Genomic DNA, 72089 nt, shown 5'->3' on the forward strand with positions numbered 1-72089 from the left:
ATCCCAATGAATTCAGCTCAGAAACATTTAGTGTGAACAGGACATTATCCTCAAGCTTTGCTAACTGAGAATTGCATTAAAATGAACATTTGCCTTCATAAAACACAAGAGTCAGATCAATGTAACGCACTTCCATCTCAGGAGACAAAAACATGCCGCTAAGCATTCTGGGAAATAGTTCACACTCCTGTCTTTTTCTTCTTTCAGTTTTTTTAAGTGTTAACCTAAAAACTCTGGTTTATTCAACTCTTGGAGGTTTGACTAAATTAATAAAAAGTTAACTTACTGCTGCAAGTTTATCTTTCACAAACTCACATTTAGGTTCAAAATCTGAAACTGGATAAATTTATTTAACTTAAACATTAAAAGATAGTAGACACAACTAAATGTAGCTCTAATGTTTTACAGTGCAAGTGCTCAGAATGTATGTGGACGATTTCCATGCAATTAAACTTCAATTTCAATCAGAAACTGGGAACGCAGAACTCATCATCATTTAGGGATTATGGTCCTGAACTTGGAGTGGCGCTGTCACCGGGCCAGACCAAGCTCTTTGGGCCCAGCTGCCGCCCGGCCATTGCCAGGCCCTTCGCTGAGCTATAGCAGCGTGTCATTACTTTTGACGTCAAAGCAGAGAACTGGGGGACGTGTTGGAGAACTGGGAGCACTGGTCGACTCCGAGGCGCAACATAAAAACGGTTTAATCTTTTAACTGGAGAGGATTTGGTTTCAAATCGAAGTTCTCTTAATTATCGGTGAAGCCTTCAAGGGGCAGAAATAATGTCTCATGTACACAGGGGAAACAACCTCATAATGGGAGGTTAAAGGTGACTCGAAATAACCCCTACACTGCAAAAACTAATTAGTTCTTCTTACTTAAACAAAAAGCAAAATAGCTGCTGAATTTTCTTTTGTTCTTGTTAAATTAACTGAGTAACATTAACTTGTGCAGTTTTAGTGAGCATAACTTAAGTCAACTTAATAAATGGGAGTATGCTGCATATTAAACTAGAATCACTGAGAAAGGACTGAACTGAAGTAAACACAGCAAAAATACTAAATCTTACCAAGTATCTTTGTGAACTTTCTAGTTCAAACATCTTAATTTACTTGAAATAAGACAAAAATAACTTACAAGTGAAATTTCAGCAAGAAATAGGAGCTTCTTTTATGTAAATAATTCCTTAATTTTGATCAAATATACTAGTTCTATTAACAGATTATTTTATGTATATCAAGACATTTTACCCATAAGTTAATTAATCAGCCAATCAAACCAGTATTTTTTCATCAATATGAAGGAATTATTTACTTTAAACAAGCTCCTATTTCTTGCTGAAATTTCACTTGTAAGTTATTTTTATCTTATTTCAAGCACACTAAGATATTTGCACTACAAACTAGACCAAAACTACTTAAGTGTTTTTGCAGTGAAATGGAAACAACATCGTAATCAAAATAAGAAACAAAGGAACAGAGTAAAAATTATAGAGCTAAAATAAAACTGCTCCAAACAACACAAGAGTTTTGTCTCTCACATAAAATCCCAAATTAAGACACAGAAGTTTGAAGCTGTAGCATTTTAGGGTCAATTTAGGGAAAAATTAAGGGAATATTGCACCACGTTCTTTGTTCCTCCAGGATGCAATCGATGGCGAGACACAGTTGTAGTATGTGTGCCGTCAAAATTAAGGAATTACTGACTTAAAACAAGCTCCTACTTCCTGCTGAAATTTCACTTGTGAGTTAGTTTTGTCTCGTTTCAAGCGTACAAAAAAATTTGCACTAAAAACTAGACCAAAATTAATTAAGATTTTGTTTTCTTGCAGTGGAGTAGAAACAAATATATATCAAAATAAGAAACAAAGGAGCACAATAACAACAACGGAGCTAAAATGAAACTGCTCCAAACAATTTTATCTCATAAAATCCCAAATTAAGACGCAGAGGTTTGAAGCTGTAACGTGACATTTTAGGGTTTAAAGAAAATTAAAGGAACATTGCACCACGTTCTTCTGTCCTCCAGGATGCAATCGAGGGTGAGACAGTTGTAGTACTCGTGTCCAGCAGCAGCGGGAGGTTAAAGCTACTCCAGTGTCACTCTGACAACCCACAGCGATGCCGACACACTTCCTCTGCCAAGGACAAAAATGTTTCCCCAAGTCGTCCGATGGGGTCTGAGTCTCTTGCCATGGATGAACAAGTATGAATAAATCATGGGAGTATGACTGAGAGTGTGTAGAGCCAGAAAGCCTGAAGGAACAACAGAGTGGGTTCTGAGCTCCTTTCATATTAGCAGACTGCTGGACTGGGGGAACCGAGCCCTCCAAAGCTCAGGCTGTTGTGAGAGAAACACTGAATTATGCATCTGAGGAGGGAGGGGAGGCGATACCTCCCCCTTCTTTACCTCCATTCGCTTTCTCTGACAGATAGATGAGGGCTTGTGGATGAAGTTTCACCGGGGGTCAGCTCCTCAGAATCAGGGTGAGAGGGGTGTGTCTCTCTTTTTCCGTTTTCTGCACCACTTCACCGAGTCGGAGGACAAGCCTCGCTCTGCCTTTCATTCAACGGGGGGGCAGGTGCGGAAGGTCTCGTCACTCCTGACAGAGATGTATGCCGGATGACGGGATGATGACACATTCTGCGCCTGTGAAATCGGCAGCGAAGCCGGCCGCATCGATTCCCGGGGATGAGGACCGTCTCCTGCCACGGCTTCCATGAACGATGGGGTCACGGGGTCACGCTTTCTGTTGCTCTCTCGTGCCGTGGAAAATCAATTCCTTATTAGAACCTCATGGCCACCAGAGGAGGAATGAAATTGCGATAAAATGAAGACAGAGGATGTTCACCTTTGTCAGATATGACTATGGATGCTTTGTGGTTTCTGTCCTGTTGTTATGAAGGAATTTCTCCGGTTCGTTCCCTCCTTCATCGGCCGTGCCTGCACTACTCCTCCTCTTCATTTGAACTTCCTCCCCTCCCTCGTCTCTTGACACCTCATTGCCAGGCTGTTGGTTCTATTTCTGTCCATTGCCACGGGCTATACAGTCTGCATATTGTGTGTGTACGGACGCGAGACACCTGCCTGACACACACTGTAAAATATTACAGCACGGTTTTTATGTTTTACAAAAAATGTCTTGGTCGATTGGTGAATCTTTTACATTAACCTGCAGGCTCAGCTGAACGTAAATCTTTATCTCTTTGGTGTGTCGACCGATCGTTGGTTGTCAACTCAATCACTTCTGCCAGTGCACTTCAAAAACACAACATCTTACCAAGTATTTTTGGTCCCATCTTATAAGTGAAATAATCTCCCAGTGGAACAAATAAGTCTTGAGAAAAAGGAGTAAATATCCTCCAAAAACGTCAGAAATTCTTAGATTAATCTCACAAATTTTCTAGAAAATTCAGAAATTTCTAACGTTGAAAAATCTTTTTTTTTTTTTTTTTACATTTGACTCTCCTAAATTTTAAAGTCTTGTGCAAATACTGTAGTGCACTTGAATTAAGACAGACCCATTTCAGCAAGTTATGGGAGCTTTTATAAGTCAATAATTCCTTAATTTTAGGGATATATTTTATCACCAACTTCGGTATTGGACGATATTTGTCATATTTTAACCTTTCTGTATCGATTTTAAAAAAATACTGAAAAATATATATTATACGTAAATGTCAGTTAGTATCGGATATCGAATATCGGACATTGATATCAGCTTAATATCCATAATCTGCTTGTTCTTCTGGTAGATTATTGTACTTACAACATGGAAAAACTGTTACAAGTAAATTAATCTGCCCGTTGAACTAGCACTTTTTTATCGATATTAAGGAATATACTTAAAAAAAGCTTGTATAAGTTTCTTGCAAGTTGGTTTTCCTTTTTTACAGTGTACTAAATTACTCAAATAAGTAACTAGACCAAAGACACTTGGTAAGATTTGGTGTTTTTTGCAGTGTAAACCACAATGTATTCCTCATGTCCTTCAGGTATGTTGCTGTTTTTTGTTTCTGGTAAGAAAAAAAGAAGAAGAAAAAAAAGGTTGACAGTGATGCAGTTCAGGTCAGGTCCCTCAATAGATCCTGGTTCTGATCCAGCCAAACCCTCAGGCAAACACAAAAAGAATCTGCAGTGAGTTTCATTCCTGAAACTGGAGCACTGTGTCAATGCATTTATCTCACCTCTATCCTGATTCAGCTCTGGCAGTCACCACTAAAACGGGTTAGGCAGGAAAACAATCCCAGTTCAATTCATACTTTCACCAATTTGTGCTTCAATTTGCACCCAAACGGTGCCGTTTAGTCCAGTCTTACTTACCGTTCTATTAAACAGATCCTTTTGACTCCACGTATCTAACACTTGCATCAGTATATTTTACTTACTGGTTAGGTAGTTCTGATCAATTATGAAGACATAAATTCATTAAAAATACACAAAATTGAACTAAATTAACGTGTAAAGACTTCACTGCAAAAACAGAAAATCTTATCTAGTATTTTTGATCCAGTCCACATATCATAAAATAAGACAAAACTAACTGGCATGGAACATTTCAGTAAGATATACAAGCTTGTTTTAATTCCTTAATGTTGATGAAAAAGGATTATTTAAATTATAACAAGACATTTTGAAAATAATCTGCCAGTGGAACCAATAAATGTTAAGTTTTTTTATTTTTAGGATGATGTATTATGGTTATTGTAGATAAGAGAAAAAGGAGAAAATATCCACCAAAAATATTCAGAAGTTTTGAGATTCATCTCAGAAAATGTCTAGAAAAAACTCAAATTTCGGAAAAAACGTCAATTTTTTTAAATTTTCAAAACACCTAAAAAAATTTCTGAGATTAATCTCAAATGTTTAGAATGTTTTCTAGCAAATTTTTGACTTTTGATTGTATCTCTTTTTGTTGCCATTATTTCTCAGCTGAATAAAACATCAAGAAGCATCGATAGACTGTAAGCTACTGCCAATTAGCTAAACGAGAGCTTAAATATAGATAACATTTTAAAGCTTATAGGAATATGTGACCCCATTAGTCCCCAATAATACAGGCTAGATTTTATTTTATCTAACATATAAACTAGATAAAAAGAGATAAACCTGTAACATCTGGATGACTACATGGTATATTCTTATAAAGAATAATATTTTCCATGCAGTGACCCTAAATATACCTTCTTTTTACTTTGTTTTTGTCATGAAAATAATTTACCATCTTTACGAGTCAAGATAAATTCACTAGTATTGAGTGGAAACATGAAAACAAGACCAGCAGACATTACTGCACACATCATGCAAATGCAGGCAGTTTTCTACGGATGGTATTCGCAGTCATTCTCCAGTTATAGCCTCTCTTCTCTCCTGAAACACTTAACGTCTGGTAGATGGATGCAAATAATACCAGCAGGTCACAGAGATACAGCACATAGATCAGAAGTGAGCTGTGAATGTGTCTCTGTTTCTTTCAGAGAGATGAGCTTCACTGTGGCTGCGTTTTGAAAAGCTGCGACGTATCATGGATCAGGTGAGAGACGGCTGGAGTTAGACGAGCTGAACCATATTTTAAGATGCTAAGCTTTAGGTTAAAATTTTTTATTGATTCTTCCCTGAATGTTTTGGGATTTAATTAGATTGTTTTTGTCTGTTTTTTGTACATCCAGGTTTTGAAAAACCCGGTATTTATTATAAAAGAGGATTAGGGCCACTGTAAGAAAGAAAAAGAAATCTGACTTTTTCCTCAGAAGCAGAATTGTTTAAACTGTTTATGCAAATCTAGCCTTAAAAGTCAAATCTACCAAATAAATTTGGGACAGGCGTTCAGTGTGGATAAAGTGCAACTTTACAAATCCTGAAACAAGGAAGAAATTACTTCCATAAGCTGACAAGATAACTGGCATATACCTAAGAATGTTTGGTTAATTAATTTGATTTTAAAACAGAATTAGAGTTCTCAGGAGTCAGAATTCTGAGAAAAAAGTCCAAATTGAAAGAAAAGTAAAAATGCTGAGAAAAAAGTCCAAATTCTGAGAAAAAAGTCCAAATTGCAAGAAAAGTAAAAATGCTGAGAAAAAAAGTCCAAATTCTGAGAAAAAAGTTGGAATTTTGAGGAAAAAGTCAAAATTCAGAGAAAAATGTTGGAATTTTCAGGAAAAAGTCCAAATTCTGAGAAAAATGTCGGAATTTTGAGGAAAAAGTCAAAATTCTGAGAAAAAAGTCGGAATTTTGAGGAAAAAGTCAAAATTCTGAGAAAAAAAGTCGGAATTTTGAGGAAAAAGTCAAAATTCTGAGAAAAAAGTCGGAATTTTGAGGAAGTTCTTGCCTCTTTTTTTGCTTTGATTCACTTGTGTCAGCTGAATGCATTAAAGTTTTGCTTTTTAGTCTGTTTCTCATGAGCCGTCCTCCTAGTTCAGAGAAAAAGATTGACAGATGTGAGCGTCGCAGAGTTTTGACGTGTTGACCAGCCGCCTCTGGTCAGCCGACCAGCATGCATTCTGTCCCTCTAAAAGTTTACCAGTTCATGCTGTAGAGAAATGACTAATGGTGCATTTTTTATGTTGCTGCATTAAACATTCAAAAGATCTGTTCTCTTTCTTTATTCTGAGACTCAAGGAAAAAACACAAGTCTCAATAATGGATGAGAGAAAGGTTTGCTAGGAAGAGAGAGCCAGCGCGTTGCGATTGAGCTGAGAGGGGAAGAGAGCGGAAGTGAGAAGGGATATGATGTCTGGACAAAAGATGGAGGGGGAAAGATGGCCAGTGTTTTTATTTACTTTTTTATGAAATGTTTGGCTGCGAATGATGTGAAACTTTTTTGTTCCTCTTGCTGCTTTTGTTCATATGTACACACAGCTGGTCGCTCCTGATTCTCTTCTGTCGGTCAGCAAACACAGTTAGGGCCGACTCACAGTTCCCAATTAAAGATCTACACACTGGAACCAATGCCAACTACAAAAAATAATAACATTTCATGCCCCATAAAAACTCCAAGTTTTATTAATTTAAGTACGTTTGTTTCAAACCCATACAGGATTCTCGTTGCTTAACTGCAAAAGGAGAACTTCATTACAGGAGGTCATTCATTGGCATGTTTGTTGCAGATTCTCCTCATTTTTAACATTCCTGCCAGATAAACAGAGCTGGGTCTGTAGAGAGCTCTGTGAGGTAAAGTGTTAGGATCTGGGTTGGATTTTTGCCTCGTTTCCCATTTCTGCTCTTCCTTAGTGATTCTAGTTATGTTTATTTCTTTTCTAGTTATTTTTTGTTGTTCTACTTTATCATGTCTCTTTAATCATAATAATTAAGCTTCTCTTTCTCACCCACTACTTGCCGGATCCTTAAGTCTACTCCAGTCGCTTCCTCGTGTTTTCCTCGTGTTCCCCTGGATAGAAATCTTTATGGATTTGTTGTAGTTTTTTCGTTCTCAGATTTTCACTAAAATAAACTTTATCATTCACTCTACACCTCTATCTGCATTCGGGTCCTCCTACAAACCATACATCATGACATGGAGACATTTCTCAAAACAAGTTTCTTTTGCTAAGTAAATAAGTTGCAAATAATTTTAAATATGTGCAAAAAACAAACAACATTTTAGAGGCAGGACTCTCTGATTTTGATTTTATTTCATCACATTTTGAATGTAACCAAAGCAAATCTTTTAGATAATTTTCTTAGCTATACTCAAAGAAGAAATCAACAAAAAAAATCTTTTTTGCAATAATTATTTTTTTGCAATAATACACAATGCATAATATTCATTCATTTGTGCTCAGATTGACCTTAAAACAAAGATGCAGCTTTAACAAAAGATAAAACTAGATTGTTTATACTAAACTTAATTAATAAAAATGAGAAGTTTTAGGAATAGAAAAGATACAGAAAACACATTTCTTCCCTCTGAAAAGCAGAACTGCTGCTGGTTCCACTAAATGTTCTCTCAGGTTGCCATCTAGTGGCACCAAATAAGACACACAATTCAGTTTTTAACTTGCCTCCCCAGTTTTATATGTTGCTGATTTTCTGACATTTTAAGCATAAGAACCAGATTAGTGTATATAAACAAGGCTACATGTTGTTTAAGAGCAACAAACATTCAGCTAACTCAATGCTCAGCCAGCAAATAAGCTGAAATCATATTAAAAGCATTTTAATAATTACACAATCTTATTTCAAGGTATTCATGTTCATTTTAATTTACACAAGCCTAAGTAGATTTGTCTTCCAGTTAACCGAATTACACACTCGCTGAGGCGCATGTTAGTAAAGGCCTATTAGTTTGTCATGACTGTTATCTGTCTAATGAATGCTGTGTAAGCGCTAGAAGGAGGAAGAGCTTTCCTGCTATTCCCACATAAAACAGAAACATAGAGAAAAATCACTCTAATAATTTTGATAAAGAAATTAATAAATGTAATTTATTGATTTTTTATGTGAGAAATGCATACGCACATTGTTGTGAATTTGAATAAGGGCACAAAATGAAATCAGTGGCCTTTATTTTCAGTTATATCTTCCATTAACACAGTAATTAAATTTTTTTTTCTCCCCACCAGGGGGTCTTTTGTGGGCTCTAGTGTCCCTTATATGACAGTAGGCTGACAGGAAAGGTGGAGAGAGAGGAGGGAAGACATGTGGCAAATGTCGCCGGGACCGGGAATCGAACCCGCGACGGCCGCGTCGAGGACTCAAGGCCTCCAAATGTGGGTCGTGCTATTCCCTACGCCACCACAGCATTTAACCATTTTTACTGTAAAAACACAAAATCTTGCCAAGTAATTTTGGTCTATAGTTTCTAGTGCAAATATCTTAATACACTTAAAATAAGACAAAACTAACTTACAAGTGACTTTTCACCAAGAAATCTGAGCTTGTTTTAAGTAAATAATTCCTTAATATTGATGAAAAAATACTAGTTCGATTGGCAGATAATTTAACTTATAACATAGAAAAACTGTTATAAGTGAAATAATCTGCCAATCATCAATATTAAGGAATGATTTACTTAAAACAACCTCATATTTCTTGCTGAAAAGTTACTTGTAAGTTAGTTTTGTCTTATTTCAAGTATACTCAGATATTTGTACTGGAAACTATAGACCAAAACTACCTGGTAATATTTAGTGTCGAAGGCGGGGTTAAGTCCAACCAGGCGTTTTGCACATCTGAATGGTTGCCATGGAGATTAGAGGATTTCTCAAACATGCATGAAATAACCAAAGCAACACTCCAGGGATGTTTTTGATGAGGGAATAACATTAAAACATAAAGAAAAGCTAAAAAATAGAGTCGATTTTACATGATACTGCCCCTTTAAAAAAGGACAAAAACATTTTTTTATTGACCTCGTACTATTTTACTTCCTTTACTTCCTATTTTACTTGCTTCTACTGCTTTTGGATGACGGCCTGGGAGATGGAGCAACCAACCGGACTTTGACGACTGCAGAAATCCACGGTTATATTTGGAAAATTTCATGACAAGTCAACTATTTATTTATTACCCGCTTCTCTGGCGTTTATGGAGATGTGGCAGGAGGAAGAACATTTTCAACAATAGATATAAGAAGTTCCCTTTCTAAACATTTTGATGCACAAATTTAAATTCCTTTACAATAAATCAACAAATTCCAACTCCGGCTTCCTCTGCCATCCCCTCTCCACCGCTCCTGTTCAACAAACCCCCTCATTGTGTTAATTTTGCTCCGTCTCCAGCATTCATTTGGGTGTTTTATCTTTTGTTTGCTGATGGGTTTTATCCTCATTGGCTCTACGAGGCAAATTGTTGGCAGCAGCTCAGTTTGATCTGAGGTTGTGGATGAAAAGCACCAGCAGGGGGGACACAATGGCACACTGAAAATAAAATAAAAAACAGTCCAGTGTAATGACTGGAAATACATAAGTATGAGCTTTCCACAGAGAGGAGAAAGTGCCAGTGTGAGCATTGTGATGTTAAATAGTCTGCGAGACAGACAGTGTTTGTTTAACTTAGTAGGGGTCACCTTTACAACACAAGAGTTTCAACCGGGAAGCAAAAAGTTGGGAGGAATAATAAATAAAAGCCTTTTAGCTTTTGAAGCAGTGGGTTGTCACACACCAGGAAGGCTATAATTTTACCTCCACAAAAGATTGAAAACCACTGAGTGTTATTGAAAGGACCAACAAAAGTTAACAAAAGCAAAGTTGATTTGATCATAAAGTATAATTTAAAAAAATTATTTTAAAAAAAGATGTCAACTTTTCATTATTTTTGTGCAAGCAGGTTCGGTTCGATTTGCGACCAAAATTGCAACATTTATAAAATTTTCAGCTGCACTGCGTCAAGCAGAACAAACCCTTTGAAAAACCTGTTAAACCTCCTGGCCTGTGGAGGCGCTACATCAAGAAAAACTGAAGGAAACAACATAAAAAACTCCTTAGAAGACATGAGCGCAACTTTCTTCTATACCAAATGTAAACAAAATTGGGGAAATATCACATTTTAGTGGTTGTACGATTTCTCTTTTGTCTTTGGCAGTGGACCGTAAACCATTTCAGTTGTATTTACCCAGAATGCCCTGTGCTACAGTCCAATTCCCACTTCCTATGCCCGGTGTTTCACATATGCATTTGAACAGCGCCAGCATTCACTTTAATCGAACCGAGACCGAGGCTTTAGGTGGGCCAGAGTTAATTTTTTTGGTCCACATCAGAGTTTGATTCACACTTCCCCAAACAAACCAAACTTTCTAGACAAGCAAATTAAAGTTTGACTAAAGCTGAACAAACAAGACACCCGTAGAAATTATTACTGTTGTCATTGAGAGCAGCATGGTGACTCAGCTGATGTTCCTCTTGGTTTACAACAAAAAGATCTTTGGTTTGTGCAGAATTAACAAGCTTTAATTTGGCTTTTACAACTCAGTTTTATTGAGGCCTGGGATCAACACGCTGGAGCTACAAACCCAGTAACCTTAGCATCAGTAGAGCCTCCTAACAGACACTGCCAGCGTATTGACCCGGCGCTCGTGTATTCACGCTCTCCAGAACTCCGCCATGATGGACGTCAAAACAACCAATGTGCTCCGGTAAGCAGCCATAGTCCAATATCACTTTTATTTAGTTTGTTTCACTTTAAAAATGGTCATAGGTTGCTGCACAGTCAGCTGTATTGAAACAGACAAGGATAGAAACCAAGTTTGACATTTTATTTTATGACTTTTAATGAGGAAAGATGCGGCTGCGGTGGATAACGTCACAATCAAAATGACTGTCAGCCCTCGGTCTAATCGCAGATTTGCAGTTTTTACACTTTTTACAAGGTAACAAGATTAACGTTCATATAATTTAAAAGTGTGATTAGAAAGATTTCAGATATAGCATGGGAAGGTACGCATCTAACCATTGGTAGCCATGGAGACAAAGCCGCATCGTCATGTTGCCTAGCATGTGTGAAAAAACAGGTTAGCATCTTGTCTTTTGTACGTTTTAAATGCTTTTCTGGTATAACGGAGAAACACTGTTTGTGTTTATGACACAGTGATTATTTTGATCAACACATCAGGAGGGGGAAGGTATGGCAAGAGGTTTGGCCATGAAAAGTACTGCTGCCGGAAAATGTACACAACTGCTGTAGATCGCTGTAACCATAGTAACAGCGATCTACGACGGTTTGAATCTGAGGCACATCTGACCAGAGTTTGCCTGTTGCCTCTAAAAAGCCTTTAGGAGTGAATATTGACAAGATGCCGATGACATCCGATGTGTTTGGTCATTTATCCTGTGCGTCAATGTGTTGCCATGGTAACCTGCTTGCTTCTCGACCAATGACTGCTGGAGACAGAAACTCCCCTCCCCAAGATCAGTCCTCTAAAATTTTACAGGTTTTTCTACGTTATTTTTTGTTGAAATCCAGTTTGAATTCATTAACAATAACTTTGAACACATTTAAATTAGTAACTCAATAAACTTGAGGTCTAACCTGCAGGTGTAAGTACAGAAAGGTGGCTCAGATACGCCTCGGATACGCCTCAGATACGCTCATCTATCATCATAGCAGAGTTCAGAGTTCGCCTTATAACACGCAATGTGTTTATGCATTCACGGTGACCTCTCATTAGCAACAGGCAGGCAGCAGGACACCGTCAACATTCACCGTTGGCAGCAGGACAATGTTAACAACCCTCTTGAATCTACTCTGCATAAGAAAATAAGTAAACAGCAAATATTTCAAACAACTAAACTAAGCTGTGGGAAAACCAACAACTTCTAGGAAAAAACTGAGACAGCTTATCGTCATCGGCGCCGTTGTGGGTTTGAGATTTCAGAAATGACTGTTGCCGTTTCCAAACTACTAATCAACAACTAGTCAACACTATTCCGTGCAAATACAGAGGCTGTTGCACAAACAGGCACAGGCGCTCGGTCTAAAAAACAACCTTCCAGCAACCCGGCTTATCTCAGCACACCCAGGCTCTCTGTCTCTGTCTTTGGCATTCACTCGGTTTTTCTCTCCCAAACATGCACACACACACAAACAATGCGTTTCAGTCCCAAATTCAACAAGGCAAATCTCTCTTATCCTCCTCCAATCATTCTTTTTGTCCAACTCACATAGACATTGTTCCAGTTTCTGTGGCACCACAGAAATCAGAGAACTGAAGTCACATCACTGTGGCTCCAGCATAATAAGGGTAAATGCTTTATAATGCGGTGTAAACTCAGTTTGCCCCATAAATGCATATAAATAACTGTCTTAAGTGGATTATTTTCCCATAATGTGACTTACATCATGTGATGGAAAGCTGCACTTATTCAAATAAGAACCTATATATCATATTCTACTTCAAATTAAAAGGTTGTGATGTTCAAAAATAAAGTTAATGACTAAATTTTCCAAGTAATTTTTAACCAAGACTGTTGACTCCTTCTTATATGTCTTTATGTTTTCCTCCGCATCATTCCAAACATTTACAATGCTTCAGTTTAACAAGAGAAACAGAAGAAATACAGAATAAAAGTAAATAAAACACCATGCTAAAATATAACCATGAAATACAAAACACTAGCTGTGTTTCCATTACAAATAATCACAAAACTTTGCTGATATTCCGCAAACATTTAAAAGGCACAATTTTGTATTTCCATTAAATCAGAAACGTAATTAAAACCACACATGAATAAGTTTGTTAAGGAGATAAGTTATCGAAAAACATGCCGCGCCATCATCCTGTTACCACTTCCTGTCATTTTTTACGTCTTTTCCGCCAGTAGTAACATCCGATTGTCATCACAAGTCTCGTATTTCCATTACAGTTTTGCGAAATACACAAATTTTGATCCAGCCGAAAAAAATCACCTCATCCAAAAGCCAAAACATATCGAAAAACGCAAGTTTCAATTAAGTGAAATTATTTCCGTAATTACAATTTGCACAATTTTATGGTCAGTGGAAACACTGTTGACAAAAACACTGAGAGTCTCAGACTCTGCCGACCTTAAAGAAAATTTAAGGTGATTTTAACAGGGTTAGTGAGGGCATGTTTTGAAAAGCTATTAAACATTTTTTTAAAGACTGGCAGAAAAATGTTCATGCATAAATAACTTACTAAATGTCTCTTATATTGCGGTAAGCCTTGGTTTTAATTAAAAAAAACAACCGGCTATTTAATGTAACTTGCAGGTTGGACTGAATATCAGCGTCTTAAACACAGAGGCAACATTTACAAGGTAAAAATCGGTGAACCTAGTATCGGTTCCTGAGGGACTCCAAAGATCAGAGTGGCTCTGGGTTCACTTTTATTATGTTTTTAAATAAATTTTATTTTTCTAAACCTGTATAGGTCAAACGTTTTTCAGATTATGCAAACATATCCCACTATAGACATAACTTGCTATGCCACTCAGAAGTTTGACTAAAGTCACCCACAATTACAACTTGTGAGAGAAGATTATTGAATATGAAAATAGGGTTTAATAGGAAAATTAGATTTGAGAATGTGGTTGCTCAGTTAAATAGTAATGAAGGAAAGAGTAATTTTGTTTTTAAAAAACACTGGTCTCATTAGGGGAATTTGAAGAAAAATAAATATTAAGGACCAAGAGATGGCAGTAGTGAGACGCTAATGGATGCAAGCTGCTGTTAAAATCTAAAGAAGAAGAATTTCCAGACTTTTGATTTAAATTTTCACCCTCATTCAAAATCAAATTTCTATAAAATGAGCAAAACTATTCAGAAACCACCAAGAAACAAATCTGTCATCTAAAAATGATAAAACAGCTGCTTGCTGCTTTAACTTCACTAACACTTTTTTCCCTCCTTTCTTAAAACTAATATTCTCACAAACTATCAAATATGGAAGTCAGTTTCTTTATCTTTCACTGTGAAAAAGGAAAAATGTGATGAGACGAGGGTTTCAATCACTAATAAAATAGAGTAATCGATATCCTGTTGTGTTTAATTGCTTTACAGACTAAACATTTCTTCAAGTTATTTGTTATTTTGGCATTTGGTTGGACATCCTGGCTGTATGGGGAGAATGTGTAGGAAAAAACCTTAACTTGTTTTGGAGATTTCCTGTTGGTTTAATTTGAGTTTAATTGATCTCTCACCTTTCCTGGTGTGGCTCCTCAGTAGGGTACCATGTCAGTGAGGAGGGACAAAGCTCTGCGCAGTTACATTAAGTCACATTTATTCTTTGATTGGCCTTCGATTGGTGTAGTTGTGATGATTTGTATGTATGTAAATGTTTATTGGTACCATTTATTGTTTGGTGTTAGTTTGTGAATTTTGTACTTTTTTCAATACCCCCTTCTTTTTGGTATGGAAGGAGAAATAGGTCAAAGTATTTGTTGGTGAAAATGTGACCGGCAGTATTTTAATAAATCCACGGAAAGAAGACGCGCTTTTAAACGCCGAGCCTCCGCTGATCAAATGACTAAAAGATATTCATGAAAGATGCACGTTTTTTTTTTTTTTTATGTTAGTTGAAGATAATGATAACATCCTGCATAAACATTAAAGTTTTTCTTAATTTTTTCCATCTACACTGTAAAACATTTGAGCCGCATTTAGTTGTGTCTACTATCTTTTACTCTTTAACTCAAATAAATTTATCCAGTTTCAGATTTTGAACCTAAATGTGAGTTTGTGAAAGATAAACTTACAGCAGTAAGTTGTGTTAACTTTTTGTTAACTTAGTCAAACCTCCAAGAGTTGAATAAACCAGAGGTTTTATTTTCATTTTCAGAAAGGTGGCTCAGATACCTTCAAATGTTTCACAATGTAATGTGAAATTAAATGTTTGTAATTCAAAATGTTAGACTGTGCTGACCTTTAGTGGTCAAATAAAGTACTGCATTAAACTCTGTGGGGGTTTTTTAAACAAACAAACTAAATCACTGTAGAATTAACAACACAGGTCGGTTTGTAATTTTTTAAAAATGGTTTATCTTGTAGAAAAATGTGTGAAATTTGAAAATTCTTTCAACATGGGGGTGGGGGGTGATTAAAATGTCAATAGGGCTTACCATTAAATTGCTGGACACTGTCTCTTTAACTGTTTTTAACAGGGAGTTTCCTATTTATAACTTAACATCTAAGGAATTTAGTTTTATTAAAACCAGTTGCCATAGAAACCGTGCTGATCAGTTTCAGCTGATGTCATCGGTTTCAAGGATGATTCATCTTTGTTGCTTTGGTATCCAAACATTTTAAAAAAGTTCAAACATGCAGGGAAAATCACAAGCTGTCCAGTTTTATCTAAAATAAAATAACATACTTATATAATTGAAACCTATGTTCCAATTATGCAACGTTATTAACTTCATTTTAGACTGCAGACACACCGGGTGGGTTTTCATTTGAGACATTTATGGTGATAGTGTTTAAACTTCTGACCAGAACTGTATTAAAAACTAGAAAAACAGCATTTTCAGTTAAAACGATGAAATATTTGTTACTCTAAATAAATCTTTAAACTCAGTTGTAGAGATCTAAAAACAAAATGCTACTGGTAGGGAGCATTTTATTATCTTTTATTTTCAGATATCTGAAAGGAAAAAGATGCATGTTTTATACCAGAAACCGGGTAAAAGAGGAAATATACATATACACAATAAATATTCATACAGTACGGTTTGTTTTTATGTAAATACACTGTATTTATACACAAACCAGGAACAAATTTAGCTTGAACAGCAGAGGAAAGAAGACGTGCTTATCTCCTCCCACTGCCTTTTCATGCATGATTTTTATGGCTGTAATTTAATATTTAGTCATTTGTGTCTTTTTTCAACATTAAATAGCATTAAGATGTTTTAGATCACGTGTTAAACTCCAGGCCCAGTGGCCAAATCTGGCCCGCCGTAGCTTTTTATGTGGCTCTCTAGACTCCAAATTGCATCCATTAGTTCCTCCAGTTTTTCACAAATCCACAAAATTTGCACAAAATCGTCAGATTTCCACGTTTTTTCTGATTTTATTGACTTATTTTCTCAAAATTGGCCAAAAACGTTGGGTTTAAGTGACTGCTGCCTCAGCCTTACTTCATGTCAAGTTATATTCTGTGATCAATACGGCGATTAATAAAAATAGATTATTAGCCCAAGTATCATAAAGATTTCTTCACCACAAAATCTGCGGTTTTTATTGCAAACAGACTCAAAAACAATCACTTTAATGGTTTTATCGATACAAATCATACTTTTGATTTGGCCCAAAATGAAAATGAGTTTGAGGTGAATTTATGTGCCGGATTAAAACAAACTAGAGCAAAATTTTAAAAAGGGAATCGAGCTCCAACTTTAAAAAAAAAAAAAAGTTAATTTCTAACATGTAATCAAATTAAGTTGGTCAAACTTATATTTTTTTATATTATAAATTAATATATTTACTTGGATAAACTTAATTTGATTACTTGTAATGAATTAACTTTCATTAATTATGTAATATAATTTAATTGCTTTGTTTAGTATATTAAACTGCATATTAATACAATGACCTGGTTTTATTTACAAATTTCTGATTATTGCTGAATTGGTAAGTAATATATTATTTATAAATTGCAATGAGGGAAAGGATTAAATGTGTGTTAACTTCTTCCTGCTCATTTTAAGACAGAAAAGTAGTGATAAGTTAATTATTTTGTTCTTGGTTTTGTATTCACATGTTTTCTTTTATCCTACTGATTATTTGATTACTTGTTTTTAAAAACTGGTTTGAAATAAATAAATAAATGAAATTACTTTAAGTTGGATCACCTATTTTTGTTATTTATTTACTTTTTGGTGAAATTTAGATTCAGGAAAGTAAAAATAAAAATCCTGTGCACATTTTCTTTTGAATTAATGTTCTTCTGTTCCCATTTTTACAGTTTTCTGATCTTCAACTGTTCCTAATGAAAAAATGCTTTTTTGGACTTTCACACACAGAAACAGATTTCATAAATCTAAAACAGTTTGACATATTGTCTTGGCACAACATGAGGCTTCTTGCTATCCAGAAACTTGCTTAAATGTGTTTGATTGTAAGAAAAGAGATTCTGCATCTTACAAAAATAAGTTGTAATGCCTTTACTTTATATGATGTAAAAAATAAATAAATACAACATCTGATTAATATGACAGAGTATACTAGAGTCATACTAAGAAAAAACAAATTAAAATGACAAGAATAATCATAATAGTTTGAGAATAAAGTCAAAATAACGCAAGAATGTCAAAATTTGAAAATAAAGTCATAACATTATGAGAACACAGTTGAAATATTATAACTTAATTCTGGTAATATTTCTACTTACACTCTTACAACTTTCTTCTCATACTTTCATTTATTTTTATTTTCTTAGCATGGCCCTAATACTTGGAGATTTAAAGAATATCAGTTCAGCATGAACTAAAATACAGCTCTAGAAAAAATTAAGAGACCACCTAAAATGATCGGTTTTTCTGATTTTACTTTTTATAAATATATGTTTGAGTAAAATGAACGTTGCTCTTTTATTCTATGAACTGCTAACAACATGTCTCTGAAATTCCAAGCAAAAATGTATTATTTGAAATGCACTTTATAAATAAACTTTACTTACTTACTATGTATTTGCAGAAAATGAGAAATTGTCAAAATAAGGAAAAAGATGCAATCCTTTCAGACCTCAAACAATGCAAAGAAAACAAGTTTATATTCATTTAGAAACAACAATACAAATGATTTAACTCAGAAATCAGTACCTGGTGGAATAACCAGCAGGTTTTCAGTGGGGTTCAGTGCAGTGGGCTCTGAGTTTTTCCAGAGCTGTAGTTCATTAGCGCTCATGCTGCCCCAGGATGTGTGGCGCCCTGGGTGGTGAGCCACATTGAACATTTGAGAAACTTCACTATTATACTGTGGGATCTCGTGCATAAAGTCATATGAGAAAATGAGAAAAACGTTCAGAGTATGAGCAATTATTTTTTGTTTCTTTTTTATTTTCGTCTGGCGTTAAGTAGGGAACGAAAACCGAATCTGAGGATTTAATATTTGCATTTTTCGCAGGGAATTGCGCGCATGAGTTTCATGAATTGTTGCATAACCTCGTACTGCCCCGGCATTAAAGGCTACTGGGAGATTGTCATCCAGCTGAAACGGACGCAGACGCGCATGTGCTGATGCGTTTGGCACCGATGTGTCGTCAGTTCGTTGGATGTTGACGCAGCGTTCTCCAGAAGGTGTGTGTCACCGCACGCGCGCTCGTCCACCATCTGTGCGCGCGCCCCTCCCTGTGTGACTCGCAGCATCACCGGAGCCCAGCGGATGCTGCTGTGAAGAATATATTTATGCTTCACGACCAGAGGAAGAGGAAGAGAGAGAGGAAGAGGCAGGCGTGATATCTGAATGCGTAATTATCGGTGGGATGATCTGATGCGTGAGCTTCCGTGAACGCGGTCCCGTGTGGAGACATTTTCTCCCAACAAGCTGTTGAATTTTAGGTGTTGCCTGCAGCTGAGGTCGATGTGAAAACGCGTCTTTCTCCGGTGGATTTTTCCAAGGGCACCGAAATGCGGCAGCGATGAGCTGCGAGCGAGTCGGTTTGAGTTGTCAGAGTCACATCCAGGGTTCGAGCTCTCCTCACTTTGGTCCACTGCCTGATTTTTTTTGTTTTTTTTGTTTTTGTTTTTTTTTTTGGTGGGGGGATGCGACGTCATGAGCCTGATCTCGTCTGACAGATGTGTTGCAGCTGCACAGGCACAGATCGTCCGATCCGACGAGTTGTTTTAACTATGATTCTGTAAGAGGAGGAAGCCGGGAGAAAAGCGTCTTTCAACATCAATGTTCGATCCCCTCCTTAGCGCACGGACGGATCGCATCCTTCATTTCATTTTCGGCTCTGCATAAGATGATACCTGGATCTGCCGCATCAATGCTACCGTCTGCAGAAGCCGCGAAACTCTACCAGACCAATTACGTCCGCAACTCGCGTGTCATCGGTCTCCTGTGGGCCATTTTCACGATCCTGTTCGGCATCGTTAACGTGACCATTTTCTCGCAGCCCTATTGGATCGGGGATGGCGTGGACACCCCGCAGGCTGGCTACTTCGGCCTGTTTCACTTTTGCGTCGGGGACGGGATCTCCAGGGAGCTGGACTGCCAGGGCAGCTTCACCGAGTTCGCCGCCATCCCCTCCCGCGCGTTCAAGGCCGCCTCCTTCTTCATTGGAATGTCAATGATGTTGGTGGTCACCTGCATCGGCTGCTTCAGCCTCTTCTTCCTCCTCAGCACCTCCACCGTGTACAAAATCTGCGGCTGGATGCAAGCAGCATCAGGTAGGTCCGGAAACCTCATCATGCTTTAAACCACTAATTAAAACTCAAACCGGTTTAGGGTTCAGTCTGTCTATATTAATTTTAGTTGGTTGTGAAAGACTCTTTAAACTACGGGTGCACCAATTGGAGTTTTCTGACCGACCTTTAAAAAGCCGGTTCCGATTTTAGCCGATGACCTTTTATTTTATTTTTTTTGTCTGACATGTGGCTAAAAATAGCAATAAAAAAGTTGCTGAGTTGGTAACACTTAACTGCAAACACAGTGGACCGATCCTTCAGTCAAATGTCTCACAGTAGAGCAGAAGAGGGTTTTTGATAATCAGATAATCAGAATATAACTGAGTTTTAGACCTTTCCTGAGGTAGAAAATAGTATTGGATAAAACTGACTTCACATTTGACCTTTAATTTCCCAAAAATTAAGTAAATCTGCGCTGATAAATAATCGGTTCACCCCTACTTTAAACGGTCGGAAAATACGCATTGGTTTGATATTTATCTATAAACTGATTAGATTAACCTATCAACATCAATCAAGTACAACAATTGGAAATAAGTAGATTATTGTCTTAAAATAGAGTTGGGTCAACCAATCAGCTACAGAACTGAATTGGCTGATTTTCCCTTAATCAGTTCTGATCATTCTAATTATGCATGTATTACTGATTTTTTTTCACCTCCTGTTCATTAAATTAATCAAAACTAAGAAATCCAACCATTATCCATCTCTAAGAAATGCAAAAAATGCATTTCAGCTTCATTTCTTTAGTTTCTAGTGTTGATCTCATGTTTTCTTCATTGGCTGATGGAAATAAGTGCCAGAAAGCCTACAGGAATTAAGCAGCCAGGTATAGAAAATGACTGGTTGGATAAATGATTTTCAAAAACATTTGATCTATCAAATCCTTAAAATTCATCTTATACTAAAAATAAATCTTTATATTGGAGTATATTCTTAATATAACCGATCAATGCTTACACTAAGAAAATATAATTATCTAAAGTATGTATGACAAATAAAATACACTGATTTATGTAAAAAGTAATTGAAAAGTGAATGAATAATTTAATCGTGGTACATAACGTTCTGTCCGTGGTGCTGAAATGTTTTAGACATCTTGCTCTGCATCTGAGTTACTTTCTGACTCCTCCGTCCTTTTTTTAAACATCAATTTTCAATAATAGATAATGAATTGTGTCCAAAGAATTCTAGTTTTCGAAAAAAAAAAACAAAAAAAAAACTTTATTCGGATACTTCTAAATATTCTGATAAGCAGGTGAACATCACTTGATTTGTGTGTAATTCAGTGTAATTTGTACACTAAATAACACACTATACTTATAGTAACTAAACTCTGCATAGTTTGACTATAATTTATACTCAGCATAAATACTAAATGTTGTTTGGACCTCAGAGTTTCACTACAGAAGGATTTTGTCATAGAACAATTTACTGCTTATTTTGCAAACTTTCTACTAAAAACCCATTTAGTTCTATGAATACAACTAAAACTGCATCATTGTCCCATTTTAAGTTGCTTACATAACACACAGAATCCATCTAACCCAATCTGAGCCGTTGCAATGACCAGATTCCCTTCTAATCTCCTGCAATCAAATGTGTACATCTGTTCTTTTTGTGGTTTTAACAACAAATTTGAGTAAAGGTCGACTATTGAGCTGCAGCATTTTGTCATTTGTTGTGACTGTGGGTGAACGTCATAATCCATCATTTCATCTGAAGAGTCCAGGCATTACCAAGCATAAGTCCTCTCAGCAAAGCTTTGAGTTTTTAGGTTAGCACTTAAAAAAACTGAAAGAAGACAAAGACAGCAGTGGGAACTATTTCCCAGAATGCTTAGCGGCATGTTTTTGTCTCCTGAGATGGAAGTGCCTTACATTGATCTGACTCTTGTGTTTTATGAAGGCAAATGTTCATTTTAATGCAATTCTCAGTTAGCAAAGCTTGAGGATAATGTCCTGTTCACACTAAATGTTTCTGAGCTGAATTCATTGGGATGTTTAATAAAATTCATTATCAGATCACAAATTTTGTTCCTGCAGTTTGAAACAAGAATTTAAATTATTGTAAAGTAAAATAAGTATTTATTTTAACTTGATATTGTGAGTAAAATAATAGAGAAATGTCGCTCTCTAACTATTGTTTTCTTGCATAATATTGTGAAATAATTATTTGGTTTAAATTGCAGCATTAAGTTAAAACTCACAATTCAAGATGAATGAAGTTAAAAAACAATGTTTAGACAACTTGTCTCTTGTTATTAAATCACTTTAATTTCTGAGTTAAAACCAAAACTATTTTCTTGTTTGACTTAAATGGCATTTTTAAAGCAGCAGGTGGACTTTCATTTTCAAGTTATACCATCTGTAAATGTTTTACAGTGCAGTTATTTTGGAACGGCTCCATCTCGAGTTGTTGTGTTTGGGCTGAATTAAGGCAATAAGCTTCTCTAATGAGGCCACTGCTGGTTTCACTGCAAGGAGAGGAAAGAAAGCTAAGAGAAGAGGTGCTGGTCATGGCAGTCTGACACAGGGAGGCCTGGCTTATTAGCGCTGTCAAACATTATTACTTAGCTCATGTTTAAACTCACACCTTAGCTGAGTGGCCCATAGGAAGGACAGGTGGCCCATCAACATCCACACACCATCAGCATGATGGTGATAAACGGCACGACAGCCTGCCAAGAAGAGCACAAAGGAAAGACGAATTTGTTTTTGTTTCCTTTCACAGTTTGTCACCTTGAAGGATTTTTGGAGCGCAGTGCGCAGTGTACGTCAAACCTCGTGGCTTTGAAAGGATCTGAAATAAAAAGTGGTGGAGGGTCAGCCTCCGCTTGTTTTCTGCTGTGCTGCTGCTGCTGGAAGGGTTGGAGGACATTAATGACACAGTCAGTATTCAGGGCACTGCTCTCTGCTACACGGCATCAATCTTTCTTTCTGCTCCTGCGAGCATCATCACGGGTCATTCCACAGACTTACATGCACATCTTTAGAGATTGATGCTGCAGCTTTGAGCTAGCATGCTAACAGGTTAATTAAAAGCTAATGATTTTGAAAGGGGTTGCAAATTTGTCATTTTACATTATATACCATCAGACGTGAGGGAAGACGATGCATCGTTTTTATATTCTGGCAGTATATGGAAATGTTGAGATGTTTTAACCAGGCATTTGTTATTTAGATGCATCCATATTTTAACTACAAACTGCATTTTGTTGTGATTTTGTCGCATAGAACCAGAATATACGGGACATTTGGTTCTCACGTTTCTTAACAAATAAAGATCTGAAAGGTGGGATTAGCACTTTTATTTATTCCAACAGGTCTAAATAAAATTCAGGACAAAGCTCAAAGCTAAGCTAACACTAAGTTGTTCTCACACCAGCTAATACTGACTTTGCAGTATTAGCTGGTATTAAGCTGTAAAGCTAATGCTAGTCTTAAAGCTAACACTTTAAAGCTATTTTTAACTTTAAAGTGTAATGTAAAATGTCACTAAGGTATCATTTTACATTAGTGTTAAGCTTTAAAGCTACTGTTAGCTTTAGAGCTAACACCGGCTTTGTTTACTGTGAGTACGACTTGTTTAAGGATATGGGAGATGTTAGCTTTCAAGCTGACATTAGCTTTAAAGCTAACGTTTCACCACATCGTACTCATAGTAAATCATAGTAGTGGCAGTATCATTCTGTGGTGGTTAGTTATTTTGCCAAGAAGAAAAAGAGTCAATATTGAGATGTGAAAAGATGAAGACTAGCAGCGCTAACTGTAGCTGTATGAAGACTGTGGTTGTAATGTGACAAAATTTTAAAAAGTAAAAAGGGTTTGAATATTTATCAAGTTATTGTTGATGCAGTTGTTTTTTTTACCTGATGTCAGACATGCTAAGAATTGCACTCAGCTTCCTTTTGCTGAACAAGTAAGGGAGAACTGGCACATATTTCCTTCCTTTTCCTTGGAAGAGTTTTTTGCTGAGTCTTTAATAAAGTGGCCAGCGTCCAGGACTTGTAAGAAGTCTCATACCGTCTACATGGCAGCTGAAGCTGAGTGCACAGATCTATAGTGCATCCATAATGCCCTGGATGGAGCCAGATTCGTCTTTTAGAGCTAAGTTTGGGCGTCTGCAGGTTCATGGCATGGAGATGTAAGAGAATGCTTTTTCTGCTGAACAGACTAAGACTTTTCTCTCAGCCCTTCCATCTTTGCACATCATCTCATTTCACCTCTTATTTTCTATTCTTAAATCTCTGCAGTGTGTGTTCATCTTTTCTCCAATCTCTGAACCAGAGTTATTTTGAAATCTGCAGACCAGTAAAAGAATATTTTGAGGTCATTTTTAATCACCTCTATGTTTTATACGTGTAAATGGTGGCTGCTACGGGGCTTTTAAAGTTTCACTCCAGTATAAATAAAGTATGAGGTTTTCCTGTATAGTGACATTTTGCATGGGAAGCACTTTCTGCAACATTTACCTGGTTGCTTTGATTGTAACCTGATCTCCATGAAACAAACTTCATGTGAGATTTTTATTTTCCGTAACAATTAAAGCTCCATTTCTGTTCCATTACCTACATAATTTCTTAATTTACTAATTAAAACTCCTTTCTCATCCATGCATCTTTGTTCCATCATGTTATTATTACACTGAAAAAACAGAAAGCAGCTCCAAATTTTAAAAAATTTGTTAATTGGTCACAAGTAATTGAATTAAGTTAATCACTTTATATACATTTGTTTATCTTGATGACTTAAAAAATTGAAAATATTGAATTGGATAAACGTAATATGGTCATTTCTCACCAATGAATAAATTTTTATGCATTCTATATTTTTCAGTGTAGCCAGCTACCATTTTTGCAACCAACTGCAGAGGAAAAGTAACATTTAACCTTTTTTCCCATTTTGTCAAGTTACATCCACAAACTTCAGCGCATTTTGGGGATATTTTTTGATACACCAACAAATTGGTCAGACAAGTAAACAGTTTCTACACATTTTCAAAAGTAAAAATTCAGAAACAATGCCAGGTATTTATGTCGATTTTTTTTCCTCTCTGACGGCGAATTTGAGCTATTGTACATAGAAGGGGGAAAAAAAGGGAGTAAATCTAAACATTTTTGAATTTTTGAACCCAGAACTTTCTGAGTTTTTTCTCCGGAAAATTTCAGAAAATGATCTCAAAGTTTCAGTTATTTTTTCTTTGTTTAGAAGTTTTCTGACTTTTCAGACTCAGAAATGTTCTTGTTTTTCTAGAAAAGTTCTGAAATGAATCTCAAAATGCCAAGAGTTTGTTTGGCAGAAATGTACTCTTCCCTTTTTTCTATCTAGAACGGCCCAATACGCAGTCATTCTCCCTCGGTCGGTGCCTTGTAGAGCCCCTCTTTGCTGCTGCAGGTGCTTTCCAGCGAGTCTCTACCAGTTTAAGCACTGAAACCATAAACCCATTCTTCTTTGCCAAATACCCAAACGTCAGTCAGACAGGACGGAAATCATGTGAGAACTATTTTTTTTTTCTTTCTACAGATTTTCAAATAAAGACTGAACGGTGCTCTGTGAGTTGTTAGAAGTTTGGATATAATTTTATAACCTAACGCTGCTTTAAACGTCTGCATGGCTCTTCTCCTGACTGGTCTACTGTTTGTCTCTATAACATGGTTTCACACAATATCTAGAGTTCAGTTACACACTGAAAGAAGCTTTTTAGAAATGAAGTGACTTCTAATGGCAAGATTTTATTTGAGTGTCAGAGTTTCTTCTTCATTTGACTTTCATTTTCAAGTTAAGCCACCTCCAAGTGTTTTACAGTGTACATATCTTCTCTCCTTTTCTTGTTAGCTTCATCAGCTGTGTTGAGGGGTTTTCTCTGAAAAAGTCTCAGGATCTGAGTTTTCAGTTTTGCAGAGATAAGGCAGTTCTGTGTGGAGCAGATTACTGAGGCAAGAGGAAACTGATTCTCTGGGATTTTGTCTTTTGCTCTTAGGATACAGGTGATAAACATGAAGGACCGACTTACAGAGAGGTTGGTTTATTCGTCAGGTTGCAGGTATCGTTGAAGAAAAAACACAATGGTATAGAAATCAAAATCTTTTTTTACTGAAATGCAAAGTCTGACGCTGCCTTGATGGTACAACTTGACTCTTTAGATGTTCATATTCAAGGTTTTTTTGTGATTAAGAATCGTTGCAGAGCCGTCATTTGTCCTTCATGCCTCCTCAGTCTTTATTACAACCAAGGTTTGGTTATTCGTCTAACATTTTAAATAGAGAGAGACTCTTAAATTGGAGTATTGCACAACAGCTCCGCTCAAAGACTGTCACCAGGACAACTATCATTTATCCCCCACTGCACAAATATGACCTCCATGAAATACGGCATTTAAAAAGACGTCCTTGTGGAGCACTGGAAAAATACTAAATACAAAACGGGGTTTTTTTTCTTCTTTTTTTTTGAATGCAAATTTTATTCATATTTTTAAAGTGACTGCTGCCTCAGCCTTACTTCACGTCAAGTTATATCTGTGACCGATACCACGATTAATAAAAAAGCCACATCAAAGGTTAACGCAAATATTGTGCAAATTCCTTACAAATATTTCTAAATTAGCACCACAAAATCTGTGATTTTTTTTTATTACGGAAAAAAAACACCAAAAATATTTTTTTTTTAAATCACAAAATGCTGAATGGACTGATCAGTGTGAAAAGGTGTTTAATATTATTTTATTTTAAGAAACACATATTGAATGCTGAAACAGTTATTTATACATTTCTTTAGCAATTTTATGGGTTTTATTAACACATTCTGGCACAACCGGCCCTTTAAGAACATTTTTAACTTTAGATGTGGCCCAAAATAAAACTGGGTTTAATGCTGGTGCAGCATCCATTATCAGTGAGAACTCAAAGGTCTCTTTGATCGCCGCTCGCCTCGCCGGTTTTTATCCTCTGTGGAGGTTCAGCTGCATCTGGAGCCGTTACATAAGCTCTCTGCTCCACCCTGACTCTCTCCTGCTTCACTCATTGCGGTTTTACAGCGAACCCCTCCCCCACTGTGCACCCTGCAACTCTGCACAGTGAACTCTGCTTTAACCTGAACCTGCCATGTTGGCTTTAGCTGCACCTGGGCAGGGATTCTGTCACCTTAACGGACGAATTTGATCAATTAACAGCACATTTACAGCCCTGCATTACTTCCTGGGGTTCATCATTCAGCATATCCTCTGAGAAGTTATTGCGTGTAAAGAGAAACTTAACTGTGAGAAAGACGGATGTAATCAGTCAGAACGGAGAAACTGAAGGGGACACATGAGTCAGACTACCAACTCAGATTAATCTAAATATTTCTGAGTTTTTTTCTCTCAAATTTTTGACTTCTGAAGTCCAGAAATTTCCTTGTTTTTTCTAGAAGGTTTCTGAGATTAATATCAAAATTTATGAGGCTTTCAGCAAATTTTCTATTTCTGGAATTCAGAAAATTCCAAGTTTGTTTTCTTAAAATTTTATGGGATTAATTAAAAAAAATTTCTGTCAAACTTTTAACTTTTGGAGCCCAGAAATTTTCTTAGTTTTTCTAGAAATTTTCTGAGATTGGTCTCAAAATTTCTGAGCTTTCCAAGCAAATTTTTGACTTCTAGAATTCAGAAATGTCCAAGTTTTTTTCTTAAAATTTTATGGGATAAATTCAAAATTTTCTGAGGTTTTTTTTCCTGCCAAATATTTGACTTTGCGACCCCAAAAAATAAGAAAAAAAATAATTTTCTTATTTTTTCTAGAAAATTTCTGAGGAGTTTGAGTCAGACTAGCATCAGTGTTGAATCCATTTCTGGAGAAGAAAAGAAGGAAGTTTCTGAGCTCCAAAAGTCAAACATTTGCAAGAAGAATAAAGAACAGAAAATTTCTAGAAACACCAAAATACATCACATTTTTGTTCTAGATTTTTGTGTTTTTGCAGTGAAAGAAACAAAGCAACCTCACAGGTACCATTCTATTGCAGTGCTGTCATTTGTTAGACTTTCTTTGAGCCGTTTTGGACCACAACGCTGAGCCGTATTGAATCAGAGCACTTCCTGCTGCCTTCAGGGTAACTCTGAAAAAAGCAACACATTTCTATGGGAGCATAATTTGCAAAACTTGCGACTTTTTTTTTTTTTTGAGGACAACAGAGACGATTAGATGAAATAAACCCTGTGAATTGAGTTAAAAGGTAAGTTCCAGGCAGGATGTGCTTATTGGGCAAAAAAAAAAACACCACAGAAGTTTTAGTTGAGTTGAATATAAAAGGATGCCTGGAAACTTCCTGCTTCCCTCCAGCAAACCATCAAGTGTTTGCCAGTCGCTGAAGCAGAAATAGACTTGGACTGTAGACAGCTCATCTCAAAAACACGCTCTTATTCTTCCAGGGAAAACTGTCAGTCACTTTTAAAAGTTTCTTTTGCTCTACTTTCAGCTGCCTCTATGACACTTTCACGTTAATTTCATTTTTAGAACCGTCTTCAAACATATTCAGTCCCTAGACGTCTAAAATTTGACACATTTTCAAGCTAATATTCTCTCATTGCTATTAGAGTGTCTCTTCTCAAAGCTCTCATCATGGACATGTTTCTTTGTTCGCTTTCCACCTCATAAAGCTTGTGCAACTTCGTGACACATTTTCACACCTCATTTATTCTCACTGCATGCATAATACACTCTTAATTTCCCCATTTATCTAGAAGTGATTAGGGCATATTATTGTTCTGTCTCAGGCCATCTCTCAGCGTATCCGGTCATCACTGCAGCCTCTAAGAACTCCTAATTATTGAGTGTAAAGAGGGACTTAACTGTGAGAAAGATGGTGTAATTTGTCTCATCGTTTGCATGTAGAGCTCAGAAAAACTGAAGGGGAAGTTCGAGTCAGAATAGCTTCAGTGTTGAATCAATTTCAGGAGTAAGAAAATCTTGTTTGGTGCTGAAAACAGAATTTTATGCGAGATGTTATTAGGAATATTTCATGTGAATCTACTTACTTTAACTAATAAACTGTGTTTTAAAGAGTCAGGAGAATATTCTTGTCTAGGTTTATTGAGTTTCTACATCATTTTTTTTATAATTACTAAAATCTGAGGGGCATTAAATGCCAAAAAGACAATGAAAATGAAATAAAATAAAGTTTACATTAATCTCAAGCTGCACGTTAAGTTGCTTTTCAGTGTGCAATTGTCCAGCTCAGATTATCGACCGTGCTTTACTTAACAGATACTTTCAATCCATATCACAGTATACATCAAAACCGGTAACATACGACGGGATATTATGGCCTCTGTAGATAGAGAGAAAGGAGGGAGTAAATTTCTGCCAAAAATTAAGAAATTTTAAGACTAATTTCAGAAATATTCTAAAAAATAAAGGGACATTTTAGAGATCTGAAATTCAAAAATTAGCCAAAAAAAGTTGAAAATCTGCAAATAAAAAAAGGCAAAACAAAAATTTTCCAGAAACTCCGAAATTTTTCAACTTCTGAAACTTTCCTAGTTTTTATTTTCTTTCTAAAAAATGACTGAGATTAAGCTCAAATTTTTTGAGTGTTTTTTCTAGCAGATTTTTGACTTTGGGAGGTCAGAAACTTCCACTTTTTTCTTGAAATTTTCTGGGAATAATCTAAAAATTTCTCAGTCTTTTCCTCTCAAACATTTGACTTTTGGAGCGCAGAAATTTTCTGGTTTTTTCTAGAAAATTTCTAAGATTAATTTCAAAATTTAAAATGTTTTTCCCACGTTTTTTTTTTCTGGAAATGTTCTGAGATTGATCTAAAAATTTCTGGATTTTTCCTCTCAAACCTTTGGAGGCCAGAATTTTGTTGCTTTTTCTAGAAATTTTCAGAGTTTAATCTCAAATTTTCTTTTTTTCTAGCAGATTTTTGACTTTTGGAGGTTAGATTTTTGTTTTTTTGCAGAAATCCACTCCTTCTTTTTCTGGCTACAGCAGCCCAAGCCAAACAGGGATTGTTGCCGAGGGTTCGGCCTGTCCACCAGCCGCTCACTGACCTCTCCGCCTGCTGCATGGAGACAGAAGCTCGTAGAGACTCGCTCTGTGCACAGGGCAAGTCACACCAGGAGAGAACTGCTGCACGGCGCCGCCGGCTCTGCTGCGATGTGGAGCTCAGCCTCAGGCCTCCCGCATCCAGTCTCATCGGTGTGAGTCACGTCAGGCGCCCAGCTGTGCTGTCACTGCATGTCTCCCTCCGCCTGGAGCTTTCTCTGGAAAACAGACATGCAGATGAAAAGATGAAACAAATCTCTACGGGGTTGATAGGTCACCCAAGCCCAATTTTTAGGCTGTTTTAATTAAAGTAATAAACATTGTTTTATTTTTTACACTTATTTGATTCCCCTACCTTCTGTTGTAACGATGCAGAACTCTTAGTATACATGATATTAATATTAAACCTGCAGTATTTTCAGACTGATTATGAAACTGAGGCAAACACTCGTTTGGATATTCATACGAAACCCTACTGGGATAAACACACAAAGCAACCGGCAAGATGTTTGCTCTGATTTTCCCCTGAAACGACCTTATCACAGCCGCAGTGTTGCCACTCTGGGAGTTCGTAAAATATTTTAAATTCTGTCCATCACGGTGAGAAAAGCCCAATGGCGCTTTGAGTTGAGGGACATTCATTTAAAACACACACAGTGCTGTGAAAAGACTTTCGCCCCACAGAAATTTCACTTATTTGGGTTTTTTTTGCCAAACTCAAATGTTTCAGATCATCAACCGCATTTTAATTTCTCACAAACACAAACTTAGTATATCCCAAAGTCAGTCCTAAAAGAACAAATAAATTCATCAAAAGAGGGGGAAGCTTCTTAAACCATCATGTCCCTTTGTAAAAAGAAAATAAATAAAAAAATAAACCCAACTAGAGGGTTTTTAAGCATGAGCTACTTGTTTAGTGTCAGTTTAAGTTTATACCACAGCATTACAATTGATTTGACTAGGTCATGCCAAAACTTTCTTTTCTTTTTTAACTTTTGTGCCACTTTTGTGCACACCAAAGCACGTAGTGCCGTGCCTTGGAATATTTTCTCGCTGTGTAACCTAAATGAACTTCAGCTTAAGGTCACACATTTTTATTCAGGATTTTCTGCAGAATTTATGGTTCTGTTAATAACAGCAAGAGGCCCAGATCACGGCACTAATACGGCCATGTTTGACTGTCACCATGACGTCCTTTTCAGGGATGGTTTTTCAGGATAAACAAATTGGTTTTTTGGCTAAGTGTTCATTTTGGTTCGCTCTGGTTTTTGTCATCGATACCATTTTTCCATAGTATTAATATTAAATAATGAACAATGACCATAACTGACAGCTTTGGATGAGTTGTCAAAGTATTTGTCGGGTCGACCACTTTGAGAAGTATCCCCACATTATTTTCATTTGCAAATAATAAAATAACTGCATTTTATTTTTTGATAGTGTTGCAAGTGCTGGGAGATGACAACGACTTGTTTCTCCTCTGTTTTTGAATTTGTTTTTTGATTGTTGTTGAGATCTTTTAGCCTACTTCATGTTGTCAGACAGGTTCTATTCCAGTGATTTATAAATTCTTTGTAATCGGGTCTGAGTGTCGCTAATGAAACTGAAAAAATTGGAAAATCATAATTTAACAAGAGGGGAGATTATAATATCACACGGGACCAAGACTAGTTTGGGAAGTTTTCTTCCCTTTTATTTAAAAACAATTTTTTTGTTTTTAATCTTGTCTTAGATATTTAAATTCCTCTAGCACACTGTAAAAACACAAACCTACCAAGTATTTTAGTCTAGTTTCTGATAAACCTAATTTACAAGTAACTTTTCACCATTTCACCATTTGATGTAAGAAAATAATTCCTAATATTGCTAAATAAGTACTAGTTCCATCTGCAAATTATTTTAATTATAACAAAAGGAAAATGTATTTTTATAAGTGAATTAATATTCCAGAGGTACTAACTAATGTTTACTAAGAATAAGCTCCTATTGCTAAAATGTTACTTGCAAATTAGTTTTCTTACTGAAATTCAAATTCTAAAATACTTTATTGATCACAAAGGAAATTAAATAAATGTTAAATATGTAAACATATTTGCACTAGATACAAGACCAAAGATACTTAAGATTTAGTGTTTTTGCAGTGTCTAATGTGGATTTATTACACAGTGAAATGCAGCCCTGTATAGAAAGACTCCATACTAAATCTTGTTGGTCACAGCTTTTTAAATACAAGGAGAAAACAAGGAGAATCACAATAATAATGAAAAATGTGTTTTGTAAAACTGTGATTTCCATTCTTGCTCTGGATGTGTGACTGATGAAAGAAAAGGCTGACAAAGTGTTTACTTCCATTCAACACGCGGCTCCGTCCATAACAAGCCACAATCAGACACGCAGCTGCATTGACGGCGTTACAGCAAAACAGATTACAGGGATGTTTGTGTTTGTTGGCAAACCAGACACACAAATCCAATTCCGCTGCTGCTGTGGAGGTCACCGGGGATCCACACACCTATTTGCAAATGACGATTAGAGACGATGGGAGGATGTGTGACTCTGGGATTTATTGGCCTCTTCTGGAAAATGAGGAATTGTGTTTGTGACAAATCCAGAGTCATCACGTCATCCTGTGCCATTTGCTGGTGCGCCGTCAGACTTCCCGGCAGCTCTCTGCATACCTCAGCTGCCCTACCTACCATCTCTTATATAAGCTGCCGGTGTGCCAGCAAGCTTCTTTTTTTTTATTAATTTTTTTCCCCCCCAACTGCTTCAACCCACTGTTCCCAGGAAATGGAAAAGACTCAACAAGGCAAGTGTGTGGGGGAATAGAACAGAATATACTTTATCCATCCCCAAGGGGAAATGACTTATTTGTTAACAAGCTACTCCATATAGGGTGTTAAATATTAATAGCATAAATATAACCATAAAACATACATTTTATAAAATAAATACAGCCCTGGAAAAAAAATAAAAGCCCACTGCACTGAACCCCATTGAAAATCTCATGATTATTAAAACATTAGTATTGTTGTTTCTAAATTAACATGAACTTCTTGTCATTGCATTATTTGAGGTCTGAAAGCTCCTCAAATAATGGAGGAGCTTTTATTATTTTATTATCAGAAATGACTTCCTGTGTCTCTTGTGGTTCATTTAGGTAAAACGAGTCTCTGGCTGAAGGTGCGCCTGTAAAAAAAAATAAAAATAGAAATGGAGAGCCGGTCTGATAAGAGGCTCCAGCATATGGCAGCGATGACGTTAGCAGCGTGTTAAGAGCTTCCTGGTGTCTGTACACAGGACTGAACGATGGCTCAGACCCAACCCTCACAAACTGTATCCAACACACACATAACACAATCTCTGGCTCATCCTGCCTCATAATCAGTCTCCTCACTCTCCCTGCCTGTCTGATCTGCCCCATCTCTCCTGAGAACAGGAGAGGTAAAGGTAAAGAGCGGGATTATGCAGTCAGTTGCTAGCTTATTTTAGCTCTGACTGACAGCTGCTTTCTGTCAGGTGTGCTGTTGTTTCTGAGGAGAGAGGAATCTACAGTTTAGCATTTAATACTGTATGTGGTGAGCATTTGTCATTGCTACATTAAATGAAATGCTACAGAAAACACCTTAACTGAGCGATGACAATCAGTTGCTGACTGAGCTAGCTTCAGCTAATTTGTTTTGCTAGCCACTTCTACTTACCAGGGTAATGCTGATATCAACCCCATTGTCGTTGGTTTCGGCTGTCAAAATGGCAGGTTCTTCTAAGTTGCTGCTTCTGAGACTGTAGGCGCAGATGGTTTATTTAAAAAGTAGCTTGTTTTCTCGTCATTTTCAGTCTGTTTTCAATGTTATTGTAAACATTGAAAACGCTAGACTGCTGCGTTTTTCGACTCCACTCTGTCAAACTTTTTCCCGCCATGTTCTCGGCCAATCAGAGAGGAGCAGCTGAATACGAAACCAATCACAGAGCAGGGAGCCATGCGCTCAGCCAATAGCGGTGAGCCTCAGATTTAACGGAAAGACGGAGAAGTTCACATTAATTTCTATTAATGTGAATATACTAAATTCAAAGGGGTAGGCTAAAGCTATAATTTATTTTATGAAATGTTTTTTTATGCAAGACTTCATCTGGTGAACTGGGCCTGCCTTTTTGGTATTGAGAGATTGAGGATTAGTGCATTCGTGGTACACTGTGTCACCAAAACATGTTCTCTTCCTGTTATTACAATCTGTTCTCTGAGATCAAACATGGCATATTGATCACCCTTGGTTTGATCCAAGCAAGTGCGTCTCTTGGAGATTAGTTTTTGTAATTTAATACACAAATGAGAGATATTGTGACAAGTATTTCTCTGCACGCATGTCTCCAGCACTGCAAAAGCAACATTTCCCCAAGTATTTTTGGTCTAGTTTCTAGTGCAAATATGCTTGATGTATATAAGACAAAACTAACTTAGAACTTACCAACTTCTCAGAAAGAGATGTGAGCTTGTTTTAAGTCATTAATTTCTTAATATTAATGAAAACGTACTTGTTCCACTGGCAGACTATTTCACTTATAACATGGGGAAAATGTTTTGTTATAGGTGAGACAATCTGCAAGTGGAACTAGTATTTGGTTGCTAGGAGACGTCCTGGGCTTGGCTGGGGTTGCTAGGAAACGGCGAAGTGCCCATTGATTGTGACATAAGTGAAATAATCAGCCAAAGGAACTAGTACTTTTTAAATCGATATTAAGGAATGATTAACTTTTAAACAAGCTCCTGTATCTTGCTGAAAAGCTAAGTTAGTTTTGTCTTATTTTAAGTATACTGAGACATTTGCGCTATAATTAGATAAAAAATACTTGGAAACACGACATGCTTTTGGATGTTATGGCTGCCCTCTCCAAATTCTACACATAACAAAATTACATTTTCAAAACTAAAGTTAATTCCTGCTACTTCACAGTCATTAGTTCACTTAAAAATATTCACATTAATGAATGGAAATATATATTACATAAACGGGATGTATTTAGATTTAAAAAATAAACAACACTTATCTCTTCTGCTGGACAACATGACAAAAGATGAGGGTGCAAACAATTTAACAAAATACCAAAAGGAAGACTAAAAGGGAAGGGCCTCCCGATTTTAAAGTCACACATTTATAACAATGACAGAGTTTTCCAAGGTGTTACAGTCAGGCAAAGAAAGAATCTGAATAAGAAAAAAAAGAAATTTTTGTGTAATCATAACAAAGAGGAAATACAACCTGGGTACACAAGTACTATTTCATCAATATTAAGGAATTATTGACGTAAAATAAGCTCTTATATCTTGCCGAAAAGTTAATTGTCAATTAGTTTTTTAAGATATTTGCGCTAGAACGGAGACAAAAATAATTGTAAAGGTTTTGCAGTGGGTCACAATTCCAGTTCCTTTGACCTTTCATCTGCACCCTTATTCTTTCTTTTGTTTTTTTATCTCTTACTTACTTCACAGCTCTACTCACTCCACCTGAGCCTCCATGTAATATTCATGATGGTATCGGATGAAGCCAAATCTATGTGGGGGGCACACAGAAGGATGTAGAAAAAGCTAGAAAAAGAATGCAACAGAACTCAGAGAGCATAGAAGTAGACTTTCCTCTCATCTTTTTCATTTCCTCCCTCTGTTCCTCAATCACAAAGCAATGAAACCAAATGCACAACAAAATTGATAGATTGTTATGTAAACAGCAGTTCAACAGCTTTCTGACATTTGCCAGTCAATGCATTTCAGTCAATGTAACCAGAAGAAGAAAGAAGAGTCCTCTTTTGGATTTAAACGTAGCCGCCAGCCTCAGCGACGTTCGCTTTGAACCCAAATTTTGAGGCCGACTCTAGAGGCTCGTTTGACAGACAGTGATCCTACAACATCTTACGCTCTGGTGGAGATGAGTGACTCAGGTGCTTGTGAGGCTGTATCACTGCCTGTCAGGACCACGTTTAAGTCTCCCTTGTGTGAAATGGGTTTTTTGTGTGATCTGGTGCTGCTGCCTGCTACAAGCCAAGTGAACTCCATTCATTCAAAAAAGCTGAACTTGTAGAGCAGCACTAATGTGGCTGCAGCAACCCAGAGTTTGACACCAATGTTTGTTGCGTAAAAGGGAAGGGGTTTGTACTAGCTTGAAAAAATATCAGCTGTGAGCTGGTGAAATTAAAGTCAAACCAGACACAAAATGTATTTTTGGGGTTTTATTCCCAGACTGCTTCACAAAGGTGAACCAGTATTAAACACAATTTGGAGTATTGCATAGGATAAATGTTAAAGCAACAACAAAACAATAAACAGCTGCAGAGGTCTCCATCTGCCTACCAATAAATTATTATTACACTGTAAAACAGTTTAGCAGCACTTAGTTGTGTCTACTATCTAAAAAACAATGTTTGGACAACTTGTCTCTTGTTGTTAAATCAACTTCATGAACTTTAATTTCTGAGTTAAAACCAAAACAATTTTCTTGTTGACTTAAATTTCATTTTCAGTTTAAACCACCTTCAAATGTTTTACAGTGCGCTCTCTTTAGCCATCCAGTCCACCTGTGATATGCTGGAGCCCATCACAGGCTCCTCATATTGATTCTATACAGTATTTGTTGTATCTCAATAAATAGATCTGGTCTATTGTCCAACTTATTATGGTGGAACTAGTCAATGTATAACTAGAATCTGAGAAAAAAATAATAATTTTGATGTTGAAATTTATGTTTTTCTGACTGTTTAGGTTTTAAAAATCAACTAAAACATTTTTATTTTCCCAGCCTTTTATCTCTTAATTTTATTGTGTTTCTTATGTTTTGTATTTTTTTTAAGGTTGATTTCTATTGTACAGCGCTTTGTGATTTTATGTCTGTGACAAGCGCTTTATAAATAAACCTTACTTACTTATTTTAATGGTCTTCCACCCACAGAAATGATAAAAGTTGTTCTCAACCTTCTTCTTACAAAAGGCTCCTTTTGCCTTCTTAAGAAACGCATCGCTCCCAACCAAAAACAACCAATAAGAGCCAGGAGGAAGGTCTTAGCGCTGTCAATCAAACTAGTGTACTCGCTGCTCAGTGTGCTAATGGCGGGAAAACTCCTTATCATTACAGGAAAACCGTTTATCATCAGTGGCTATGCTAACTAGCCTAACATTCACCACAGGCTAGGCTATCTGTTAAAAGATAAAAGGTTGTCATGTGAAACGAGTAAAGTTACTGATTCCTAAGAGTTCGTACTCTGTGACGTTTGAGTTTTGTTCAACATGGCAGTAAATGAGTCAAGATAGTTGTTCGCTGGTTGAGTAGTTTTTGTTCTTTGGATTTCCGTGTTAATATGAACTAGTAATGACAACAAAACCAGAGGGATAAGGAAGTAAAGTCTACAACAGATGATTCCCACTGTTTCTAAGGTATGATGCATAATCTGAAGCAAAGGTATGGCTCTGTAATTCCTGCACTACTCACTTTCTCACACGGATATATCTCTTAATAATTGATGTAGTATTGGGGCTGCAGAATAACTAACAAACTGCAGTGACTGAGAAGGATTTGTGAGAAATATATGAATATTCCCTTTTAAGTTTGTATGGCAGGTGGCAAACTACAATTATCTTGGAACAGAAACACATCATCAAGAGATGAAACGCTAAAAAGTGTTTAGGGAGATAAAAATAGATTATTTTATTATTCAAGTAGACTGCGCTCAGGATAAATGTACACTCAGCTCCTTTTCGTAAATCCTCTGCTGGGATGCAGCAGCACCGCCTCAAAGGAGATCCGCATTCAAATTAAAGATGAGAGGAATTTTAGCCTTCAGGCCAAAACTTAAAGAGTCCAATGCAGGCTCTTGAATTTCTGCTGTTGCAGCTTCACCTCAGAAAGGAAACTCATTTTAAATGAACATTTGAGCGTCTTTACACTTCAGAGAAAGCTAAAAGCTGTATCATTTCAAGAGAGTTGGTCCTGATTACAAATTCGACCTAATGCAACAAAATCCACGCTTTCATGGATTTCAGACGCAGTTACTCGCTCCATGACTCTCCTCAGCTCTATTTTGGTGTTGACTGTCTGCTTTTCCACCCGCTGGCAAAGGGCTGGGATAAAAACCAGCAGGATAAATGCAACACCATGCAAGCACAGGAGAGGCCGCAAGGAGATTACACCAGAAGACGATTCCCACAACACTTCAGTTAGTCCTTCCTCTCTGGATATTAGCCTTAAAATCAATTATTACACTGCAATTTAAAGATGCAGTGTATATATATACATATATAAAAAAAAGGTTTTGGGGTTTTTTTAATCTGTGAAAAGACCTTGCTGTCTGAAGAAATGCCCCACTGCTGATGAAAAAACAATCAGAGGCAGGAGGAGGGACTTAATGCTGTCAAACTTCCTGAAAACCGCCAAACAGCTGAAACACTGACTTGCAACAAGGCTTGCTTCATTTCTACTCTTCTTGACAAGGTTCTGACTAGATTTTATTGATTACCTTGCAGTCTTAGCGCATGCTCAGGATGAGCGCAGCAGATGTCACAGTCGGCCAACTGGGTGATCCTTTGGCTCCTCAGTTTGTGAAACCACAAAAAAAAACTCATAAACCGGCGACACAGAACCGCACACAATAAAAAGTTCAAGCAGGGATCACTCAACTCCTCTTAGAAGTACGGGAGGATTCAAACTCAGCTTATTCCTTTTAGCACCAAGCTGCAAAATAAACAAAAGTGAACCGGCCAATAACATTTACGTTTAAGATGGACGTGTGACCACCTCCACAGAATTTACAAAATTTTGTTAAATTAAAGAGGGTTAGACAATAAAAAAATCCAGTAACTTCTTTCTTAGTTGAAGAAAACTCTCAAAGTACGCAGAGTGCGTACAGCTGTACAGCTGCAGGCGCTGCTGGTTTCAACAATCGTGTAGAAAGATATTTTTTCTTGAGGTTACACACTGCAGCTCTAACTTCTGTATTTGCTCTGTCTTCTCTCTGTTAGGTGTCTGTCTGGTGCTGGGTTGTATGGTCTATCCTGATGGCTGGGACAGCGATGAAGTGCGGAAGATGTGCGGAGAGCAGACGGACAAATACAGCCTGGGAGCTTGTTCAATGCGCTGGGCTTACATCTTGGCAATCATGGGCATCCTGGACGCGCTCATCCTCTCCTTCCTGGCCTTCGTCCTGGGGAACCGGCAGGACGGACTCATGACAGAGGAGCTGCTGGCTGAGAGCAAGGGTATGAATATGTACGACTGATCTGATGAGAGTTGATGCTTTATCTCTTTTAGGAATGTCAAATCTAGTGTTAGGAAAAAGTTTGGCTTCTGCTGTTGAAGATAAAATCTAAGAAGGAGAACTGATATTGAAACGGTGTTCAGATTAAACTCTGCAAGCAGATTTACAGCTAAATTTAGCGCCAACTAGAGCACATGGAACTGAAACTGGAATAATCAGGGTAATAAAGGGTGGCTAGCAAAATGGGCTTGTTTCAGTTGTAGTCCTTTCAGAGATTACAGCAGTTCTGCATTCAACTTGAATCATTTGTTAGTGACTGGAAACATAAAGGGATCTCAGTCAGTTTGCTACATTTACTACAACACTGTAAAACATTTGAGATGCACTTAGTTGTGTCTGCTATCTTATACTGTCAAATACATTCAGGGAGTTTTGGGTTTTGAACCTAAATGTGAGTTTGTGAAAGATAAACTTACAGCAGTAAGTTGTGTTAACTTTTTATTAATTTAGTCAAACCTCCAAGAGTGGAATAAACCAGAGTTTTTAGGTTAACACTTAAAAAACTGAAAGAAGAAAATGCAATGTTAACTAGAAAATTGTTTTTGTTTCATGAAGTTGATTTAACAACAAGAGACGAGTTGTCTAAAAATTGTATTTTAACTTTATTGATCTTAAATTGTGAGTTTAATTAATTTGGTTTAATTTACTGTTTATTTGCAACAATAAACCAACATTATTTGGTTTAATGTTGCAAATTAAACCAAATAATTATTTCACAATATGCAAGAAAACCAGTAGTTAAAGAGCCACATTTCTCTATTATTTTACTCACAATATCAAGTTAAAATAAATACTTATTTTACTTTAGAATAATTTATATTCTTGTTTCAAACTGCAGGAACAAAATTTCTGATCTGATAATGAATTTTATTAAACATCCCAATGAATTCAGCTCAGAAACATTTAGTGTGAACAGGACATTATCCTCAAGCTTTGCTAACTGAGAATTGCATTAAAATGAACATTTGCCTTAATAAAACACAAGAGTCATATCAATGTAACGCACTTCCATCTCAGGAGACAAAAACATGCCGCTAAGCATTCTGGGAAATAGTTCCCACTGCTGTCTTTTTCTTCTTTCAGTTTTATAAGTGCTAACCTAAAAAGTCTGGTTTATTCAACTCTTGGAGGTTTGACTAAATTAATAAAAAGTTAACAACTTACTGCTGTAAGTTTATCTTTCACAAACTCACATTTAGGTTCAAAATCTGAAACTGGATACATTTATTTGACTTAAAGAGTAAAAGATAGTAGACACGACTAAATGTTTTACAGTGTATACTCAGACAAAGCAAGAATATTTCAATTCATGCATTAAGATTTTCTTTAAGATTAGTGTTTTGATTTATGAAAACCCAAGTGGTTTTCACCAGTCTGAAAATAGAAAGTAGACACTAATTAAGGAAGCAATAAAACATGAAGGAGTTTGGCAATTAGAGCTAAACCATAAAATATGTGGCGCTCCTTTTGTTTTTATGGGCCACGAAGCAATACTGATAAAAGTATAGCTTAACTTAGAAAATCTGAAAAGTAGCATTTAAATCTAATTAGAGGAAGCAAACAAACCAACTTTGGTCAAATTAATTGGTCAAAAAATTAAGTGAGTTTTCTTTTTGAATTTGCTGATCAACTGCTGATCAGTGTTATTAGATGCAGGGAATTCATTCTAATAGTTTAATTGCTTAGTATGAGTTTGGGAAGAATAGTTTGGGTTTTTATACATTGGAAAGTTAATTTTAATCTTCAAAGAACCATCTGATTCCAGGTGAAATATTCACGTGAACAAGAACTAACACACTGTTAATAGTCCTGTTAATTGGGAGACAGTATGTTATTTGTGTTGCTCTAATTCTTTCTTTATTTCTGCTTTTTCACAGAAGGAGGAAATGCCTAATTGATGTTTAGGTAAGTTTAAGGAGAGCATATTAAAATTATTTGCATCCATATAAATAGTCTTGAGCATCTAAAATACTTTTTTAGTTCAACAAAAGCAACATTTACAACAACATCCACTTATTTCTCATTCATATGTGGCACAAAATTCTGAGCTATAATAATTATACATTTTAGTTCTACTGTACGTTTCTACAACCTCAGATATTTACAGTGTCTTCCTTTATGACAGACAGATTTGTACAGTTTTGACAGTTAATTATACAGACTTTGCAGCAATTTTTAACATTTTTAACAGTACAAACACAAACTACATATATTTTAAGTAGTTCATGGAAAGGACACATTAAAAATATTTTTTTTTAATGTGCTTTGCATTTGTATTCAGCTCACTGAGTTGATGTTTTTCACACATTCTTGACCCAAATTCTTGATTGGTTCTTCATTGCAGCTGCAGCTCAGTATAGCACAAGCTGTCTGTTGTTCATTTGAATTTGTGCAGAGAGATGTCCAACTTGGAATTTTGTTTCTAACTTATTTCTGCTTTAAACCTCCCCCATTTTTTAATATCTAGTTTCTAGTGCAAATAGCTTGTTGAACTTGAATTAAGGCAAAACTAACTTAAAGGTAACTTATCAGCAGCATTTAGGAATTTATTGTAAGTAAATAATTCCTTAATATTGGTGAAAAAGTGCTTGTATAGGAAGATTATTTCCCTTCTAACATGGGGAAACTGTCTTATTATAAGTAAACTTAACTGCCAATGGAGCAAATACTTTTTCGCCAATTTTAAGAAATTATTTACTTAAAACAAGCTCCTATATCTTGCTGAAGACCTACTTAGAAATTAGTTTGGACTTATTTAAAGTGTAATAAGATATTTGCACTAGGAACGAGACTAAAAATAAGATTAGGTGTTTTGCTGTGAAATGCAATTAAAATAAGCGTCAACATCCTTGCTGTCTTCTTCTTTGTATTCTCTGCCAGTAGTAACATCCAGTTGTTGATCACATGACATGTGTGATGCAAAAAGGAAAAAGTGCTACCAGTTAAGTTTGCAAAATACACAAAAAATGTAATGTTTATCTAAATTGCCGTATTTCCATCAAGCACATTTATTTTAAAATTCTAATTTCTGTAATTATTTGGTCAATGGAAACAGAGCTATTGTCCGCTGCTCAGTCAACACACATCTTTCTCTTTTTTTCTTGCAGGTTTGCTTCTTTCCGACTGTCCGATCCTCTTCTGCACCAGTCGTTCAACAACCTTTTTCAGGAAAGCAGACAGAGGCAACGGTGAATTGGAAAACAACCTACCATCCACCCCGCTCCCCTTCATTGTTTCCAGCACTTAGACGGAGCCCAGAGCACCGTTTGTCATCTAAGGACTTAACCCTTGCACACCAATGCACAGACCATGGCAAGGGCAGAGACTGTTATTCTGTGGAGAAGAACAGCATTCATATGGGATATCCTTTATCCAACTACCTGAGACATTGAAGCTCTTTCTGCATAACCACACATGTTCCAACTCTCACACCAGTCTGTACACAAATGTAATTAGAAGTATTAACCTATGTTAACACCAAAATGTGTGTGTCACTGTCAGAATGAGTATTATGTTTCATTTGTGAAAAGAAGAAGAAAAAAATAAACAATTATATCGGATTAATCTGTAGTGTTTAGGTTAAACAAAGTTAAGGTTTTACTTTACTCTCTCTCTCTCTCTCTCTCATATGCTACTTTATTTCCCTGAAAAAGATATTTAAAACTGTTTTGTAGTGATATTATCATATGACAGAGACAATTACAAAGTGTGTACAGAGAATATTTAAAAGTGATCTATAAGGATTTTAACTGAACCTGTTCTACACCTTATCTACTACCCAACTTTGCACAGTGCTCAAGTTTGAGAGGGGCGTTAATATTTTGTTGTTAGTGTATCTACACTGTGAAAGTGGCTATCTGAACTGCCAGCTGCAGGACTTCTAGCTGCTAAATGAGTTTGACTGTATGTGTGTGTTTGATGAGAGCATGCACGTACACACAGCATCGCTGTAAGTGTGTTATGAGTGTAATAGTTTGCCAACCTCACACGCAGTTAGCAGTCCTCTTGTGTATCTTATATCTGTCTTTGTCTCTAGGTGAGTCTTTCTTTAATGACCTTGCTCTGTTTGTTTCGTTGGGACGTACAGGGTAATGAGATGGAGCGACAGGCGTGGCTGACATCTGAACTCAAGTCGAGATGAACTTTTGAAGCCTGTCCCAGCCTCACTCATGCATATGTTATTGTGTAAATAAATATTCTGTAGATATTGATAAATCAGTAAATTAGAGCAACTAAAGAGATTCCTTTAAGATTATGAACACTTAATAAAGGTTTTCACTGTAAGTCTCTGCTGTGCTTTATGCCTATCTAAACATAAAGGAGGGTTAGTTTTTTAAATTAAATCGACATTACAGTCCTGGCAACCAGTGCTAAAAATATATACAGATTAGGGAAAAATGAAGAGCCCACTGCTCTAAACCCCATTAAAACCCTGCTGGTTATTCTACCAAATACTGGTTTCTGAACTGTTAAAACATTAGTATTGTTGTTTCTAAATGAGCATGAACTTGGTTTTTCTGCATCATTTGAGGTCTGAAAGCTCTGCATCTTTTTTGTTATTTTGACCATTTCTCATTTTCTGCTAATAAATACAAGATGTTTGCTTGGCATTTCAGAGACATGTTGTCAGTAGTTCATAAAATAAAAGAACAATGTTCATTTTACTCAAACATATACCTATAAAAAGTAAAATAAGAGAAAGTGGTCATTTTGCAGTTGTCTCTTATTTTTTTCCAGAGCTGCATGCATATGAAATACACATCCTTAACACAAGTCTAAAAAATGTAGAAAACATATTTGTGTTTGTGTGTGCATATTTGCTTTGACATCATTTGTTGTGTTTTATTACCTTCATATTCTAATAGACTACTTAAAAGTAGTTCAACCTACATAAATTAACTTCCTGGTGCCATATTTAATTCCTAACAGGAAGTTGTGATTGTTTTGCAGGATTCTGATTGTTTAACGTAGGTGCACTACACTGCCCTCTATGGGTTTGGCATGTTTAAAACAATGATCACCTGCGTTCTTATGTGGATTTATTCATTTTTTACACAATGTGGCAGAGATATTGTGTAACCAGATGCATAACTACCTGGTTACGTGTGGACATAGCCTAAGATTTGGCATTTTTGCAAACTCACTCCATGTAGTTGTGGTGGGAATCAAAGTGTGAATATTTTTTTAAGTATGGAGGAGAATCTGTGATGCTATGAGCACATTTCTCTTTTCAGGGTGAGATTATTTTTCTGGATTAATACAAACTTATTTTAACACACATTTACCCGGTGTAATGTTAAATAGGCACTTTTTATTGTGGCCATATATAACACAACACATGGCAAAAAAAAACTCAGCAGAGAAAACATCACTTTAGCTGAAATAACATGAAAACCCTAAAGAGAGTGTTGGCAAAAAGGTTCCTCACAACCAGTATCGATGCTATTAAATAGAAACTCTTTGTCATAAATGTACATATTTGTTTGAGGAAATAAAAAAATTCACATAGTTTAGTTAGTCTCCAGACTGTTTCTTGACGATCACAATCAACACAGCCATGGAGAGAAGTGAAGGGTGATCAACAGACTTTATTCTCTAAAAATAAAATTGACTAAAATTGGAGCTATGAGATTTCTGCCCAACAGCGACAATGAGCAGAAAGAAAGCCATCAGTATTGTCAGAAATCCCTCCCACGTGCTTTTTAATCTTCGGCCATCTGGAGGACGACATTGCTATTCCAGGCAACGACAGCCAGAAAGGAGTGAATAAGCAGGAAAGGAGTAGATCCCTCCTTTAATACTCATTATTATCACTCATAAGGGAAGTTACTTTAACATTATTCTGAGCTTGAAACTTCCCAATAAATGTAATCGCAAATAGGCAGACTTTTTTTTGAAGTTTTTTCATATTCATAGACTTCTGAAAACTTGTTCTTACTTCATTCAGAGTAAGAATTGCATAAGGACGAATTACAGTATTTGCATTTTAGGAACAATTTGATGCATAAGATTTGATGGTAAAAATAGAAAAAGCACAAGGTAGCAGTTTAAAAAAGTTATAGCTTATACAAAGAAAATCTTAAATAATTTTTTTCTCCATTCATATGTCATGATTTCCTCGTTTGGATGTCAACGATGTGTAACCAAAGCGACTGAGTAAAGGTGAACTCCCAACTCATTAGTTTAGACAAACTGGCAAGAAGTAATTAAGATAAAAGTACAAAAAACAGACTATTTATTTTATAGAGCATTGCAATGGCTTTCATTTCTGTAATATAACCCAAATCCTAATATAAACTGCAGTTTTTTTTAGTTGTTCACTATTTGTCATCCACTGAAAATAAAACATAGTTTTATTTCAGCAGTAATATAGACTGAAAATTGGTTCATTTATTCTTCAAATTCATTTTGTTTAGTCAAAAAGTTATTTCTCCTGACATTTAATGGTAACTATATAAGTTCTGTGGCACTGCTCTTGGCAGTTGGTGGTCACCATAGCAACCAGTAACTCACAGCTCCCTTTTTCTGTTGCCGTCGGTAACTGTGGGGCAGAAGCTGCTGTTAGCTATACCAACTTAAAAATAAGTCACAGAAAGCATAAATGACCAGTTTGACCCTAAGCTTCAGGGCAACACAATTAGGTTTAAAATCAAAGAGATTATGAAAGATTAACGTCTCATTCATAAGTAAGTAAAATCTTATTTTGGATCATGTCACATGTCCTGTGTTTAAGCCACCATAATGACAAGCATGCTGAGAGGAGAATACCACCATTAATCTTATTGCTACTAAACATTTTAAAGGGAAACAACAGCATGACTGGCAATGCAGCCTCAGTTTTACCTCTCTTACAATTTAGGAGTTTGAGCTGTGGCCAAAAGAAAAAGAAATATTTTAGTTATTTTAGAGTTGGGAGGAAGAACAGTTTTAATTAATGCTGTTAATTTTAGTACTATGAGTAAGATGTGATTTCACCTGGAAACTACAACAGTTTAATTTGAGAAATTAAATGACACTGTGATGGGGTATTACAGTTTAATTAAAGTACAAGAAAATGGAAGAGGTTTCTGTTGGCTCTATTTTGGCTCCCAACTTGCAAGGAATCAACCAAGGACACAAGTTACTTTTCTGCAGAAGAGGGAAGAGAAGCCAGACACAGAGAACCGCAGTCATAAACTGTCTGGGATCAACTTCGCTGGCTCTCAGTCCTCAGCTACCTTTTATTGAAACAGAGTATAACCTAATCACATGAACATTGTAGCTCTAAACAGCTGCAACATGGCCTAATTGATTACACATCATTTAAATACAAGCTCTTTTCTTTGAGGCTGAGTGTGACTATTGACGTGGCATTGTTTCCTGTGTCTCTCTGTGGATATTATCTCAGCGAATCACAAGCTTCTGGTCACCACTGACCCATGTCCTGGAACAGTTAATACTGTACCACAGAAAGAAAAGGAGCCTGGTAAAAACATGAAAAAGAATAATAATATGAAAACATAACCTTTTAGATAAACTCATTCTCCCAACAGTTTCTCCCATGGATACAGTATATTTTTGAGTTTTAACTCATGGTTTAAAAAGTTAATCTCTTCTCTAAACGATCTGCTGTTATGTTCTCATAATCTGATCAGTGATTTTCAGATGATGAGTGATGTCTTAACCCAAAACTACCTTTTCTGTTCATAGCTTTTATTATCACCTTTTTTAAAATAAATTTTTAATAAACTTCATAAAGTTCTCATCTTTTTGGGGACTTTCACTGTGTATAAACTTTACTTCTATGACAGTGATAGTTTATTTTTCAAGTTGCAGATTTTATGAGTGTGAGAAAAGTTTTGGAAATGGCACCTTTTTAGTGACTAGAGTTATTTAAACTGACACATCCACATTGTTTTGCTTTGCTTTGCAAAACAATTGCTTTCTACTCCAAAACATACAGTTTCCACTCTGCTACTAACGGGGTGATAATGCCCTGGTTTATTATACAATGTCTACTTAGAAGAGAAGAAGACAAAGACAACAGAAAACAAACAATAAAGTGATTTCCCACCAAAGTAACTTTTGCATCCTGCCTCAGAAAAACTATCCTCAATGGTAAAACTGAGAGTCTGTTGCCATATTACATTTCTTAAAACAATCACTTTGTGGTTTTCTTCTTCTGCTATTAACTTAACCTTTCCTCTTTTTTTTATATCTTGTATGTGTGATGTCCCTTCCTATGTGCACATATGTGATAGTGGCTGTATTCTCAGCCACCATCTGACTGAGAATACTATTTTTCCTGCCAGCAAAAACAGTCGGGATAGTCACAAAAGTCTGGGCAGCAAGTGGACATCCGCAGAGTCCAGGTGGACCCAGAAGGGAGATACAGATGGTCAAATGTGTGCCACATGGACTCTTTGGTCGAACAGACAGTCGAGGGAACTGGGAGGTATGGGTTAGGCCAAAGGAATCCCAGTTGGTTTCAGTAAGGGGTTTCATCTCTATATATTCTCCTTAAGTCAGGCGTGTTTCAAGCACAGTGACACCATGGTCACCAAACCAGGTATTACTTCATTTGGTAGCACATGCAGGTGCCAGCTGCAGGTGGAAAACTAAATCTGCCTCTTGATAAAACTTCTCATCAGAGCACAGGGAATCTGATGCAGACTACATGTTGCAGGACAACTTTGCTTGGGTTTAACACACTAAATGGGGTTGAAAAGCCTGTATGAAGACCATAAGCTCATCCCTCTGGGAATATTGCAAATCCTTCTCGTCTAATAAACTTAAAAATGCACTAAAAATAGATTATTCTAATTTACTGAAATGCATGTGTTACTCACAATCTCCAACAATTCATCCATCTCTAAAAACAGAATTAGAGTTTCTCTAAATTAGCCTCAGAAAAAGTAATAAATAAAGCAATCTATGTATTTATTTTACCCTATATACTGTTTTCTTCTCATAACATGATGTATGAGTTATTATGCAGAAATTGTCTCAAAGAAAAACCTTACTTGTGTTACATGCTTTTGTTCTTTTACCAGGTTGTAAGCCCTTTTTTCCTCAGGCAATATACATACATAAAAAATACATCATAAACACTAGTTACAATATACAATATACCTTTTCACATATGTACACATAGGAAGGGACATCACAATACAAGCATAAATTTAAACTGTTATAAGATTATCTTGTATATTGATGCTTTTTAGTCTTTTATAGTTGTGTTTAAATGTCAAAAGGTCACTGGCAGAAGACACCACAGAATGTGTTGAAACAAGAAAAGTTCATTTATCGACATTATTCATCAACCAAAATTTAAAAACATGATTTTTTTCCCACCACAAACACATGTTCAAAGTACCACAGCATATAAAACAAACGATGCCAAACTCTGTGGTAGTCATAATAAAGAAGCCAATTCAACCTACTCTTCATATGTTTGACCACCAGGTGTCGCCAAATAAATGTCTACTGACATTAAGACTTAAAACAACGCATTTTTATTTTTCTAAAAGATATATAACAACCCTAAAGCTTGATAGAAGTTCAGCACAAACTCATTTTCTCCTATTATTATTAATTATTTCCGTATTAGGGAAGAAGTATGCTGCCTTTTTTCAGTTTAAAGTTCATTAATAATGCTTACTTTATATGATTTATTATTATTCATTATTTATTATTATTATTATTATTATTATTATTATTATTATTATTATTATTATTATTATTATTATTATTATTATTATTATTATTATTATTATTATTATTATTATTATTATTATTATTATGTTGTAAAGGTTTCAGATGTCATTTGCTCTATTATGTACTGGTGTACTGTACCTTTAAGATTAGTTTCCAGGGAGAGCGGGATTCAAAATTTGGCTCCGCCTCCATGTTCCTGTCTTCGCGGAAACAGAAATTACACATTAGCCAAACCAAAATGGGGGCAGCTCTTGATACACCAGCGAGGTGCCTTCTCTGTGATGTTATGACCCAAAATCCCGTCACCCTGAAATGCAACCACCGGTTCTGCCGAAGATGTATTGGAGACTTGTGGAGCGTTAGCCCGTCCGGACCATACCACTGTCCTGAGTCCAGGTGTAAAATTGTATACCAGACCCTTCCGTTTGATAAGAGTTTCATACGGTCGCCTATACCGAGTCGACAGCCACCTCCACGAAGTACTGCAGGTAAACCGGATACACCTTTGGCCTGTAACATACATAAAGTAATAATACACACATAAAGTATATTCACAATCTGTTACGGTTTACCGGTAACTAGAAGAAGCTAACCTAGCTAACGTTAGATGTCTTCCGGTCATAGAATGCTATTAACCAAGGTTTGTGGATTGCCAAAACATTGTTATTACCAGCTTGTAACGCAGCATTTCTCAGCAGCTTAACATTAAAAAGCTAAATGCGGTTCTGTTCGTGTTGTCAGGAGATTGTAACCAGAAGAAACAAACAAATCAATTTAGAAAAGCATTTCTATGTGAAAAGGTGCTTTATAGTTTATAGTTTTAACAGAATGAGCTATAAAGTACAATCACTGTTCAAACCATTTCAGCACTGAGATTTATTTGTTTAGTGTAAAACATTTGTTTGTAGCTAATTACTTTTCTTTTGGGATTGATAAAGTATTTTTGAATTTGAATTTTGAAGAAAGAAAACCGTAAAATTGCATGGTGTAAATTTGAATAATAATAATAAAAAACTAACCATGTTACAAGAAGTGAGATTACTGAAAATAGTAGAATCCTTCAAATCGCTTTTCAAATTTTTTGGAACGCTGGTTAAATCTGTGTTGAAATCTTTAACACAGATTGATCTTTGTTTGCAATAGCATGATCTGACTCTGAAACTGGAAGAAAAATTCAACTTTTGACTTCAGTGATTCAGTTCGAATAAAAATCCTGTATTGATTTTTTTTTTTTTGCTTGGTAAATAATCACAGGTACCAGAACTCTGAAGAATTTCAACATCAGTTTGTGACCTTGAACTCAAGCATACTTAGATTATGCATTAGAAAAACAATACAAAGCTCACTAGAAGTCCACCTCTGAGTGGTTCAAAGGAATTGGGAATGGCCTACTCAAAGTCAGGACTTTGATCATGAGGGTGTCACGTGACCTAGAATGGAATATTTATTCTGGATTTTAAAAAGTGAACTATTTTAATTAATCTGTCCCTCCATGATGTTGCCATCATAACTACTAGCGGAAATTCACTCATCATTCGCAAAATTGTGCATAAACTTTGCATGTTCACCAGTCAACGTAACTTTTTTTTGTACATCATCACATTAATGTTTCCTGTATTTTATTCTTTTTTGACCAATCACTGCAACTCGGCTGAATTTTGACCAATCCTTGTGCTAATTCAGTCTCCTTCCCCTCAGTGTTGACCTGCTTGCATTGTGTTTGGTACAGCGACATCATCCAGTCATAGCGAACAAAGTACATCTGCCTCGGATTTGAGAAGAACCTCGGTGACCAGCCGGTTCCTTGGGAAGAGAAAGGCCACCACACCCGTTTCAGAGGAACATGTGGCAAAGCGAACCGCTGTGGAGTCCACCAGTGACTGGTCCAGAACCGCTGAGACTCCCACCGCCTCCTTCTCAGATAAACCTGAAGATCCAGCTGATGCGGGGACGTCCACAAAACCAATCAACCCAGAACCCACACCGTCTGCGAGTGGTGACGGCAAATCCCTCACCGAGAACTCTGACATGAAGTCAGCTGAAAGTGATTGGTCTCAAAAGTCAGCGGATGATTCTGACAGCTCCAGTGAAGTAGATCTCTGCGACTCTCCTCTTACTGAAACCCCCAGGAAAGATGCGACAGGAATTCCCACTTCACCAAAGAAACTCGCCTCACCTGGAAGCGCCGAAGCCCGTCCTGAGAGTTTAAGTCCAGGGAACAAATCGGCTCCAGTCAGCAAGACGCCTCTGATGTCCACTTCTGCCTCCTCCAACCGTTTGGGCCCAGTCCCATGTCATTACTGCCCTAAAACGGGACACCAGACGGCTGTGAAGACCTGCCTGGTGTGTGGGGCGTCCATGTGTAAGGAGCACCTCCGTCCTCACCTGGAGTCGCCCGTCTTCCAGAACCACACCCTGGTTTCCCCCATGGAGGACATTTCCCTCTGGAGGTGCCAGGAGCACCAGGAGATCAACCGGATCTACTGCAGGCAGTGCGCGGCGTGCGTGTGCACCGTGTGCACCGTGATTGGCTCGCACCGCGACCACGCCTGCATCAGCATCAGGGAGGCGGAGAAGGAGCTCAGGGTGAGAAAAATGCATCCTTTTTTTTTTCTCCCCTCCAGGGGGTCTTTTATGGGCTCTAGTGTCCCTTATACGACAGTAGGCTGACAGGAAAGGGGGAAGGAGAGAGGGGGGGAAGACATGCGGCAAATGTCGCCGGGTACGGGAATCGAACCTGCGACGGCCGCGTCGAGGACTCAAGGCCTCCAAATGTGGGTCGCGCTATCCCCTACACCACCACGGCACGCCCCAGATAAACGCATCTTTTACCTATGTTCTCCAGAATAAGGTGGTCAAGGTTTCACCCAGAAAACATGGCGGTCGCGGGTTCGAAACCCTTCCCCCCTCTCCTTCCCCCTTTCCTGTCAGCCTACTGTCATATAAGGGACACTAGAGCCCATAAAAGACCCCCTGGAGGGGAAAAAAATGTTTAAAGTTGACAGGTAATGTGAAAATATCACTTGATAATTATTAATAATTGAAAGATGGAAGATTATAAAAAATAAGCAGTGTTTAGGCCGGTGGGGGCACAAGTAAAGCCTGGTGGCTTATAATACCCTGAGGGGAAACCCTGTATATGTTTAGAGATGAATGGTGTCATGAATTCTTGATTGGTGTTTTTTTATGTTTGGGCTGCACAGTGGCGCAGTTGGTAGAGCTGTTGCCTTGCAGCAAGAAGGTCCTGGGTTCGATTCCCGGCCGGGGATCTTTCTGCATGGAGTTTGCATGTTCTCCCTGTGCATGGTGGGTTCTCTCCGGGTTCTCTGGCTTCCTCCCACAGTCCAAAAACATGACTGTCAGGTTAATTGGTTTCTCTAAATTCTCCCTAGGTGTGAGTGTGTGTGTGAATGGTTGTGTGTCCTGTATGTCTCTGTGTTGCCCTGCGACAGACTGGCAACCTGTCCAGGGTGAACCCGCCTCTCGCCCGGAACGGAGCTGGAGAGGAACCAGCAACCCTCCCGACCCCATTTAGGGAAGAAGGGTGTAAGAAAATGGATAGATGGATGGATGGTGTCATGAATTCTTGATTGGTGTTTTTTTATGTTTGTTGTGATTTTTCCAGGCAAACCTGAAAGAAGAAATCAAACAGCTGCAGGACGCTGAACAGCAAGTGAAGAACAGAGTGACTGAACTCACAGAACTGCACAGTTTATTAATACAGAAAATCATTTTACTAATTTGCTCTAATATATTCTTGCTTTGAACCTACATTTTAATATTGTAATAAACCCATTTAGATCTGTTTGCTTTGTCCACCTACATTTTCTGAACCTATTTAATTGTATAATAAACCCATTTAGATGTGTAGACCTTGATTTATCTGTTCCTCTTTATGAAACCGATCCTTGAAAATTATTTCCATTTGCTAAATTACAGAAAACTTAAATCTTATAGATATTTTTTTTCTTTCCTTGTATATTGTGTTTAAACATTTAATCTGAGTAAGTTTGGTTTGTCTGAATGTAGTAAATATTTACTATTCTTAATGTTGTAATGACATTTTGATCTGTTTAATAAAAATAAAGGTTGGCTCATATTTTCCACGTTAAACAACATTATTAAAATTGGGGGATTTTATTTTTTTGTCAAATTTGTGTTTTGACATTTCAAAACATAAAATCTTGTTTTATTTCAGATTACTTTGTTGCTTCTGTAGAATGCGTAATAATAATAACAGTAAATTATGTCATATAATAGTGAAAAAGTTTGAAAACTTACCTTGAAAATGGTTGAAAAGTGCTTTAATTGTACGATCCGTGTGAAATAACTATTTCCAGTCATTCTGTAACTCTGGTCTTCTGATTATTTCTCAGTAATATCATGACGCTGCTCTCCTTTCGTCTCCAGGTGGTACTAACCAAAGCGCTGGACGGGGTGAAGCAGCAGTACGGCGCCATCAGAGAGGCGTTGGATCAGGAGGAGCAGACGGCTCTCCGCTGTGTGAAGAAGGAGGAGAACCGGGTCCTGGGCGGTCTGGAGAAGAAGCTCTGCCTGCTTCAGAGCTCGCTGCAGTCCATCCAAAATGGCCTCCACATCCTGGAGGGTCTGGCCGACGCCAGGGCCGACACGCGCATTCAGGACCAGGCGTTCATAATGGTCAGCTGGAGCTCTCTCTGTTAGATATACGGCCACTTTATTACAGAGTAAAACAGAAATATCTTCTTCTTCTCGGCTTTTCAGGAGTACAGCAGGATTTCTCAGCTGTAAGTAATTCAACTTCTGCTTTTTCTTGCATTTTAATGAGGGCAGTTATCTAACAGAACAAATTAACAATAGTTTGAGAAGATACTGTGTTTAAAAAGCTTTAAGGAGTTCTGGTGTTGTCTGTTTCTCATTAGGAAACAACAGAGAGGACATGTGCTTTCAGAGAAACAGCATCTCTGTGACAGATCATAGTCTGAACCTCAGGTGTTAAACTCGAGGGCCGGCGGCCAAATCTGCCTCACCATGGCATTTTAAATGGCCCTCTAGACTCCAGATGCCAAATTTCATCAATCAGTCCCTCCAGTTTTTTGATTCCTTGATCACTGAAATCCACACCAAGTCTACAGGCAGCAGCTTTTTTTCATGCTAGTAATGAAATTTGAGGATTACAATATTTTTTCTTTTGCAAAAATGGTCAAAACATTGGACTTAAATGATTCAAACTCCTACCTGCAGGTGGCAGTACTTATTACTTTTACTCCACTGCTGCTTCAGTCTTACTAGATTTTAAGTTATAGTCTGCATTCAATGTGACAGGTAACAAAAAGTCACATGTTCATAGGTAAGTGCAAATATTGCAGAATTCCTTGCAAATATTTCCAAATTAGCATTAAAGAGTCAAAAACAGCACAAAAATAACCATGAAAACCTGGATGTTCTATACCAGTGGTCCCCAACCACCGGGCCGCGGACCAATTGGTACCGGGCCGCGCAAGAAATAATTAAATATGTCCGTTCTATGTATTGAGTCTGGAGGAGCTTTTATTTTGAAAATCCTAAACCGGATGCTTACGTCTTGCGTGCCAACATGCAGCAGAATGAGTAAGAAGCAACGGCGTCTGTCTCGGTCCTGATGACGCGCAACACCCCCGCAGCCCACCCCCACCCGGTCCGCAGAAAATTTAGGAAGGGTTGACTGGTCCGCTGTACTAAAAAGGTTGGGGGCCACTGTTCTATACTACTGAAGAACTTATCGAATACACAGATATTTATTAACATTTTAACAGTTTCTTAATGGGTTTTATCAACTCATTCTTCCACATCCGGCCCTTTAAGAGCATTGATGATCTTGATTTGGCCCAGAATGAAAAGCAGTTTGACACACCTGTTCTGGACTCTGATTCATACCTTTTATCACCTGACAACTAGAGTTCAGTGTATTTTAATGTTGTTACTAAATTAATATGAACTTGTTTTCTTTGTATTATTCGAGCTCTGAAATCACTGTATTTTCTTCTTTATTTTTATCATTTCTCATTTTCTGCAAATAGATGCAAAATGTTTGCTTGGACTTTAAGAGACATGTTGTCAGTAGTTCATAGAATAAAAGAACAACGTTCATTTTACTCAAACATAAACCTATAAAGAGTAAAATCAGAGAAACTGATCATTTTAAGGGTCTCTAAATTTTTTTCCAGAGCTGCAAGTACAATCTGTTTGCTATTACATAGATTTACAAAAACGCTCATTCTTCTTAGTTAAACATCCCAAGAGTGTGATTTTAAAACTTGTTTTCAAACTTCATTATTCATCTTCATTATGATCATACTGAGTATTTTAGAGACTTTGTTTGGGACCCATGAATCCAGTAGTTTTACTCTGACTCTGCTCTTCCTGTCCAGCACCAGTGAGGTGGGGAACTGTGCCGATCAGTTTGCGCCTCCAGAGGAAGTGGACCGCGGCCGACTGAGCTGCCTGCAGAGGTGGACGGAGAAACGTCTGGACGCCGTCGTCATCACCATGCCGGGGAAAGACAGAGACCTCTACAGGCTGCTGTGTAGGAAACGCTTCACACCACATCCCCCATGCTCGTTATTTTAGCTTAGAAAGCAGCGCTGAAACAGTTAATCATGATGAACAGATTACTAATTCTACCAAAAAGGGTTAGTTTCAGTATAAAAATATCACCTATTTAGCACCTTTTTCTATCCTTTTATTAATCACTTAATCCAAAAATAGTCGAAGTATATTAGTAAACTTGTCATTATTGCATAAATTAAAATGAGTTTGATCATTTCTGTTCTGATGATTAATATTTTTTGAAGAGCAATTTTATTTATAGCCCATTTGTAACAACCTCAGCTTGCCAAAGCTTCACAACCATCACAACATCACAGATAGATGAATGACAAAAACAAAAATAAAAAGGAAGTTTGTTAATAGAGCGTCCTGTAAAGAAATCTCCTCCCTGCGTCCAGACGGCACCGTTCCTGCCATGGACGCAGACACGGCTCATCCCAAGCTGCAGCTGTCCGAAGCCAACAGGAAGGTGGCGTACAGCGAATCCCCGCAGGCCTACGCCGACCACCAGGCTCGCTTCAGCTCCTTCCCACAAGTCCTGGCGTCTTCCCCGCTGCAGGGCGGCCGCTGGTACTGGGAGGTGTCCGTGTCGGTGGACGACGGGCGCTGGAAGGTGGGCCTGAGCGCGGCTCAGATAGAAAGGAAGGGCCAGAAGGACGGCTCCCGTCTGGGCTGCAACAGCTACTCCTGGTGCCTGGCCTGTGACAAGAGGAAGCTGGAGGCTCTGCACAACAAGGAGACGGCTCCGGTGAGGGCCGACGGCCTGCAGCGGGTGGGAGTGTTCCTGGACTTCGAAGAGGGCAGCCTGTCGTTCTTTGATGCGACACCAGGGGGCAGTCTTGCTTTGTTGTATTCTTACAAGCACAGTTTTTGTGAGCCTCTGTACCCGGCTCTTTCCGTGTCCAAAACCCACCTGACCGTCTGCGACCTGTTCCACTCATAAACCAGTTTAAACTTTTACATTTCTGACAGCCTGTGCCTTCTTTTCATGAAAATACTTGATACCATTAGGTTTGTTTTTATATTCTGCTGAACCTGAAACATTCTTAGATGATTTGTTAACACTGGAACTGTACCATGGTAGTAGAGTTTAAGTAACATTCCCAACAAAGATAACATTTTTTATAGCCTAAGATTTTAAATGAAAGGCAAGCTAAACATGTTTAATTATAATTTGTTTTCCTTCTTCTTCATGCTGAGCTCCTGTGGAATAAAACGCTCGTTTCAAACACAAAGATTTGCCCTCATTCTTTCACATTTCAAATAGAAACACAGGTGTGGGTGGCGTGTTTCCCTGGAGCGGGAGCTGACTTTGAAACCCCCGCAGCCTCGCAGCTCCACTGACAACAAACGGCTGAAACTCCTCAGACCGTCGCAGATCTGAACACGTGAAATTGTCCTTTTCCTTGAAGTATGTGGGTCATTTATTCTGACTCAGGTTTCTGCACGACTGACGTCATTCAGCAGGGTAAGACTGTTTACCTCGCCTGCTTATTGCCCTCCTACGCAATTCCACTGGAGGCTTTTTTTTTCTTTCACTCAACTTAATCTTACTTCACTGCTCTCTGGGTTTTCTCCCATTAACACGGATTGCTCTGGTAGCATTTGAACAGGGCCAATAAGCGCGTAGAAGAAGTGACAGGTTTTATTTAGTTTTTTGCATTTTAGGATTGTAATTTTAGCAATGGCAGCAAGAGAAATGAGCTTCAAAATATTGAATTAACACTAAAACTAAAAAAATAAGTTTCTCTGATTTTACTTTATATATATATATATATTTTTTTTTTTTTTTGAGTAAAATTAACATTGCTTTTTTTTATTCCATGAAATACTGACATGTCTGTGAAATTTAGTATTTATCAGCAAAAAATGAGAAATGGTCAACATAAAAAAGATGCAGTTCTTTCAGACCTCAAATCATGCAAAGAAAACCAGTTCATGTTAATTTAGAAACAACAATACTAATGTTTTAACTCAGGAAGAGTTCAGAAACCAATATGTGGTGGAATAACCAGCAGGTTTTCAATGGGTTCAGTGCAGTGGACTCCTAATTTTTTCCACAGCTGTGTTTGTTAAAACCGTCACCATGTCGCAATGGTACAATATGTTAAAAGATGGAGCTAATCTACCTTCTCCTTGAGCTAGTTGTTGCTGCTTCAATAAAATAAAAAAAAAGAAAAGAAAAACAACCAATAAGAGCCAGGAGGAGGGTCTTGGCTGTCAATCAAACTCGTGTAATGGCTGCTCAATAAGCTAATGATGGAGAAACAACTTACTTTTACAGAACAACCTTTAATCTGCTCTCATTGGTAGCCATGCTAACTAGCCTAGCATTCAGAAGCTGTAGTAGCAGAGAGTGATTGACAGCGCTAAGGCCCGCCTCTTGGCTCTGATTGGCATTTTCCAGTTAAAACTGGGAGAAGACAGGAGAGGTTTATTTTTTTCACAGATTATTTATCTCATACCATACTGTCATAAAACAGTGACAGTTTCAACAAATATGTAAAATATATATTATAAAATTTATATACTGCATCTTTAACAGCCACCTTGTTCTCTCTTGTCAGCAGACTATGGTTGTTTACAACACATCTAATTGGATACACATCTTTTTTTAAAGGGGCTGTTCTTTAATATTATTTTATTTTTTTTACCAGGCTATGTTTGCCAGAACTCCTCCCGGATGTTTGGTCCGGATGTTTGGTCCGGATCCAGAAAGCCTCTTGTCTGTGAGCAGCTGCTCCTGGATCACAGTGAATCCAAGCCTATTGCAGTAATAGAATTGAAAAGGATTTCATGAAAAGTCACCACGGGTCTCAGGTGAATGGAGCCTGGTAAATCGTAACCACCGGCAACTAATCACCCCAAAATGACTCCTCTGATAGACTTATATTTGATGTAATTTCAGTTCTTCACACGCAGGTCCTCCATTCAACCCTGACAATAATTTCACACATGAAGCCACCCGATCCAAAGGTAATCACAAACCTTTTGCTTTCTGTTCCCCCCGCCTCCCTTCATCAGCTGGCACACGAAGCAGGAGGCAAGACATGTCTGAGAGGAGGAAGGTGGGGGGGCTTTAACTCAGAGTTAATTAAATTCTGCTCTTCCTTCTCATCCTGCAGCTCTCAAAATCAGCCAGGCTCTCATAAGCTTTTTTTTTTTATTTTTAGACTTGTTGCTCATCGTGTGGTGGCAGGGTAAAAAATAGGACAGGTAGTTGTGACGGAAACGGGAGGAACAAGCCCAAGATGGTGTACCCTCTCTGCTGATCAGTGAAGCATCACTAAATAAAAAGACAAGATCTTCATTAGAGGTCCCATGAGTCTCCAATCGGAGCTCCTATCCCCTCATGAGGCCTCTCTAATACGTCTAAATTATATATTCAAATAGTAGTAATTATATTAACATTACCCTCTGCATTTATTTTAACCATAACATTAAGTTGTGGAAGCTGCAGTTCTTTTTTTATTTTACTATTAACTGGTAATGTGAAGGAAATACAGGCCAGAAGATGAAATGTTAGCTGCTAACGCTGGGGTATGTAAGTTTTATAAAAAAATATTTTTATTAACCTTTCCATGCATACTGACTGCAGTGGACAGCTTTTTAAAAGCCATTCTGGTGGATTTTTATGTTATAAATTCACAAGACCACTGAAGTAGCCACTAGTGTGTCATATAATACACTGCCAACTACTGGCCACTCACTGCAACTGCAAGAACATTTTTGTTAAATCCGAGATGTCAGAGAGACAAAAAAACACCAACTCAAGAATATCCGGTTCTTAATTTCTACTCTTGCAGGTAAAAAATATGCATATATTGTGATATCACGTAACCTCTAGAGACTAATACTACTGATGCATTTTTCAAAATTACAGCTGGTCACCTAGAAATAAATCCTAGAACTATTTTTCTTACAAAATTGTTTTCCCACATTTTTTTAGGCCTTAAGAAAACACTTTGGAAAAAACTGCATTGTACCTTCTACTTTGACTTGGGTAATTTTATTATGAAGTTTTAAATCGCTACTTTTACATGAGTAAAATTTCTGTTTGCTCTACCTACTGTTGAAAAACAAACATGTTTTAACCAAAAAGTCACAAGAAACACACACAAACCTGCAGTTCATGTCAAAAGGGGGGAAAAATTATTTTGTCTGATTTTGATATTAATATAAATTATTTTGTTCTTAAAATACCAATATTTCCACATAGCCAGTGATGGCATAATTACTTTGAAAAAGTAACTTTAATCGGATTACTGATTACTCCTTGAAAACGTGACTTAGATTACTGATTACTTGATTTGGAAAATAACTAAGTTACAATAAAGTAACTTTTTTAAGCGCTCCACCACCTATGAAAATAACATTGATCTTTGCCAATACTTAATTGTAAGCTATTTTATAATGGTAACATCAACAATGTGTCTCCACCTATAAGGTTGAACTAAAGGGGAGATTGTTTAAAGGTTACAACGGTACAAAAAACACTTTAGTAATTTGTGTATTCCATTATTGTCTGGAAAACTTTAAGAAGGGTTTTAGATTTCCCCCCTGCTGCCCCCGGCTTCCAGGTTCTGCGTTACGGCCCTGCCTTTGTTGTCACAGCGCACCTCACAGAGCTCCTCCTGCAGCTCCACAACTCACATGTCCCGCTGCACAGATTTGTGACATTCATCGTAACATTAATGATTATAATGGCGTTTAGTTGCAGAACTTTACGGACTCGTTCATTGGCTGTTTTCACGTTTATTGCGCTGTTCATATTAGTCTCGATGTTTGCAGTTTTCTGGAGCGCAACGTGAAGCTCGAAGACACTCACAGCAAATATATTAACTTGATATTAACAAAGACACAGCGGGACGGATCATCCATGATGGACAAGGAGAGTCTGACTAAAACTAACTGGATGTCAGACAAATTCTGGGGGTTTTCTCGGCTTATTTCCGAGCCCAAATGAGCAACTTCACCTTCAAAAACAAACCCAAACTCATTAAATTTGATAGCGAATTTATATTTAAAACAAGCCCAAAGCCGATAAATAATAATCGGACTTGGCGAGCGAAACTCAACAAACTGCGCATCTCCCTCCATTGTTGCAGATAACTGTCGCATAGAAACGGCGATCAAGACACGTAGAGGAAATAAAATTAAAATAGTAACGCACAGTAACTCGATAAGTAACTGTAGTCTGACTACTGGATTTGAAATAGCAACACGTTAGATTACTCGTTACTGAAAAAAGTGGTTCGACGTCAGTAACGCGTTACTTTGTAACTGATGGTCTGATCAGGATGTCTGATGTCAGACTTGTTCCTCCTGTTTCCGTCTGATGTCAGACATCCTGATAAATATCCAGGATGTCTGATCCTTTTGTCAGGACATAGTGAAAAAGAAATTATTTAAAAGTTTTTATGTGTCTTATAACAGCCACCTACCCTCGTTTCAATGTTATATTGATTTAAGACAGTTATCTGAACGTTTGTCTGCGGCTAGAAATGCTTTTCTCTCCAGGTGTGGCATACTGAAGAGATTAAATGAGTGGGTAGAAACTGGACTTTCCTGTAAAGCGCTCTCTCTTAGATTACATGCTTTTACCTCTAATCGCTGTTTGGAAAGAAAGTGAAGTGGCATGAAATTACCGGGGTCAGACGGTCCACAGCAGGGCTTCAGAAAGTCACTTCTGCTTCACTCTGACTGCGTGATGGCCATGTTGTGCCGAGGTTAAATAACTTTAACAGCATGTCAAAAGCTTTGGCACCAGTCCGTTTAAAGAAAGGGGGTTCAAAGTGGGGCGCGGGGGCCATTTGCGGCTCCTGGACTGATTTTATTCAAGAAAAACTACAACTTTCAAATTAAAATCTACTTACAAAAATGTTGGATGTGATAAACTTTTCCATGTTTTATGCTTTCCTTCTGTTGTTATTGTAAATAGGACCACATCTACTACAACTACTCATTGACTGAAATACTAAAATACAATTTAATTTCTGCATTAAGGTTCCGATTCATTAATGAACCTCCACTGCTCGTCTGTCACATTTCATTCCAACTTCTCCTTCAACATATGTTTGTAAACCAGGCCAACTTCTTTCAAAGTAATTAATTGTGTGGGGACTTGGCAGCATGAATTTAATTTTTCAGTGCTCTCTCAGTGCTGTTTGCCAACTTAGTTTGGTATCTTTCCAGAAAATGATCAGTTTTGCTTATTTGGTGACAAAGTCATTTTTATATATTTAAAAAATGGTTTAATTGTACTCCAAAACCAGCTGTATTACAAAATTATTTACTGTCAATATGTTTTGTTTTTCTTTTTTCTGAATATTGGAAACATTTCTACACTGTAAAACATTTGAGCCGCATTTAGTTGTGTCTACTATCTTTTACTCTTTAACTCAAATACATTTATCCAGTTTTAGGTTTTGAACCTAAATGTGAGTTTGTGAAAGATAAACTCACAGCAGTAAGTTGTTAACTTTTTATTAATTTAGTCAAACCTCCAAGAGTTGAATAAACCAGAGTTTTTAGGTTAACACTTAAAAAAACTGAAAGAAGAAAAAGACAGCAGTGTGAACTATTTCCCAGAATGCTTAGCGGCATGTTTTTGTCTCCTGAGATGGAAGTGCGTTACATTGATCTGACTCTTGTGTTTTATGAAGGCAAATGTTCATTTTAATGCAATTCTCAGTTAGCAAAGCTTGAGGATAATGTCCTGTTCACACTAAATGTTTCTGAGCTGAATTCATTGGGATGTTTGATAAAATTTATTATCAGATCACAAATTTTGTTCCTGCAGTTTGAAACAAGAATTAAAATTATTCTAAAGTAAAATAAGAATTTATTTTAACTTGATATGGTGAGTAAAATAATAGAGAAATGTGGCTCTTTATCTGGGTGAGGGAAAATTTTTTAAGTTAAAACTCAATTCAAGATTAATGAAGTCAAAAAACAATGTGTTGTCATGAACTTTAATTTCTGAGTTAAAACCAAAACAATTTTCCTGTTGACTTAAATTGCATTTTCCAAGCAGCAGGTGGACTTTCATTTTCAAGTTAAACCACATTTAAATGTTTTATAGCGTAGTGTTACAAGGTCAAATTAGTCAAACTTTTCCTCTCAAATGATGCCTGAATAATTAGAGCATTTTATGCAGAAACATTACAGGTCAGTGGAATGGGATGGTCGGGCAGATTTTCCATTTCTAAACTCTGAGCTTTCAGTCTCACTTCACGGCTGCACTGGGAGTTTTTCAGGGACCTTGAATTGTGGGGAAACATTTCTTTCAAGAATTTATTTTCTATGCAAGTGCGCCCAGAGGCTGCGACAGCATGAACGCGCACCGGTGTTGCCCTGTCGTGTGTTGTCATGACAACAGCTGGTGAGCTCAGGTGGGCTATGAGTCTCACATAACTGACCCGGTCACCTGCCAGACCTGACACCGTCCAGCAGAAATCAGAGACACAAGAAGAAGAGATGGGTCTTTTGTTGGTTTATGTGCCGCCACCAGCAAATTATTTCCATCTTATTTCAGTCATGCAAGAGTCATGGTTGCAAAGATAAAATAGGAGCTGACAGATACAATTTTTCACATATCTGTAAAATTACGAGAATAAAGATCAGATAATATGAGAATAAAGTTGCAGTATTACAAGAAAAAAAAATCATAATATTAAGAGAATAGTTGTATGAGAATAAAATCAAAATAATATAATAGAGTCACAATAATACGTCAATAAAGTCATAATATTATGAGAATGACATCAAAATATTTTATACGAATACAGGCATAAAATTACAAGAATAAAGTTGAAATAATATGAGAATAAAATTGTAAAAAATATGAGAATAAAGGTGAAATAATAAGAAAATAAAGTTGAAATAATATAAAAATTAAGTCATATTACAAGAATAATGTTCTATGAGAATAAAGTCATAATAATATGACAATTCTCATAATACTGTGATTTAATTCTTTTATTTGTGTTTTTATTGAACTAGCATGGCCTTAATACTGTCATTGTGTTTTTTTAATCAGATGATTACAGTTATTTGTTTGCTTCCGCACAAATAAGCACACAAAATTGATAAAAGATTAATTTTATTGAATTAATTTTTTATTCCAGATTTTATTTATCTCATACTTTATATTTTCAAACTAAATGGTAGCAAGGCAAATTCCCAAAATTACAAAATAATTCTCTTTCACAAAACAACCAGGCAGACAGTTAGGCAACTGGAAATGTGACAAAGAAGGACGAGGACCTACATTTATTTTGCCAACATACACAATGAGGAGGTAAGTTTAGTCAAAATAAAGAATATCCGGGGTGCTGTGGTGGCGCAGGGGCAAAGTACAACCCACGTATTGAGGCCTTGGTTCTCGGGCCAGTGGTCCAAACTAAATGGTAGCAAGGCATTTAGGTTCGACTCCCGGCCTGGCGACATTTGCCGCATGTCTTCCCCTCATTCCTGTCAAACTACTTTCAAATAAAGGCCCCTAAAGCCAACAAAACCTTTAAAAAAAGAATATCCAAAACCAAAGCAGACCAGCTTTGGTAACCAGGTCACCATAACAACCATTACAGAATATACCCATCCCATCTGCGCTTCTGGTTGTTTCAGTAATGGGAGAAAAACTTTTTCTTTTCCACCATTACAAATTAATTCTGCTGGGAGTTCAAATGGAGCCATGCACTAGGTAGCTAGCTCATTTTGATGGCTAACTGGCTTGCTGTGATTCATAGCTTTGATAGCTTGCTTTGATAGGAACCTCGTTTGCTTCGATAGCTAACTGGCTGCTGCGATAAGTAGCTTTGAAAACTAGCTTTGATAGCTCCCTAGCTTACTTTGATAGCTAGCTTTGATAGATGGCTTTCATAAGTAGCTAGCTCGCTTTAATAGTTTACTGGCTTGCTGTAATAGCTAGTTTTGACATCTTGCTTTGATAGTAGGTAATGGACCTTACCAGAGGGGCCGCCTTTCATTGGCTGATGCCCGTTCTATTTTTAGCGCGGCTACCGTGCGTGGCCGATGTTCTGTCAGATAGCCATACATTGTCAGAATAGCATACATATGGTAAGAGCGCATGCGCACGCATGCGCATTCTGCAGGAGGTCCGCCATATTGAGAGGAGTCGTCAGCTTGTCATACGCGAGAAGAGACACAATAAAAAGTAACTAAATAAATTAAATTTAACGTCCTAAAACACGCCCTGTTTAAATTCACGTCCCCCACTTCCTTAATATTTTTGGGTTGGATAACATGTCTGCTAACTTGGATAGCATGTCGTGTATGAAAACGCAATTTTTACCCACACTGAAACTGGGGCAAAACCAGTGTTTCACTTTTGAAAAAAATCCTTATCTACGTCATGATTCTATGTTGCTGATTAAATAAAATCATATGGTAATGACAACGTATACATGTCTGAGCTAAGCGTATGACTATCTGACAACGTATGCTGAAACGTATGCAAACGTATGCTGATCTGACAGATATAGCCATCAGTTTGTCATACGCGTATGACGATCTGACAATGTATGGCTATCTGACAGAACACCGACTCACAAACACACGCTTCCCGTTAGCTAAGTACAGCATAATAGCAGTACTGATACAACTTCTACACCTTGAAGCCTGTCTGCTACACAGTCTCACGTTAGCTAAACAGATCAATATGCAATGTATACTGTATCTGACATACACTAAAGATTTTATTTTAGCAGAAAAGGCTTTGGACTAAACTGTTACTCGTGTTAGCCGCTCTAGCACCACGTACAGTGTATCAATGTAACGCTCAAACATTTGCCAACAGACTACAGGTTCACTTTGAGAGCTAACTGTGGAAGAGTTTTGCTATTTTTTTAACCAAAAAACCTGACCTCTTTTATTTAGTTTGTTGGTATTGTAAGCTTTTTAGCTTGCACCATGTAACTTGATCTTTCAGCAAAATTCCCATTTTCTTTGTTTATTAAAGAGCAGCTGCAGGTAATGTTTTGTCAATAAAAGAAAGAGAAATTCCAAGTTTTCTGGATCTCATCTTCTTCACATTGCACCAGTGTTTTACGAGTCTGTTTATGCCTCTTCTAGAAGCTTGGTACGTGTGTGAAATATAAAACTATTGATATCACATTAACAGGACAGTCATTATCATGACAGAGCTGTGTGTTTACATGGATCCGGTTTCTGTCTATGCTATCCAGAGGTCCACAGGCAAGAAACACACGGTGGCTCAAAAGGAGAAGAACTCGAGGCTGATTGTAAGGAGGTTTGGGCTGATTGAAAACTTGTCAGGAGGCTGATGACTGATTTAGTCCCGCTGGGAGAGAAAGCCCAGAGATATGGAATCAGAGCAGACAGGATTGCAGACGAGAGAAAAAAACAACCCTGTGAGCTATGGGAAACTAAAATTTTGACTGCACCAAAGTTTTACTTGAAGTGCAGTTTAGCAGAGTAGAGTTGAATAAATTAGTGTAAATCCTAATTATTGGATTATCCTAATTAATGAGAAAGAACAGCCGCCAGTTCTGCAGCTAAGCTGATCCACATTTGCCACACTGAGACAGAATTTGCCACTAGAGGTGCGACAACAAGTCAGGCTGACCAAGGAAGGGATACAACCGGAGTGTGAAGAGGAATTAATGTGATTAATCTGTTTAATTTTTTTGTTGCACTCAAATACAACACTTACATGATTATGTCAAATTTAGTTTCTCAATAAAGACAACTTTTTTATGTTGAGGAATAATAATAATCCTGTTTGAAACTTAGTGATTACAAAGGACATGTCACAAATATCCAATCCAAAATTCAAAATACAGATTTTTATGCATAAGCGAGGATCATAGCTCTGTGGATAGTTATACCTCCTGCTCTCGTCCTATGATCTATGACCAAACAACTTGTGACCACAGATACAGGAACAGAAAGGACTTTGCTTGGAAGAGGATCGTTGAGGAAGTTGGGAGTTATAACTTTAACTGTTTGAAAATCTTTCCCCTCATTTGAGCCATCCAAATCTGTCCAGCAAAAACATTGAGTCACGTTAAATAAATGCAATTATTTAGCCAAAATATGCAGGAGACGGTGGAAGAGTTTGAAGGACACATATGCCAAGGAGTTTCCTCTCATCATCCTCGGTTCGGTGCGACCACATCATTACACCTGCAACAAGTTTATAATCAGCCATTTTTTCTTGTTCAGTATTTAATCTTCAAACATCTCATTCTCAGTCACTCCTTGCTGGTTTCTCTTGTCTAATCCCATTTTCTCCTTATTTTTTGCTACTGGATTCCTGTTTTTGTTCTTCTCTGGCTCCTTGTATTCCCTGTGTGACTTGTTTTTTTTTTTTTTGGTCATTTTTCTTCATTAAAAGATGTAACATGATCCATGCTTCCAGCTCCAGTCTGGATTTTGATCCATCCAAAAACTCACAACATGTGATAATTTTTCCAACTTTGGTGACGAGCTCTGCGTTTTAGGTTTGGTGGTTGGTTTCCCTCTTGCCATCCCCCAAATATTTAATTTCCTATCATATTCAAACTGGGTCTCTGGCTTACCCACTTCAAAAACCTCAATGCAACTTTCAGCTGGAAGAAATTTGTTGGTTAAATAAAAGGTTACTTTAAATCTAAACATGCCATAGGACGTGAAAATATTAAGGCTTACCTGTTGGCAGTTTAATCAAGTAAATAATTTAGTGTGTTTGGTGACAGTCTTACTTTTCAGTGCTGCAATCAGCCATGGCGTTATTCCAAGTGCTAAAAAGAAAATCAAGCTGGAAAAACTAACTTCAGAAAGATGCACAGGCCTCTGACTGAAAGCTTCACTAATTAACATAATGGAGTGCAAATTATCTGTGATAATATTTTTTGCTGCTTTTGAACAGCAGACTTGTATTTTTTTTCCTCTTAGAAACCCTCCTAGCTTTGCATAAAAACTAATAAAAATGTCTGTTTGAATTGGTTTGGTTATTAGGAAACATTGCAGTCTGCCATTAGCAGGCAACAGCAGTTTAATTTTAAATTCTTGTAAAAGGCATTTGTTCAAGAACGACAAGCAGATCTTATTTTTGTTGCAGTCGATAAATAAACTACAGTTAATGAAAGGAATTATTCTTATTTATTATAACAGCTAATGGTGAATCTGGAAGATATTTAATCTTCCAGCTGCAATATTGGCGAATACAGGTGAACTAATGGGAATGAGGGAGTATGAAATTATTGTGACTCGGAAAAAGAGGCAACCAGATTGGCATGAAATGATCAGATCTGTTCTGCACAATCAGGCCTTTTCTGGTCACCTGACCGTTTATATTTCCTCTGGGTCTTATTTTCAGCTGTTTGCATAGTTTTTCTTTGCTGATGGAGGTGGGGGAGGTAATAGCTATGTTGCTGTGTGCGCCTCGAGACACAAATGTTCTGTATGCATCAAAACATTATTTTTAGGAAGTCCAATAACACCAGTTGTGGGTGTTTTTAGTCGGGGCGTCTCTGAGGTGCCGTTTCTGTGTTATGTGCCGGATTGTCCCCCATCTCTGCAAGGCCATTTTCTGTGGCATGTTCAATAAAGCAGAAATCTGGAAATAATATTGCACTGTCTCTTCTTTCCCCTGCCTCTCAGAAGAACCATCCTCATTAGAATTAAATTCTCACCGTTTCTTCCCTTTGCTGGTTGAACTTTGTTTTTCTCCATCTTCCTCTCACACTCTGTCAATTATCTCCTCAGAGCTTTTGCTGACTTGGGTGATTCATTCCCATCTCAGATTTAGATTGGTGGTGAAACGTGAGTGGCATCTCAGTCCCTGCGGCGGCTGGCTGGTCTCTGCTGAATACATTTTGAATCCACGCTGTTTCGTCTCTGCCTGTCATTTGAGAATGACTGAAAGAGACCTCGGTGGGTTTTAGACAAGGCAGAGTATGTAAGACCCCAAACTTACATAAAGCATCCAGATCTCAACCATTTTCAGAAAAATTATGCAACTTAACTTGGTCGACTTTGTCTCAATGTCAGGAACACTGAAGTACTGTGGAAGTATACAAGAATAAAGCTGCGTTCACACTGCAGCCTGAAGTGACCCAGATAAGTTTTTTTGTCAAATCTGATTTTTTTTTTGCGTGGTCATTCACACTTCCAAAAGCAGCTCTGGAAAATATTAAAATGATCAGTTTCTCTGCTTTGACTTTATATAAATACATGTTTGAGTAAAATGAACATTGTTCTTTTATTCGATGAACCACTGACAACATGTGTCCAAAGTGCCAAGCAAAATTTTTTTTATTTATTTGCAGAAAATGAGAAATGGTCAAAATAACAAACAAAAAAAGCAGAATGTTCAGACCTAAAATAATGCAAAAAACCCAAACAAACAGACAAGTTCATATTCATTTAGAAACAACAATACTAATATGTTAACTCGGGAAGAGTTCAGAAACCAATATTTGGGGGATGTTACGGTCCGTCCAGTAAACCACAGGGACAAAGGCATAAAAAGAATAAATTCTATTTATTTTCTTATTCTTCCAAAAAAAAGAACATCAAATTTCAAAATATGACAAAAATGGGCCCAAAAGAAAACAACTAAAGCATACCTAACTCAGGATAACAAACCCTAAAACTGACCTCACACAATGAACACACAGGGGAATTTAAACACAAAGGCTAGCCTACACACACAAGAAGGGGTGGGAGATGAGGCAAAGACAAACAATGTATAAACATAAACAATTAATTTAAACCAACATTTTAACTACAACACCATAACAAACACAAATCAAACCCAACATCAAAATATTTAAGGACTTATGCTATAACTAGAAAGAGGAAAGTTCTTTTAACATCAGGTCCCCTGCGTCCAGCAGCCTGATGGTTTGTTCCACTTCCTGGTTTACCTTTCAACCAGTCTTCTCCCTCAGCCAGTCCTTCAACTCAGCAAAACAAAATAATTAATAATTACCAAACAAAGGCGTTTACTAAATGTGTGCACCCATAATGCACACATTATGGGTGCACACAACCTAAAACAATAAACAAACAAATGAAATTATAAATGTATGGTATGAAAACATTTAAATAAATACTAACACTGGGTTAATTGTGGAGGAACCTCCACAGTGGAATAATTACAAACGACCTGAAAGTGTCCCGCATGCGAAGTAGAGGGTGCAATAACGGCACATTTACAGAGAGCACTCAGTGTTTTACCAACCACCAGAAAACATGGATGCTAAAACATGGATGCTAACGGTGGAGCATATTTTAGGGATTTTGAAGTTGTTATCCAAACTGCGTATCGGGACGCAGAATAGTAACTTTCATCGAGAATCAAAGACTTCCAGGTCAGATGACCGCGACCAGGCCGTTCAGATTCAGGTCACATAAAGATCAGATATGTACCGGACATCCAAGCGGCCTGGGTCAAAACAAATCCGACCTGTGTTGTTCAGACTGCTTGAAAAGACCAGAAACAGGATCAAATAAGGCACGAAAAAACAAAACAAAAACGCAGCCTAATATGAAGACTAATAATACTATTTCCACTGGCAGATTATGTTACTTATGTAACTATCAACGGGACTTCGCTGTTACCTAGCAACCACAGGTAACCCCAGGATGTCACCTAGCCTAGCAACCAAGTTCTAGTTCCACTGGCAGATTATGCCACTTATAACAAGACATTTTTCCCATGTTGTAAGTGAAATAATCTGCCAATGGAACAAGTACTTTTCACCAATATTAAGGAATTATTGACTTAAAACCACCAAATATATCTTGATGAAAGGTCATCTGTTAGTATGTATTATTTCACGTTTACTTGTACTAGAAACAAGATTAAAATATTTGGTAAGATTTGGTGTTTTTGCAGGTTACCAGTTTGCTCATGCTTCAGCTTTTCTTGCATATTATTAGCAACCAGGAGATTGATTACCTTTGAATATATATATTGATATTCAGCATCCCACCAAAGGGACAGAAGAGTTGATTTTTTCTTTTGATGAATACTGAGACTAATTCTCCCTGGACTATGGAAATTAAGGGTGAACCGATTGCTGTTTTCTAGCAGATTGTTGTTCCTTAAAAAGCCTGAAATGTCTGAAATGTGAGTTGATAACAGTGGGGTGACTATTAACTGCAGACATGACCTGGTGGGTCGATCTATCAGTCAGACGTTTCTAACGGGAGAGCAGGAGAGGACAGTGGCTGACTTTTAGACCTTTGCTGAGGCAAATCTGCTTCACATGTAAACACCAGCTGATCACCAATCTCCCAAAATTAAGGAAACCAGCGCAGATAAATTGATGCACCACTAATGGAAATGAACACAAAACTTACTGGGTCTTGTATGTAAGAATGTTGTGAGACGAAAAAAGTTTAGATCTTCTGTAAAGGACAGAGGTCTGACTCGGATGAGAGTTTAGTGAAGTTGTTAGTTCTGTCCTTGGAAAGCTCTCATGTTTTCACTGGGTTTCATATCACCAGATGCAGAACTTACTCCCTGTCCTCATCAATACACAGACTGACCTCCTTCAGCAGGATGAATGACAAATCAATGTTTGGCTTTCCATGAGATCGTCTTTGATGAAGAGAATCAGCTAAAAAAAAAAACTCTGTTCCTACTCAGCATTTTAGTTACTTGGCAATTTATTCATGGACAGAAAAAAGCTGTAAAACTGAATGGGGTGCCTGGATAACAGAGTGTAATAAAACAATGCAGCTTCCATAAAACGCTTCAACGTGTTATTTTTCTGTTGACGACTTCCAGCGTCTTTCCCAGCCCAACAGTTAGCTGACATTCTGCTGCACTTACTAACAGCCAATAATTCATGAATTAATAAAGTTGTAAAGTTTAACCACTCATAGTAGTTCTTATTTTACTTGAGTTCAAGGGGAAAAAATATAGATTCAAGCAATAAAGTGACACAAGCAGAGTAATATTGTCTGTTTCCCTTCCTACTGACTGTTTAGGCCACATGTGTTAAACTCGAGGCTCATGGGCCAAATCTGGCCCACTGTAGGTTTTTATGTGGCCCTTTAGACTCCAAATTACATCAGTAAGTCCCTCCAGTTTTTAACAAATACACAAAATTCACACAAACTCAACAGATTCCCACATTTTTTCTGATTTTACTGACATTTTTACTCAAAATTGGTCAAAAACTTTGGGTTTAAGTGACCGCTGCCTCAGTCTTAATTCATGTAACGAAAAGTCCCATTTAACATCATACATTAGTGTAAACATCATAAAAATTCCTCCAGGAAGAAGATTAAGCATCAAACTAATTCATTTACTGAAACTTAAGGTCAACAACTTACCTGAGGAAAACAAAAACAATTTATGGGAAACAGGAGGATTGATAACAGAGTGAGTAACAGGAAACGGCAGAAACACAGGGATCTAACAAGGAACAGAATAAATTAAGGATCATATTCGCTGTGAGGGGTGATTACTGGAGCGGTTCAAAGCAGTTTTGATGAAAGCTAAAAAACCAAGGAAGCAAAACTTAAACCAATGCAAGATTTCTTATTAAAACTACAAAAACAACAAAGTCAGAGGATTAAAAAAGAATGAAACTAAAACTTACTGAGACTGAACATTTTTATAGAAATCAGTTCTCTTGCACTCCTGATGCTGACATTTTCCGTTTAATAATTCAACCTGCTGGTGGCAGTAGAGGCGAATCACTCTGTGAAGAACCATGTCTGTATA

The 72089-nt window shown here is 37.2% G+C and overlaps 2 protein-coding genes and 1 long non-coding RNA gene across 3 annotated transcripts; 2 read left to right on the plus strand and 1 right to left on the minus strand.

The window, feature by feature from the left end:
• The first annotated feature begins 18423 nt into the window (after positions 1–18423).
• On the plus strand, positions 18424–44597 carry LOC122836215 (LHFPL tetraspan subfamily member 3 protein-like). The gene is made up of 4 exons (XM_044126011.1): positions 18424–19782; positions 38820–39056; positions 40993–41020; positions 42223–44597. Exons 1-3 carry the CDS (start codon positions 19356–19358, stop codon positions 41007–41009), a joined length of 681 nt encoding a protein of 226 aa, XP_043981946.1. The 5' UTR covers positions 18424–19355; the 3' UTR covers positions 41010–41020; positions 42223–44597.
• On the minus strand, positions 22120–33761 carry LOC122836219. Its single transcript, XR_006371425.1, has 4 exons — positions 33520–33761; positions 29824–30036; positions 22396–22480; positions 22120–22276 (listed from the first exon to the last, which is right to left on the minus strand). It is a non-coding gene; the product is annotated as an uncharacterized LOC122836219 (long non-coding RNA).
• Positions 44598–48984: 4387 nt separating the features above from the next.
• si:dkey-29p10.4 (E3 ubiquitin/ISG15 ligase TRIM25) lies at positions 48985–56338 on the plus strand. Its single transcript, XM_044126017.1, has 7 exons — positions 48985–49299; positions 50541–51397; positions 52437–52527; positions 53217–53470; positions 53555–53577; positions 55201–55355; positions 55777–56338. The coding sequence occupies exons 1-7, from the start codon at positions 49002–49004 to the stop codon at positions 56319–56321; spliced, it is 2223 nt and encodes a 740-aa protein (XP_043981952.1). The 5' UTR covers positions 48985–49001; the 3' UTR covers positions 56322–56338.
• Positions 56339–72089: the final 15751 nt, after the last annotated feature.

This window comes from Gambusia affinis, linkage group LG08 (genome assembly GCF_019740435.1).
Source record: "Gambusia affinis linkage group LG08, SWU_Gaff_1.0, whole genome shotgun sequence".
NCBI classification, from domain to species: domain Eukaryota; kingdom Metazoa; phylum Chordata; class Actinopteri; order Cyprinodontiformes; family Poeciliidae; genus Gambusia; species Gambusia affinis.

Bases quoted from the DNA above. Each gene is read 5' to 3' on its own strand.
- LOC122836215 (XM_044126011.1), top strand. From the start codon at position 19,356: ATGATACCTGGATCTGCCGCATCAATGCTACCGTCTGCAGAAGCCGCG. The intron at 19,783-38,819 runs GTAGGTCCGGAA...TCTCTCTGTTAG, and splicing joins CTGGATGCAAGCAGCATCAG to GTGTCTGTCTGGTGCTGGGT.
- si:dkey-29p10.4 (XM_044126017.1), top strand. From the start codon at position 49,002: ATGTTCCTGTCTTCGCGGAAACAGAAATTACACATTAGCCAAACCAAA. The intron at 53,578-55,200 runs GTAAGTAATTCA...CTTCCTGTCCAG, and splicing joins TACAGCAGGATTTCTCAGCT to CACCAGTGAGGTGGGGAACT. The intron at 55,356-55,776 runs GTAGGAAACGCT...CCCTGCGTCCAG, and splicing joins AGACCTCTACAGGCTGCTGT to ACGGCACCGTTCCTGCCATG.